This window comes from Ascaphus truei, chromosome 11, assembly GCF_040206685.1.
Source record: "Ascaphus truei isolate aAscTru1 chromosome 11, aAscTru1.hap1, whole genome shotgun sequence".
NCBI lineage: Eukaryota > Metazoa > Chordata > Amphibia > Anura > Ascaphidae > Ascaphus > Ascaphus truei.
Genome location: NC_134493.1, coordinates 14781574 through 14853662, shown reverse-complemented (window position 1 = coordinate 14853662; position 72089 = coordinate 14781574). Strand labels below are relative to the sequence as shown.

The following is a 72089-nucleotide window of genomic DNA, read 5'->3' as shown; positions in this document are numbered from 1 at the left end:
CTCCCACAAAGGAGCCACCCTGGTGCAACTCCACAGCATATGCAGCAAGTCTGCTTGTTCCCCACATTGTTTCGGGCACAATGGAGGGTAATCTTTTACAAACTTTGCCAATCTCATTGGGGTAAGGTACTACCGCATTAGGACCTTATATGCATTCTCCTTCAAAGTAGTGCATATAGAGCTTTTAGCTGCTGCCAGTACTATTGTGGCCCAGTCTGTGTCTTCTAACATCTCCCCTAAGTCCGATTCCCATTTATTTCTATAACTAAGTTTGATGTCGTCGTCAGTTCCAGGACAGACCACCTCCCTGTAAATCCTAGACGTAAGTCCCGTAGTGTCCGTTCCTCTTGAACACAGCTGCTCAAAATTTGTACGCCGGGGGCGTTTTGGGATCTTGGTGTAGAATGCTCTTATCTGGAGGTATCTAAAAAATTCAGTGTTTGGCATCTCTTTTTCTGATTTAATTTGGTCAAAGGATTTTAATGATTGTCTTCCCTCCAGATGTAGTAGCCTCGTGAGGCCCTTTGTTTTCCAGGCGAGTAGGTTCTTGCTCGACAGGCCCGGAGCGAAATCAGGGTTCCCCACAAACGGGATCATTAAGGTGTGCTGGGCAGTAAGGGCGCATCTATATCTGGTGCCCTCCCATGTTGCCACCGAGCTACTCAGTGCGGCCAGCGGCTCTCCCATGGTCCCATGTACCTTTTTTGGTAGCCAAATTAAATCTTGTAGGTCTTCAGGGGCGCAGCATGCTTTTTCTAGCTTCACCCATCTACGCAAGCTAGGGTGCATATGCCACTGAATAATTTGGGTTAATTGGGCCGCTCTGAAATACGATATCAAGCAAGGTACCGCCAGTCCTCCTCTTACTGTTGGTCTGATTAAAGTGCTAGATTTAATGCGTGTTTTTTTGTTACCCCAAATGAATTTCACCATGGAGGACTGTAAACGGAGGATGTCATCCTTGGCCACTTGAATCGGGAGGGTCTGAAAAAGATTCAAGATTCTGGGAAGGAAATTCATCTTGAGGCTCTGGATCCTGCCGATCCATGAAATTGCGTAGCCTGACCAATTCCTGAGATCCTCCTTCAGAGTCCTTATCAGTCTGCGGTAATTGGCTTTATATAGGGCGCTATAGTCTTTGGTGATATTAACCCCTAAGTATTTAATGGGGGAGGCTTGCCATTTGAAGTTAAAATTTAGGTCAATTAGTTTTTCAGTGACCTTTGGCAGGTTTATATTTAGGGCTTTGATAACATTAGGATAATATGATCTGCATACAGGGCCACCTTGTGTGACTGCTCTTGTATTTGTATTCCTGCTATGTCTGGGCTGTTATGGATATGTGCCGCCAAGGGCTCTATGCATAATGTGCAGATAATTGGGGACAGGGGACATCCCTGCCTGGTGCCACTCATTATCGGGAATTCTTCCGAAGGGAAGCCCTGGTGCCTGATCCTCACCTTCGGTTCACGATAAAGAGCTAGAATGGTGCCCAACATTCTCCCCCCTATGCCAAACTCCCCAAGCGTCTCTCTGAGGTAGGGCCAATCAATTCGGTCAAAGGCTTTCTCGGCGTCCAGACTAAGTGCCATAGACGGGATGTGTTTCTGTTGTGCCAAATCAATTAGGTCTATGATCCGTCTAGTATTGTCTGCCGCCTGCCTCCCGCATATGAACCCTACTTGATCTGGGTGGACCAGCTTTGGCATAACATTGTTTAGACGGTTAACCAGCAATTTGGAGAAAATTTTAGTGTCCGAGTTGATAAGGGATATTGGGCGATAACTTTTGCAATCCGCTGGGTCCTTCCTTGGTTTGGGGATCACTGATATAGACGCTTGTAGCATTTGGCCAGGTATAGGGGCACCCTCGAGAAATGAGTTAAACAGTTTCACCAGGTGAGGCACTATAATTTTCCGGAATTTTTTGTAGTAGAGATTAGAGAAGCCATGCGGACCTGGGGCTTTTGATGGCTTCAGTGATTTAATTACCTCTGTTATTTCCTCACCCGAAAAATCTTCCTGTAGCATGTCCCTTTCCTCTGCCCAATCTGGGTCATTTCGCTCCCCTTAAGAATGTTTTAGCTGCGTATGAGTTGTCTCACAATGGGAGACCTTTGCCCCATCGTAGAGGGTATCATAATAGGTTTTAAACTCTTCCACGATTTGTTTGGGATCAGAAGTGAGGTCACCTTTTTTTGTCCGAATTGCCTGGATGTGAAAGTCACGGTTTGTGTTCCTAAGTTTATTGGCAAGTGGGGTATCTGGCTTGTTCGCGTTTTCATAGAATTTCCGCTTGGACCAGGTCATCTCCTTCTCAGCTCGGGAGGACATCAGTAAATTTAGTTTCGTTTTAGTATCAAGCCAGGCCTTTAGGGTCTGTGCTTTGTTGTTATTTTTATGTAGGGCAGATAGGGCTGTCAATTCAGATTGTAGGATTTTAATCCCATGTTCCCTTTCTTTTTTCCGCCTACTCGCTATCCCTATGAGCTCACCTCGTAGTGTCACCTTATGGGCCTCCCATAGAGTGGATTGAGACGTCACGCTACCGACATTCTCTTTGAAATATTCCCTGATTTTATTCCCCACTTTTTTTTCAATCTCGGGGATTTTTATTAGTAACTCATTGAGTTTCCATGTCGCTCCTGGCCTGTCTAGTCTGAAATCAGTGCACCGCAGCTCTACAGGTGCATGATAGGACCATGAAATATCAGGGATTCCCGTGTGGGAGATCTGCGAAACCATTCTGTTGGACACAAAGAGGTAGTCTATCCTGCTGTAGCGGTCGTGTGAGTGTGAGTAAAACGTATATTCTTTTTCTCCTCGGTGCTGCTCGCGCCAAATGTCAACCAGTCTATTGGTTTTTAGGCCTCGGACCCAAGCGGCTTTGCTTTTCTGGTGTTTGAATCCCCCCAGAGTACATCTGTCCACGTGCGGGTCCAGGGTGAGGTTAAAGTCCCCTCCTAGTATTATACCGCCCTGCGCTACCTTGTTCAGAATCATAAAGAATCTATCCATAAAGGTGTCAGCTCGGTCACTGGGAGCATATACGTTTGCCAGTGTGAGAGTTTGCCCATGGATAGCACCCACCACGATTATGAACCGACCATTGCTATCCCGTTTAGTGAATTTAATATCCAGTGCTAGGCGGTTGTGTACCAGTATCGCAACTCCTCTCTTTTTTTTGTTAGTTGTCGCTGAGAACCAGGTTTGGTATCTACTGTCTATGTGTTTAGGGGAATTACCTTTAGATAAATGTGTCTCCTGTAGTAGGATGATATTGGGGTCACTATTTTTTATAATCGGTCATGGCCAAACGTCTTTTGTGGGGGCTATTGAAACCCTTCACATTGTGTGAAATCACTGTGAAATCCCTACCCATCGGTGTTTTCTGGGTATCGCCCTGTGATGTAGGCTTGTGTGTAACCCGGGGCACCTTTATCTCTTCTCTGGCACCTCTGGTTCCAGGATCCTTCTCGTGCTCCTCTTGTCTGTGCGGGGGGGAAACAAAGGGGTACATACACAGGGAACAAAAAAAGAACAACACAAAGACAGATAAAACCTTCGGTGTGACACTGGGGTTGAGTCCCCACAGCCACCTGAATGGCCCCGTCCGGGGGTCCGGTCTGGGCATTTCTGTTTTTGGCTTGCTGATTTGCTCTTGGCCCATAATTGCCGGCCCAGTGGGGTCTTGCATGGGCCCCCTGATGACTGCTCCCCAGGTAACCATGTGGAGTCCCATGAAAACGGTGGGCATGGAGCTACCTCCCCCCCGCCCCCAAACAAGAAACATTATGAACAATAATATCTACATTATCAGTGAAATAGAAACTCAGCACTCCCTGTTCTGGCCCCTTAACCTATTTTACGCTCCTCCGGCCCCTGTGTCTGCTTGCCCCTTTTGTGTGCCTGCCCCTCCAATCTCCACCTTCTCCGGCCTTGCCTCCACTTGTAGGATATGGTGGGTGCAGGTGTATTCTCATGTTGTTGTTATAGATAAAGAACCCCCTTTTCCCTTCTTGCCCCTTACTACACCTGCTGGGTGATCGCCTCTGGAGTGGTGCCCTATCCTCTCTTGCTGGGGATTGCTGGTTAGTTTCCTTCCCCTATGGGTGAGCTCTCCTTCACTTTCCTATGCCAGGGGGAGACTCTTTGTCTGGTCTATGTGTTTGTGTTGCTGCCAACTGCCATCTAAGGTCTTACTGGGGCTTATCTGGGGCTTGTCTGGGTGCCGTTCCTCAGTTATCTAATGCGCTTCCCATATCGTGGGTCTGTGATGGCTGCCAGCCCCGTGTCGCTCTGTGTGCTTGTGCATGACTCATACCCCCCGGTTCGTGCTCTTAGAAGCCCCCCCTCCTGTGTCGCCGGTGTCAGGCCTGCTCTGCTGCACACCGGCTGTTCACTTCCGTGGCCTGTATCTCCTGAAATAGGGGGTCCCCGGACCTGAAACAAATGCGGTTCAGCTTCGGAGACCCCCTGCTCATGTAAACTATTATTAAAATGTAATTATTTAGTGTACGATCGCCTGTAACAGCCTTGCATGGAGATGCAGAATCACCATTCAAATGTTACAGGCGGCTTATTTTTTCTATCGGCTATTGTACAATACGTGAAGTTTCAGTGCGCTAGCAGAGGCAAAAAACATTGCATGCAAGATAGGCCAGTTTTTGGCACGTCCGACTGAAAATGGGCTCAAGGCCTTAGTTAATCGTGCCTCCGACTTCACTTTTTAACGGACGTGCAATTTTTTTTCAGGTCAGCACAGAAGCTCGGAGCTTAGTGCATATCCCCCTAAGTGATGTTAGCTTAACAGAAAATCAAAAGAGTATTAGAAAAGGGGTTAGTATTTGCACCCACAAATAAAATAAATACCTTCAATACATACATTGATATCAGTAAATTTGTAAGAAATCTTACATTCAAAAAGTACTTTACAAAGCAAAACCTCACTTTTGATAGGTCAGATGGGATAAGTAGGAATGTAATAGATTCCAGCATACATCGCTTAAGAGAAATTCAATTTTCTATCCAAGCTATCTAAGAGGAGGGTATATTGATACCTTTAGTAAATTAATTCAGGCTGACATTGAGAAATTGGAAACATCTAAGCAAACAAAGGGAGTGACAAATCTAACTAATAGGGAAATGAAAGCTGTCCAAGAATTATCTAAAATGGACCAACTCGTTATTAAACCAGCAGACAAGGAGGGGGGTGGGGAGTTGTTGTATTAAATAATGGGAACTATGATAGAGAAGCATTTAGATTACTAAATGACACAAGCACTAATAGAAAATTAGAAAGTAACCCAACTGTTAAATTTCAGAAGGAATTGACAGAATTACTTAACAAAGACTACAAAGAAGGGATTTTGAGGAGTGGGAATACTTAAATGTACATAATCTGAAAATTCCCATTTTCTGCTACTTGCCTAAATTACATAAGTGTACAACTAACCCCCCCGGGCACCCAATAGTTTCTGGGATTAAGTCATTGACCAGTAATTTGTCAGGCTATATTGACCATTTCCTAAAAGAAACTGTAACTAGGCTGAGATCACATCTTAAGGATACAATCCAAATTCTTAATACCCTATGGGATACTGTGTGGAGGAATGTCTACGTCCTAGTAACATGTGATGAGTCATCCTTATGCACAGTAATTGACCACACGGATGGCTGTATAGCCGTCAAAGAAAATCTCATTAAAGATGGAATATTGGAAACACAGTAAATAGAATTTATAGTGGAAAGCTTAAGGTATATACTTGGACACAATTATTTTTGGTTCGGGGACCAATTTTTTCTGCAGGTAAGAGGGACTGCTATGGGTAGCAGGTTTGCACCGAACTATGCCAATATCCTGATGGTTATGTGGGAGGATCAATATATTTGGTCCAACCACGAGTTCGGCACAAGTCTGGTACAGTGGCATGGATTTATAGATGACATACTGTTTATTTGGAAGAGCAGCACACAGCTTTTGGATCAATTTTTGATGGGTTTAGATAATAACCCTTATAATCTTAAATTCACTCATAAATATAGTAAATTGGAAGTAGAGTTCTTGCATTTGTCCATATATATTGAGAATGGTAGTTTGGAGTCGAAGACCTTTATTAAGCAATTGGACTGTAAAAATTTCTTATAGGGTAATATTGGCCATTTAGATAAATGGGTCAACAATATTCCAGTAGGACAAGTCAAAAAATTAAAACGCAATTGCACACAGAGTACGGTTTACGAAGAGCAAGCTAAAGACATGATCAACAAGTTTCAAGAGAGAAAATATAAAAGGGAAATTGTAGAAGCAGCATATGAGAAGGAGTCTACAATGGAAAGGACGGAATTGATTAAATATAAAGAAAAAGATGAAAGAAATAGCCAAGAAGAAGAGAACATATCTATACCTTTAATAACTCAATATAATAACAGCGCCCCACAAATAAAAACGATCATAAATAAACATTGGGAAGTATTACACAAAGATCCAATACTACATCAATTCCTACCCGAAAGGCCTCAAGTTATATTCACGAAAGCACTAAATTTAAAACAGAAAATAGCCCCAAGTTGTCTTAAAAAAGAGACGTCAAAGAGAAAAAAAATCACACAGGGTTTTTATAAATGTCTGAGTTGTAAGGGGTGCAAATTACACCCTAATTCAAATAAAACCTTCAAAAACATAGATTCAGAAGTAACGAAGGAGACCTTTGAAATCAATGACCTCATAGACTGTAATTCGGACCATGTAATTTATGTATTACAATGTCCTTGTAACTGACAGTATGTAGGTCGTACTACACGGAAGTTGAAAATAAAAATAGCAAAGCATATTACAAACATTGAAAAGGGCTTTCTCTAACAGTGTGTCTAAACACTTCAAAGAATGTCACGCACAGGACCCAAAAGGATTAAAATTTATAGGGATTGACAAAATCAAACCAAAATGGAGAGGAGGTAATAAAGTCATCCAGATTTCAAGGCAAGAAACATATTGGATATATGTTTTAAAGACACTGATGCCTTTAGCTATAAATATTGATATTGATTTGGGTTCCTTTCTGCATGACTAATTTGAATTGTTGGTATTTGCATTCTGCTATGGTCATGATTTATAATGTTACAACTCATTCTAAGCATTATCAATTTTTGTTCTACTGCTGCGACACACTTTTTTTTTTTTTTCCAAATTTTTTTATTAGGCAAATACTTATTTCACAATGTACATATCATACATGTTAATACAGCCTAATACAAGTTTTCTCCATTTTTTGGTTAAAGAAACCAGAAAGAAAGAGGAAAGCTCATCGCCCCCCTGACCCTCCTGGGGTTGTAAGGGGGGTGCGAGTATGGAAACAGAGAGTAAGAGTGTGGAAAAAGAGAGAAGGGGAGGTGGGGAGGGGGAAGGGGGAAGGAGGGGGGGGATACCTGTTGCTCATCACATCCTCAGAATATTTCTATTGGAGTTTCTGGACTCGTTCTTTTTACTTTTTATTTTTGGGTTAGGGACGCGGGGGTGCCATATGGGTTAGCCACGGGTCCCATGTTTTATTAAAGGAGTCCGTGGATCTTTTCAGAAATGCCGATAATTTTTCCATATTCATTACCTCTTGTATCCTATTTTTTATCGTTTGTTTTGAGGGGGGAGACACTTTCTTCCAGGCGGCTGCCACTGCACATCTAGCCGCTGTTAGGATGAAGGAGATTAATTTACTTGTTGGTCGGTCCACATTTTCTAAGGGCCTGGCCAACAGGTAGGTCAGCGGGTCAACAGGGATTTTGAGGCCGGTGACCTCTTCTATTAATTTTTGAGTGGTTCCCCAGTATTTTTGAATTTCCGGACATGTCCACCAAATGTGTGCCATGTCCCCCTTTTGACCGCAACCTCTCCAGCATAGATCGGACGCCTGGGGGTAGATTTGGTTTATTCTAACTGGAGTAAGATACCAGCGGAACAGTATTTTATATATATTTTCTTTGATTGTGGTACATATGGAGGTTCCTGATGCATTCTCCCAAATTCTTTCCCAGTCCTCTCGGTCTATAACTATTCCCAATTCTGCTGCCCAATGCAGCATATAGTCATGGGTGGGGGCTTCTATGGCCCTTTCCAATACTGCGTAAATTTGTGTTATAAGACCTTTCTGGTGGCCTGTTTCTCGACAGAGCCGCTCAAAAACTGTGAGAGGGGGAAATTTCAACGTTGGGGATAAGGTTCGAATAAAGTGCCGAATTTGTAGATACTTAAACACGTCCAACCTTGCTATTTCATATTTGGTTTGTAGATTTTGATAGCTCAGGAATTCTCCAATGCTCAAGAGGTCAGCGATCGCTCTAATATTTTTTGCTTTGAATTGATCCAATTGTCTGGGCTCACAACCAGGAGGGAATTTCGGATTTTTGTGAATTGGTATGAGTTGGGATTGGGGCGATGTGAGCTTGAATTTATATTTGCATCTCGTCCAGATCTCCCATGTGTGTCTCATTGGGCCTAATTTAAATTTACTATTCTGCATGTCTTCCCTGCTCAGGGACCAAAGGCAAGCTGGTAGTGAAGGCGTCCCGGCGTAGTATGATTCTATATCTAGCCAACAGTATTGGTTTGGGTTGGCATTCCAGACTACCGCCTGTCGCAGTTGTGCGGCTAGGTAGTATTTGGTGATGTCTGGGACACCAAGTCCTCCTCTACCCCTTGATGCCAAAAGAACTGTCCTAGCGGTTCTGGGTTTCTTACCCTGCCAAATGAAGTGGAAGATTAGTTTTTGTATGTTTTTTAATTCTGAGCCAGGGATGTGGATCGGGAGCGTCTGGAAATAGTATAATAATCTGGGGAGTATGTTCATTTTAACCGAGATCATTCTCCCGATCCATGATATTTGATATCCTCCCCATTTCGCTAGGTCTTGTTTAATTTTCCGAAACAAGGTCGGATAATTTTGTTGATATAGGGATTGGTAGTTTCTCGCTATCTTTACTCCCAGATACTTGATACTCGAGGAGCTCCAATGGTAGTTAAAGTTTAATTTGAGGAGTTTCACCTCTGGCTCTGGCAGGCTTAAATTTAGTGCTTCCGATTTATCGCTATTGATTTTATAGCCTGATATGTCTCCAAAATCTCGGAGTTCTTTTTGGAGGTTAGGTAGGGATGTTTGGGGTTGTGTCAGGGTTAAAATGACATCATCTGCGAATAGTGATATTTTGTGCTGCCTGTGTCCAATTTCTATTCCTTTGATGTCTCTATTGGTTCTTATTGCCGCTGCTAGGGGTTCTATGGTTAGTGCAAAGAGAAGAGGAGATAGGGGGCATCCCTGTCGAGTTCCATTAGTAATCTCAAATCTCTGGTTACTGCCCCCTGGTAGTTTTACTGTTGCAGATGGATTTTGATATAATCTACGGACTCCTTCTAGATATGCGTCTTTGAAGCCGAATTTGCGCATAACATGGTCCATGAATAGCCAGTCTATTCTATCGAACGCCTTCTCTGCGTCCAAGCTAAGGAGTAGTGCTTTGGTCCCTGTGAGATGGACATGTTCAATAATATCAATTATCTTTCGGGTATTGTCCGAGGCCTGTCTGCCTGCTACGAATCCCACTTGGTCTTTATTTATTAATCTTGGTAAAATGGGATTCAATCTATTTGCGAGTATTTTGCTATATAGTTTGAGATCACAGTTAAGCAGGGAGATTGGACGGTAGCTTCCACATTGCATCGGGTCCCTGCCTTCTTTGTGTATTATGGCCAGGGTGGCCAGGGACATTGACGTAGGGATTTGATTCCCTTCCATAAAATCGTTAAATGTTCTTAGAAGATGCGTGGATATTACTGGCAAGAATCTCTTATAGTAGACATTAGTGAAGCCATCTGGGCCAGGAGACTTAGTGATTTTTAATGATTTGACCGCCTCTTCCAGTTCCTCTTTTGAAATCTCAGCATTGAGGACTGTGTTTTCCTCCTCCGTTAGTGTGGGGAGCTGACACTTATCTAAGTAATGTGCTATTAATTCGGATGCTACTGATTCGGGGCGGCCCTTTTTGGATCTTAAGTTATAAAGTTCGGTGTAAAATTTTGTGAATTCGGCTGCTATTTTATTGTCACTATGTTGTATCTCACCAGACCTACTCTTGATCGCCGTGATTTGGGACCGTTTATGCACCCCTCTTAATTTAGTCGCTAGAAGTCTGTCTGCCTTGTTCCCTTTATCATAATATTGTTGGTTGGTCCATTTAAGGGCTTTCTCAACATCCTCCAGCTGGATTTGTCTAAGTTTTGCTCTAGCTGTTGTCAATGTTTTATATATTTTTTTTGAGGGGTTAGCTTTATGAGTTTGTTCTATTATTTTGATATCATCCGTGAGCTCCTTTATTAGTTTTTGGCGGGCTTTTTTCCTGTGGGATGCGATGGAGATGAATTTCCCTCTAATGGTTGCCTTATGGGCTTCCCACAGGATTGCTGGAGAGGAGACGGATCCTGAGTTAAAAAAAAAGTAGTCTCTAATGGCAGTTCTGATCTCTCTTTCTATCTCAGGATGGTTGAGTAGTGAGTCATTTAGCCTCCATGAGTAATTTATTGTCTTTTCGAAGGGTGTTGTCAGGGTTATGGTAATCGGGGCATGATCAGACCATGTGATCGGTCCTATGTCGGAGTCAGTTGTTGCCGCCACCACATTTTTTGTGGCCAGAAAGTGGTCTATTCGAGAGTAGGTCTGGTGAGGTGCTGAGTAGAAAGTATAGTCTCTCTGGCCCTGGTGTTGGGTTCTCCAGATGTCCACCAGTGAAAACTCGCTCAAGATTCCCCTAAACCTTTTCCCTGTGATCTGGGAGGGGGTTGTACGGGGAGGACCCATTGTGGTCGATCTGTCCTCGGTAGGGTTGAGGACCATGTTTAGGTCCCCTCCCACTATCATCGATGACAGATATCCCGGGTCTATGCCCTCGAGTACTCTCTTTAGGAATTCGGTCTGATTCTCGTTTGGGGCATATACATTGATAAGAGCGATCGCTGAGCCCGCTAGGGAGCCATATACCACTAGGAATCTACCCTCTGGGTCCGCAGTTGTTTTGATATGATTGAATGGGGTGCCTTGTCTGATCAGGACAGCTACACCCCTTTTTTTGCTAGTAAATGATGCGAAAAAACACATTGGGAACACTTTTTTGAATAAATTTGGGGGGTCCTGTGATGTGAAGTGGGTCTCCTGTAGAAATATGATGTCCCCCCCTGATCTTTTCATATCTTGAAGTGCTAGCCTCCTTTTACGGTTATTCTGGAGGCCCTTCACGTTGAGTGAGGTGAATTTAATTGTGGTTTGGCTAGCCATTTGGTTTCTTTTTTAGGGGGTGTCGTAAGGCCTCATCTTTCCCATTTGAGAGGCCCTGATTCAGTGAGTCTGAGTCTAGTTTATATCTCTGTAGGTGTGGGAGTTGTGATTTTTTTTTAGCTAGAATAGCTATTTTAAACTGAGGGGGGAGGGCGTGGGGGAGGGACAACAGGGGTAAGGCGAAGATCAGCTGGGACAGGGTCAGCTGATAGAAATAGGTTGTAACGATGCCTTGAAAAGGCTTCAACAAACTTTTGCCAGCTTTAAAAACAGCCGGCATTTGGGCTATAAGAGCCCTTCTGGGGTGGTTCCGGGTCAGTCCACCGTTGGACGTCTGAGGGGTCCAAACCCTCTATAGAAATTTCTTAACCCCTTTTTTATGTAAATTCTCAATCCACAGGAGAGGGAAGATGGGGGAGGTGAAGGTGTGATTCAGGCAGTTTAAACATTTTGCATTTTTGTACACCATCTGCTGCTTAGTATTACACCGCAGCCCTACTGTGCACATTTTGATTTTCCACCCAGGCAGTTTCAACTTTCTTTTGTCAGTTTGCTTCGTCTGAATGGGAAGGGGGTGGAGGGGGGGGGGGATGGGGTAGGGGGTGAGGGAGGGGTTAGGGGGGTGGAGGGGGTGGGGGGGCGGTTGGTGGGGGGGGGTGGTGGGTGGTGGGGTGGTGGATGGGGGGGGGGTGGGGGGGTGGTGGGGTGGGCGGGTGGGGGGGGTGGGGGGTGGGGGGGGTTGACAGAACCTTTCCAACGATATAGGCCTTTCATATTTTTGTATGCTGCATCCATTATACCACTTTTTGCTCTAAGTATGCAATATATTATCTGGGAATCAGTCAAGGCACCTTTTGTTTTCTTATAAATCTTTGCGTCCCCTGGATTCCATTCCAAGGAAAGGCATAGGTGTATAAACCACATTGCGTTTAATTCACAATTTTTATATATTACCGGGGGGGGAGGGGGTGGGTGGGGGCTAGGGGGGGGGGGGCAGGAGGGGTGAGGGGAGGGGCGGGGAGGGTGGGTGAGGGGAGGGGCGGGGAGGGTGGGTGTGGGGGGGGGGGATTGCGGTTCCTTTCCAACAGTGTAGGCATTTCACATTTTTATGTGCTGGGTCAGTTGTACCACTCTATACAATAAGTATGCTATACACTATCTGGCAGTCAGCTTAGGCACATTCAGTTTTCCTATGAGCCTTTGCTTCCTCTAGGTTCTGTTCCAAGGAAGGTCATAGGTACATATCGCTTATTGCATACATTTTTCAACTTTTGTATAGCACCCGGGGGGAGGGGGGTGGGGGGGTGGTGGGGGAGTGGTGGGGGAGTGGGGGGGGGAGTTGGGGGGGGGAGGGGGGGAAGGGGGGGAAGGGGGGGGAGTTGGGGGGGGGGGAGGGGGGGAAGGGGGGGAGTTGGGGGGGAGGGGGGGGAGTTGGGGGGGGGGGAGGGGGGGGAGTTGGGGGGGGGAGGGGGGGAAGGGGGGGAGGGGGGGGAGTTGGGGAGGGGGGGGGAGGGGGGGGAAGGAGGGGGGGGGGGAGGGGGGGGAAGAGGGGAGGGGGGAGGGGGGAGGGGGGAGAGAGGGGGGGGGGGAAGGAGAGGGGGGAATGAGGGGGGGGGAAGGAGAGGGGGAAATGGGGGGGGGAGGGGGTAGTGAGGGGTAGGGGGTAGGGAAGGGGGTAGGGAGGGGAGGGGGGGGAGGTTAATGGAACATTTCAGGCAGTAGAGGCATTTCACATTTTTATATGTTGTAACTCTCACACCACTCTATGTAATGAGTATCTTGTATACTGTCTGAGAGTCAGCTCAGGCTTATTTGGTTCCCTCACTTCCTCTAGGTGCTGTTCCAAGGGATCACACATTATATATATTTTTCAACTTTATCTAGCGTCGAGGGGGGGGGAGGGAGGGGAGTGGGGGGAGGGAGGGGAGTGGGGGGAGGGGGGAGGGAGGGGGGAGAGGTTGACGGAACATTTCAGGCAATACAGGCATTTTACATTTTTGTGTGTTACATCTGTTATATCACTCTGTCTCATCAGTATGCTATGTGCTGTTTAGAAATCAGCGAGGGCACTCATAGCTTCTCCATGTACTCTTACCTCCCCTGAATGTCGTTCCAGAGGGGGGAAGCACAAGGGGAGGCATAGGGTCATTTCACACATTATATATACTTTTCGGTTGTGTATCATGGGTTTATGTATATCATTCTCATGTACTGTGGACCTGGGTTTTGGGGGTGAGGGGGAGGGTGGGGGCTGGGGGGGGGGGAGTGGGAAAGGAAACCAGGGTGAGGGGGGGGGGTGGGAGGGGGAGTGCGAGGGGAAGGGGGGGGGGGGGACGTGTGGTGGGGAGGAGGGGGGAGGGTGGGGAGGAGGGGGGGGGGAAGGGCGGGGGGCTATGTGCTTGGGTTGTGGTTGAGACGGGGGGAGGGGGGGGGCTGCAGGGTACTTTCTATGATTTAACCTTTTATTATACTACTCACGGCCTCCAGGGCGCAAAACCTCAGCTTGTGTTTGTGCGTCCTTTAAAACAAATCGGCTGAACTGGGTCCTCAGGGTCGCAATTGTCCTCCGACTCTTGAGCCAATGCGTTGTTGTTGGATCAGGCTCTGCTTATTGCTTGTTGATGGGCCGTACCCCCCTCCCCCCCTATGGGCCAAAAAAGATCATCCCGTGGGATCGGGACTACCGGCTGAAGGGGGGGGGGTGGTGGTGGTGGTGGAGCGAACACCCCTGCTGCCTCGTCCGAAAGGCTGGGGATCGGGGCATGGAGCCAGACCCTCGATGTTAACCGGCATTAGGGAAACCACGATCCCACTCCGTCCGGTCGAGTTGAGTGTGGACCAGGATTTCGACTCAGCTGGCGGGATCTGCCTCGGTGTCATCGCGGGAATAGATGACATGTGTTCCACTGTGGGTAGCGGTTTCCAGTGTCGTCTTGATCGGGAGGTCAGCAGCTTCTCTCCAGGTACAGCTCCGGCCCGACGGGATACTCTTCGGTGTAGTTGTTGTGGGTCTTCTCTCTCTCTCGGGATCGTGAAGGGGGGTGTTGTTTGGGTGCGGTGGCGGCTGTTACTTACTTATCTCTGGAGTGCTGGGCCGCGATCCTCTCCGATGTCCGGGGTGGGTCTCCTGCGGTGTCTCCAGATGGCAGGTTGCCCGATAGCCATGCCTGGGGAGGGGTTAGGCCCAAGGCCTTTGCAAATGGGGCCATGTCCGCGGGGTATTTCAGGGACAGGAACTTTCCGTTTTTGTTCACCGAGATTTTGAACGGAAAGCCCCATCTGTACTGTATACCCTTCTCCCGGAGTAGGTTAGTCAGTGGCTTTAGCTCCCGTCTGCGGTCTCTTGTCGCTTTTGACAAGTCGTTGTACACTTGTAGTGTCTCATTTTGAAAAGTTATTTCTCCCATGTCCCGGCATGCTGAAATAATTCTTTCTTTTGAGGTATATTTATGCATTTTTATTATGATGTCCCTTCTGCGTTTTGGATCGTCAGACTTGGGTCCTAGCGCACGGTGGGCTCTGTCCATTTCCATCTCCTTTTCCTCCATCTCCCCGCAGACCAGATTGAAGAACTCCAGAAGGTAAGGCCGAATCTGTTCTTGTGTGACTGACTCTGGAACATTCCTCACACGGATGTTTTGTCTTCGGTCACGATTTTCTTGTTCCTCCATGCCTTCTTTGAGGAGGGAGATCTCTTCACCCAGGCGGCTGATCTCTTCTTCCGCTTCTCCCTGTCTTTGTAGGGATTCGGAGAGCTTGTTCTCTAGGGTAGTGGTCTTTTCTGTTAGCCCTGAGATTTCCTTCCTTATATCGCTCACCGCAGACCGCAATTCCGTTTGGAAGGAGGTTTTGAGGGTGGCAGCCATTCCCGCCATCAGTTCTTCCAAATATGCCCTGGTTATTGCCTGTTCTGGGCTTGTAGGGGGGCTTTCTCTCGGCTGGGCCTTTTTCCCCGATTGGGAGGTAGCGCCATGCGGTCCGCCGCCATCTTGGGGATTCATAGTGCTTGCTTTCCCTCGCTGAGACGGTGAGAAAAATTTGGTAACAGCCTGGTTATTCGTTTTTTTTGTTTTTGACATTCCCCTTCTGTTTGTCTATCTGATAGGACTATTTTCGTCCATAAATTTGAAGTTTAAGTGGGGGTTTTGTCGCTGTACAACCCGCGGGTTTCAGGAGCTCCTCTAGCAGCCGTCCATACCGGGTGACGTCACCGGAAGTTCCCCCATAGCATGCTGCGACACACTTTATTCGAGCAAATACCCAGTATGTACCTGGCAAATACCTGGAATGCGCCGCTCCTCACCTCTGACAAGCCCCGTTGCGTTTGCCTTCCCAGCCATGGTTCATGCCTGGCTGACGGGCGGCTGATCTGTTAAATGATAATGATTAGGATTTAATAGGCTGCAATGCTTCGCGTGTCTACCAGATGGCATAAATTCATGAATTGTAATGCAGTATATATATATATATATATACTGTGCAGTATTGCAGCCAGCGGGAATAAAATGCTTCAATCCCTGCCTGGAAAATAACGCAATGCACTCGGGCAGAAAACAGTCACAAACCTCAATACACCCGAGTATACCCGAATTCGTGGGACTAGCCGAGCTCGAATAAATTGTGTCGCCAGTGTATAGTGATTTAAGATACCAATATTCTCTGTTTCTGTTTTCCTTAGATATTAATATTTGTTTTTTTATTAATGCTGAACAGATGGCTATCTGATTAGCTATAGGGGTAATCTACTACTATTTTAGATTTAGTATTAAAGATGCAACGATTTGAGTTATCTTTGGAATACCTATCACATTAGTCATGAAAACCTTTAGTGACATTTGTCTATCATTTATGTTAAACTATTTATTAGAGTATACTGTAGCTACCTATATGTAACAATTTTTTCCCCCGTGGGGTGGTGCTCTGTATAAATGGAATATTAATATATTATTCTATTTTGGTATTTTCCCGTTACAGGGATATGAGAAGGTATACACTATGAGATATAGGGTACTCTCATTAATAACTTTATGTAAGGAATCCGCTCCTGGGTTTTGCTGAAACCTTTTCCTTACAGAACCTTGCAACTTCTAGACAACTGCCCCCTTGGTTCCGCAATCAGCATCACCTGTTTCTGCAATTAGACTGCAGCCTTCTTCTTGCTGCCTCCTATGCAGCTCTGTCTCATTGGCTGCATGTTCTATTTAACTCCTGCACCGCCCACCAGGAAGTCGCTGAACATAGACTTTCTAGTAACTGTGCTTATCACAGCACCTCTGTTTGGTCTGCCTTGGCCTTCCTGCCATTGCTCCTAGTTACTGGCAGTCTCCGCCACACCGCCTCGGTTACTCCTGCATATCCCTCCTGCAGAGGCCTGCATTGGTGTTCCTGTTACCTACTGCATAGTCTCCTTGCAGAGGCCTGCATCAGTATTCCTGTTACCTATCTGCATATCCCTCCTGCAGAGGCCTGCATCGGTGTTCCTGTTACCTATCTGCATATCCCTCGTGCAGAGGCCTGCATCGGTGTTCCTGTTACCTATCTGCATATCCCTCCTGCAGAGGCCTGCATCGGTGTTCCTGTTACGTGCTGCATATTCTCCTCACAGAAGCCTGCATCGTTGTTCCTGTTACCTGCTGCAATCTCCTTCTTCCAGTGGCCTTCACTATTCACAGCTGTACCCAGCTAGGGAGTGCCGTTTTGTGCTGTAGCACTGGATCCCCTGTTCCTGTTCCTTTCTACGTTAAAGCACCTTCGCTCAAGCGTCCTGTTGCCGAACCCCAGCATGGATATCGTTTACCCAGCCTTCTCTAATCCTGCTCCGGCTTGTCCATGGATTATCCTGCCTTCTCCAGTCCTGACCCGGCTATGTTTGACCAAGGAATTCGCAACCCGGATCTGGCTTCGTGGTCTAAGGTCGATGTATACTGTATCTATCAACACCTCAGCCCCGCGGTCCGGTCCAGGTTTGTGGTGAGCATAATCGTTACACTTTAAGGTAATCAACTTTGATGTTTAATTCTGGGATTTAAAATCCCTAAATTGTATTCTTGACCAGTTCTTTGATATTGATTTCTTGTAAATAAGTCATTTTCTGTGTGCTCCTATTCTATTTTCCCTCCAGTGTGTGAGTTAGGACTCTTTCAATTTTTTGTGCGATTGTAGACTTTCTCAATTTTGTGCGAATTTAGGAACTTCATGTTATATATATGAACGATTTAAGACCTTCTCAATTGATGTGTGATTCAGGATATTCTCAGTATGTAAGATTTAAGAATTTTCTCTGGAGTGGTGCAGCTAAAATCTGTGATGATAGGGGATCAATGTGTATTTGCCCCTTTGCTTAGATAATTAGAGACTTCTCTAGACTATTTTTATAGAATATTAGTGCGCTATAATTTAATTGTAAATATGATGTTGCCATCTATATAAAATATTTCTATATATTTAAATAAATATTCTCATTACAGTACTATGATGTGCCTATAATAGGTAGGATTTTCTAAATATTAATATGACCTACTCCTGTAATTATGAGTGTAACAAATTTATACTAATTCCCTTATGTGCGATCTAAGATTTTCTTAGTATAACCCCTTTATAACAATGAATAAGCACTTGAAAGTGTGAAGTATAGATCCCAATAAATCCTTTTAAGAAGTTGAAATTCATCCAATGCGGTCTTTGTGTAATCTTAGATATCCCTTAAATAATTTACTCTTGGAATAATTTACTCTTAACATTTACCATAATACACGTATTATTTATCCCCATAGTAATATGATCTGATATATGTATTTTTGTTTGTTTAGATTTAAAATACTCAATCCACGCCAATAGTCATTCTGGGTAGTTAAAATGGAATTCATATACATTGGTAATATGATATGTCTCTGATGTATTTATATATACTATATATTGATGTAATGTGGTTAAATTTCTCTATGATAAATAATGGAACATTTTTGTTTTCCCAATATATCTTCATTTGTTATATATGGGGTTCATAATATTATATATTTTTTATTAATTCTATATTAATTCCTTCACGCCTCCCTTTGTTTAGATGGAGGATTAATTATAATACCATGATGAACCATCATCCCAATTTTTTTTTGTTATATAATATAATGTGGGATTCCTAAATGTTCCAATATGTTATAGTTGCAGCCCTGTGTTTCTTAATGCTTCTCAGTATATCCCAATATCAGTGGTGTTCTATATATACCAATTATGCACCTCTTGGGAGATAGCTGCTGTTGTGACAATAAGGGGTTAATTCCCATACTGATGTATAGTGTTGTTGTATACTCTGCTAAATGAATATAAGAAGGACACATAAGTGTGTCTACACATGTTGTGAATTGTGCATTCTATATATAATAATTTCACAAGTAATTTCTATTGTCTTTGGCTTAACCAATAAGAAGAGGGAGGTGCCTATATTAAGACAGGGACAGACATGCCAACATTAACCCCTGAAGAAGCCGTATCTGGTGAAACGTTGGGTGATTACTGTTGGTGGCGACAGGTGGAGAGAGACCCAGCTGAGGAGTTTTCTTGGATGAGATCAGCTCCGGAGCGAGTGAGCGGAGTAGGTGAAATCTCGCAAGACTTGGAGGAGAGCACGTGACGCGGAAGTGTGCGGTGGTTAGACGCCGGTACATGGAGCAGAACGGCGTGGAAAGGACTCTAAAATCAGGTCTACACCTATACAATTGGAAATTAGCGAGTCGGGGCACAAACTCAATGTGAGAGACTCAGTTTGGTTAAAATCTCTTCAACTGCCCGTTTTTATATTTACAGAGTGTGAGAATTTTATTTTTATGTTGTTAGGAGTTGTTTTTAATAATACTGTGTTGCGCTATATATGTTCCCTCTCTATCCTCATCATATGGTATTTAACTGAGATCAAAATTCAATCAAGAAAGAAAACAACTGACATCCCTACTCAAGTTAACTGCAGAGTTCAGATCCCAATTGTGTGGATAAAGGCTCACATTTATTTTCTAAGGGTGAGTGTATGTCTCACCATCTGCTCATGACGCTTGATTAGACATACTACCCTATGTTTTTACTCCCCCCCTTCACTTTTTCTTTCATTTGCGCCTTGGTCATTTTACCATATACATATGTAATAATATCAAATCTATTTCATTTTTTCAAATAGTCACTTTGACCAGCAGCTTTAACATATAACTTTTATTCTTGTGACAGTGTTGACATATGTTCTCAAAAGTTACATACATTTAAACCTTTGTAGCGCTGCTTCCCCCACCATATGGGAAATGTGGTGGCTACTGAGTGTGTGGTGCTTTAGCTGTGGCTCACAGGAAGCCTGAACCTCCACTGCTGGGAGCCCGGGGTGTACCTGGTCTGTCTGGTGACAGCACCTCCACCTGTGAAGGATCCTGACAATGCCTCATAACCCCATTCACAGGACCCAATGCAATAAGATCACACACTTGTATTTAATAATAGTTTACTGAACACAGGTTCAACTAGATATATCCTTAACCCACATACAATATAGGCCTCACATGGCCATAGCCCCACCATGCACTCCAACCGTAGTGTCCACATTTGAAGGGATTTCCCCAAAGTACTGAGGGGCCCCTGGTCACCCAACCTCCATAATGTCCACAAGAGCCAACCCACCCCATGTGATAAACAGTGCTGCCCACAGTAACTGAAAGTGTTATAGTTGGTGAACGTTGTGAGGTACCTGCCCGGGTACTCCAGCACCCGGGTATGGCCGAAAATCAAAAGGGATCAACTGATCCAGCAATGTCGATGTTAGCAAAGCCTCCGCCTCTGCATGGGGTGAACTCCGGTAGGAGGGTCTCACCTTTGATTGTCTATGATAGTGTAGTGGTGGTCCTGCCCTAGACCATAGTCCGCAAAACGCTGTGCGGTGTCTTCAAATGGCATTATACACTAACTGTATACAGCTACAGGGGAAATGTCCCTAGCTAAGGGGTTCCCTGTAGCAGCCATAGTTACATAGTTACATAGTTACATAGTAGAGGAGGTTGAAAAAAGACGTACGTCCATCAAGTTCAACCTATGTTAAATTTAGACAACAGATACTTTATCCTATATCTATACTTACTTATTTATCCAGAGGAAGGCAAACAAAACCTCCCAGAGTCATTTAATCCAATGATGTCTCATAAGGGGAAAAATAAATTCCTCCTGACTCCAAGAATTGGCAATCGGATTAATCCCTGGATCAACATATTTCCCATGTATACTTATTTGGTATACCCCTGTATACCTTTCCTATATAAAAAGATGTCCAACCTTTTTTTGAACAAATCTATTGTATCTGCCATCACAGTCTCCATGGGTAATGAATTTCACATTTTAACTGACCTTACTGTAAAGAACCCTTTCCTTTGTTGCTGGTGAAATCTCATTTCCTCCAGCCTTAAGGGATGGCCCTGAGTCCTTAGTACTGCCCGTGGGATGAATAGTTCTTTTGAAAGCTCCTTGTATTGTCCCCGAATATATTTGTATATAGTTATCATATCCCCTCGTAGACGCCTCTTTTCTAATGTAAATAAATCTAATTTAACTAGCCTCTCCTCATAAGTTAGATTGTCCATCCCCTTTATTAATTTGGTGGCTCTTCTCTGCACTCTCTCCAGTTCCATAATGTCTTTTCTTAGGATTGGTGCCCAAAATTGTACTCCATATTCAAGGTGTGGTCTTACTAATGCTTTGTAAAGGAGCATAATTATGTTTACTTCCCTTCCATCCATTGCCCGTTTGATGCAAGATAAGATCTTGTTTGCCTTTGCAGCTACTGCATGACTTTGGGCACTAGTGCTAAGCCTGCTGTCTACAAGCACTCCTAAATCCTTCTCCATCAAGGATTCCCCCAATTTATCCCCATTTAATTTGTAATTCGCCTTTTTATTCTTTCATCCCAAATGCATAACCTTACATTTATCTGTATAAAACCTCATTTGCCATTTGCCTGCCCACGTTTCCAGTCTCTCCAAGTCCTTCTGAAGAGAAATTACATCCTGCTCTGATTCTATTACCTTACACAATTTAGTATCAGCAGCAAAGATGGAGACTTTGCTCTCGATGCCAACCTCAAGGTCATTAATAAACAAGTTAAAAAGCAGGGTTCCCAGTACCGATCCCTGAGGTACTCCACTCACAACTTTAGCCCAACCTGAAAAGTTCCATTTATGACAACCCTCTGTTGTCTTTCCTATAACCAGTTTTCAATCCAGGTGCATATAATATTACTGAGTCCAATTTGCTTTATTTTGTAAACCAACCTCTTGTGTGAAACCGTATCAAAAGCCTTTGCAAAATCTTCGTAGACCACATCAACTGCATTACCCTGGTCTAAATTCCTACTTACCTCCTCAAAGAAACAAATAAGGTTAGCCATGATCTGATTAGGTGAGTCGGGCCTATCTTGGAGCTATACTCCTAATTGCCGCCATTTGCACTTGCTACTGCGCACCCCCTCCCACCCCCCTGCACACTCCCCAGCCACTGCTTCATATGGAAAGGTAAGGGGACAAACAGGGGACCAAGGGGACCCAGGCTATACTTTTAACCAACATGTCTAACGTATTCAATACATGTTAGATTCTGTCATCAATCTACATCTACAATTTTTTTTTCTACTACAGTACGGTGAATAGCCATATTTTTGTTGGGTTTCCAAGAATACATCGTATGTAATAGAATTTTTTAAAAGTAGTTTTTACAGTATGTTGTGTGTGAATTTAAAACAGCAGTTGAAGCAATATCCTACATGTGTTTTATATAAATGACTTCTGTACTAAGAGAAAACACTTGTAGCATTTAAGAAAAAAAAAAAGTTTTAAATATATTTTGAATGTTTCTAAGGCTTGTAATATAGTGGCGCGCGCTTGACTGTGCAAACGCCCGTTTTTGAGTGTACAGTCTGTGCTGCTGTGAGCAACAGGCTTGGAAGGTACTGTGTGTGTGTGTCACTGTGTGTTTGTGTGTCACTGGGGAAGCATTTCGAAAGTGACAGCCCCATTCCCCTTCTGGTAGGCTCTGGCTCTTGAGCCCCACCCTCTCTCTTGCAGTGCACCAATTGTATCTTGTAACTGCACAGAATCATATTCTAGGACTACATTGCCCACACTGCTGTGCAGGAACTGAATGTAATAACCATGAGCAAGCAATCGATTATAGGAGAACGGATTGATCTGCAGGTAGCTAATCACTTGTCATTGTGCAGATTGTATTGATGCACATATTGAAGGTGAAAATAAAATTTTTGGTTTAAAAAAATGGCAGTTTGAACATCAGCTTTACACATCAACGTGCTTAAATGATTTAGTACCAATTATCCTTAACCGCAAATTGCCACAACTATTGCTGATTGTTGCGTACGTCACAATTAGTGGCATTATAAACATCTGTTTTTCTTTGGCTAACCAAGGTATATGATTAGTTACGTCACATCTTAAAGAAATATCAGGTTAGAATGATTTGGTATTGCTAATGAACACATATTCGTTGACTAGAAATACACGGAGGCTATTACTTTGAATTATTTTTGATTAACACCTTTCATTTCTTGAATTCATGAGCTATAATGACATAGCTATTTAAAGGAAGCCAATTGAACACTTACTTCATGGGTGAGATGGCGGATGCAGAGATCGAAATGAAGGTACAGTTCAGACAAATTATTATGAGGAGAAGACTGGCTTTGGAGGAGAGACAGAGGAGAGGGTCAGGATAGGAGAGGGAGAGGGAGGAGAGGGACAAGATGGGATAGGAGAGGGAGAGTAGAGTAGAGATGAAGAGTGTGACAGGATAGGAGAGGGCGAGGGAGAGGACAGAGAGGCGACATCAATGCTTATACCGTGAATGTACCCTTTTGTAGGGGCTTACTGAGGATTAAATAATTAGCAGATATCACTGAAATTCAGCAGCAATCTTAGCTCTTTATGCAGAGTTAAGAGAAAATTTAGATTTCTTAACAGGCAGAGGTTGCGCAGTCCATGGCGTTGGTAAAATGCTATGCTCATTACAATTTCTTGCTTCTGCATCTCTTCAGACAGCTGTGGGCATAGTAGGCGGGATCTCGCAGTCGGCATTCTCGCGGGCCTTTAGCCAGTTTCTATGTGCACTGACTAGAAGCGCTAGGAATTATATTCATTTTCCAAGAGAGCAGACAGAGTGTCTGGAATTCAGGAATGGCTTTTATACCATAGCCGGGCTACCATGCATGATGGGTACAATCGATTGCATCCATGTTGCCTTGATCCCGCCTAGACTGAATGAGGATGTGTACCATAACCAAAAACACTTCCACCATCAATGTGCAGGTGGTATGTGATGCCAATATGAAGATTCTTAATGTGGTAGCTAGCTTCTCGGGTTCCAGCCACGATTCCTCTATTCTGAGAAACTCATCAGTCTTCCATGTATTTGAAATGGGTTATTTTGGACATGGTTGGCTGGTGGGTGTGTACATATAATAGAATCAAGTGGTAAATTACCGTATGTTTTATGCGTATATATTTGAGATTGAAAAGTTATATTATTATGAAATATATATTGTGTTTCAGATACTCACATCTATATTAATAAATACTTGAAGCTACATCTGAAAAACATTGTTTATACTACAAATGTCCGTGAATTGATTGTATCACATATATAGAGACACACACACACACACACAAACACACATTTTACAGACAATGCAGCAGTTATGTCAAACATATGCTTAAACATTTTTAGAGACAACATAGATAACATTACATAATGCCAATTATTATTGACTACACTATGGATGTGTTATTGAATAGAATACAAATATGTACTAATGTCTCAAAGACACATATCTGCATGTTTTGTGAGCCTACCATATATGAATAAACACCTCACATCTGATATAACATTTTTATTTTTAATCTATGCAACGTTTTTTCTCAAAACAACAATATATATTTTTTTACTTTAGTACAATTTTTTTACTTTTGTACAATGTGTAATATTAATTTAAAACGCTATACTATAGGTGATTCAGAATACTGGATCCGACCGTGGCTCTTAACCCAACTGGCTAACCTTCAAACCCCTGCAGAGGAGCAATAAAGTGTGGCACACATATCCACTCAATCGGTTATAGAGCGGACATTTCAACTGCTTAAAAGCCATTTCAGATGTCTTGATAGATCTGGTGGTGTAACACAGTATATTAGTGCATACAGATAACATATACTGTTTTTATTACACTTTCACGAATAAATAAATTTTGATTATACACACATTTTTCACCCCTGACCACTTTATTTTATAAAGATCAGCAGTGCGCCTAAAAGGGATTCTCTATGTGCCTTCCTTGGTACATCTCTATATCTAGATCTGGTGGTGCCCTACAGTACAAGCCTGAAAAGGTGCCTGACATAGGGATTTGTTGCTGGATTCTGCACTATATTGCATGGTGTCACAATCTTCCAGGCAACACACAGGAGGGTCTCAAGGAGGACCCTCCTGTCCATATTGCACGGGATCAAGGGCAGACAGTCAGTGGGGTGGAGACACATTGGAATGTGATCGCCACCTATTTCTCTGGTAACCAACAATGTACAGTATCTGTTAATAATAATAATATATTCTGTCCTTTGTGTTTATTATAATTATATGTGTACAATTTGTATCATCATAGGATAGTGATGGCTGTTCACATCTTCTATTTACAAGCTCTGCTTTCAATGTAAATTCATGCATATGCGCAAAGGGAATTATCTGAATGCCATGTACTACAGCACACAACACAATTGATTCACAAGGTCACTTGCATTGCACAATATGACAATTGTTGTACAGTGATTTTATATGCTTATTATTATTAACTAATATAAACATGTAAATGTTGAACAATATTCTCTTTCAGGATGTTTGACATGATGTTAATCAATATCTTCTTTGTAACCAATAGGTTGCAGTGTTAAAAGAGTGAGTATTAAATGTTCTAAGTTAATTTGTTAAGACAAACCCAATCTATTTTGTAGTCCGTATGTAATTACTGATAATTACATATGAACAATAGGAATAATATTATTGTTTTGAATTTTACCTAAGAAGATGAAATAGAGGAAATGTGTTGAAACAAAATAATGGTGCATATGAGTACATTGTGAACAATAACATACATACATGACAATGTAACAAACATTTTATTTTGGAGCATCTTTCACGTTTGACATTTTATGTTGTTGACATGAGATGTGTGTTAATTACTTTATATAATGTATTTTCACCTGGCTAATTTTACATACTGTATGACATGTGTTTGTTTGTTCAAAACATTTTAACATAGTAATCATCCTTCCATAAATATATAAATATTATTTATTGTATGGATATATTACGAAATAAAAACTAAATTTCTCTCAACACCTAGAACTGTTTTTATTCAAACATTAGATATAATTGGTATTTTTTTATGTCACCAAATGTAGTATTCATACAACTTTGTTGAAATATAGGGCCTCATGCAGTAATCGTCGATTAAGTGAAATCGGCAAGCTTACCGATTAGTCATGTTAATGGCGATTTTTCCTCTCCGTATGCAGTAAGTGCCGAATACATTCAAAATCAACCCGAAAACAAATCCGCCCACTCTCACGATGATTAGCCGATCACACACAGGTGTATCGGCGTGCGTGGCGGGGTGCTGATAGGTTGCCCAATCACAAATCTTGCTGAATCAGGCGAAACAAGCATGTATTGGATTGCGCGCCATATTTAAAGGCAACGTGTACTGCTAATCATTCTCTGTGTTGTTGGGAGTGAGAGAGAGAGAGACGCACAGAGCTGGCTGATTGAAGATTTGCATATTGACTGAGAGACTTGTTGTGTATTGGGTGAGCTTTGTCCATTGTTGTTTTGTTTACATCTTTGTCTTGTTTTATATGTGGAAGTGTTTCGTGTGATTGGCTGTACATTAGTTGTCTGTTTTTTGTGAGTGCTGGAAGTATGCCCGCAAAGCGTGGGAAGAGTGATGCTGGTGGGAGTGGAAGTGCTACTCGTGCGAGTACGCGTCGGAGTGAACGTACTGTTCAGGGGAGTGCTGTTGCTGGGAGTGGGAGTGTTGTTGCTGGGAGTGGGAGTGCTGTTGCTGGGAGTGGGAGTGCTGTTGCTGTGAGTGGGAGTGCTGTTGCTGTGAGTGGGAGTGTTGTTGCTGGGAGTGGGAGTGTTGTTGCTGGGAGTGGGAGTGCTGTTGCTGGGAGTGGGAGTGCTGTTGCTAGGAGTGGGAGTGCTGGTGCTAGGAGTGGGAGTGCTGGTGCTAGGAGTGGGAGTGCTGGTGCTGTGAGTGCTGCTGGTGGCGCAGTTGCTGATGGGGTGGATGGTGGTGGCGTGCTTGCTGGTGGGCAGCTTTTGGAGTCTCTTCCATTGGAAGAAGGAGAGTCCAGTCAGCACCAGCCAAGCTCTGACCCTAAACCTGCTCGGAAGAAACGTGTGGAGAAGCCACGTAATCCTCGCTTCAATGACCAGGAAAATACAGCTCTTGTCACTGGCATTCTGGAGCACTATGACAGTATATATGGACATTTACTAGGTAAGTGTACCTTTACATTTATTATTCAAATACATGTGATCCTAGGTCATCTGAGTTTTGTTCATATGCAAATATGGGTTCAGAATATCTTTCTATGTTAATTAGTCTGGAAACACAGCTTTTTATCATGCCTTACAAGGACAACTAAACACAGGCGGTCAATTTGCCATAACTGCATACAATATGAATGCAACCTTGCTTACATGTATAGGTTTAGTAGTGAATGCTCATGTGCTTCACATATTACACATAAAACAGCATGTTTGCTATCTCTTGGAACAGCTAGCAGTGTAGGAAACTGGTGCTTCTATTATTATTAATTTACCTCATATATTTTATATGTTTTTCAAGGGCGGACAAGTTCAGCAAGCAGAAAAGAAATGTGGGACACAATAGTCATTGGTGTCAATGCGTGTGGGAATCATGTGAGGGACAAGCGGAATTGTCACAAGAGATTTGATGATATTAGGTCCAAATTGAAAAAGAAAATACAACACCAACGCGTGCATGCTACTGGCACTGGAGGTGGGCCGACACCACAACGTCTCATATTAAGTCCATTGGAGGAGCTGCTTCGGGCAAAATTACTTCCCGTCGTCGTGGAAGGCTTACCTGGTGACCGTGATATAGGAATTTATCCCTCACAATTTCCACCAGGTGAGAAATATTAATGTACTAGGCGTGTCGTTGCTTACAGTTATTTTGCATATTTACACTGCTTTTTATACTGTCTTCACAATATAAGCATACCTGCATCTATATATGTATATGTCTGATTCTGTATATATATATCTCAAAATAGACATATATGTTGTAGTCCTACTAAAAGCAGTAACTAATATAGCACGTGCCATTGTGTGCTCATTTACATGTGAATTCCCAAAATGCATTGCTGCAGTGGAAGCAATTGATGGTGGGCGAAGATGGGGAACAACAGGGTAGTACACATGTGTAACACATGTTAATGAGAAATTATTACTAGCTACAGGTACAGAACAGAAATATGTATAATATTATTGTGTATTTTATTTATTTTACTCCGACAAACATGACATTACTGCCTATTTTAAGCATGCATCAAATATATTGCATGCAACGGCCTACAAACATCACTTGCACTAACACATCTATAGTTGTTTATGAAAAGGTCCATTTTTGCTTTAAGTCATATACAGACAGCATAATGAGGCACACGTATCATATGTTATGTCATTGTTTTCATAACTTAAAAACTGCACACGACTATTTAGCTCATCTACCATTGTGTTAAAGCAGCTGCAATTAATATCTCATCACAGCATACACTTCAACAGAGGGGGTGGGGTTCAGCACACACACTAATTACAGCCTCATTTTAGGGTCAACTTAGTTCACACCATTTTCACCTGTTTCAAGTAATTGAAAGGTGTGGCTGATTAGGCTTTTTGGGGAAGTGAATACCGTTCTTACAACCTGACTAGCACAACTGAAGTTAATCACACTCATTTGAAAGCTTCACTTTAGCTACTAAATGCCCCAACAACTCATTACTTATCAAAGCGTACGTCACACATTAGTTCACTCATATCTATAGTTGAACTACTATCAACGACACATTATCACACACTGCATGTGTTGTCTTGTTGAGTCACAGCCACATTCATGTGTGCCACATCTTATATTAATGTACCACACATATCCTCTACCAAAAACAACACTTTTTGCAATATGACCACCTTCATGATAACCATTGTGAATGGTCATCTCATGATAGTTATGTACATTATGATACTGATATCACTACACAACATATGATTTTTATGTACAAAATGTATCTATTTATCCTCAAGCATTACTGCAGAAACATAGTATGTTTTATGTTAGGGAACTCAAAAGTTCTAAGTACACAGGCATGTACATTGTTATTAAAACTATTTATGTTCACTTTCACACACACATTTTGGGTTAAGGAACTGATGCTGTTACGTACTCATAAATACAGAACATACAATAACTGTTTGTTCAATATTTACACATGTAAATGTAAAACTTATGTTATTGTTATATATAGTTGCCCCTGAAGGACATGTGTCACCTGAGACGGAACAAGTGTCTTCACCTGGGTCAGCCAGCTCAACACACCTAGAAGGTGAGTGTATCAGTTGGTGGCCATATAATATGTGCTCTTCTATATGTTATGTTGTCATGTTCATTATTTGTTTTGCACATGTTCTTTAAATAGGATTACTTAGTGTATGTGAAAATGAAGTGTAAGGCAACATGTATTGTGTTAGTGATGTTAACTATCATGTAGGAGTTGTGAGTTTACAGCAAGTTTTCATTCACTCATATTTCATACTGAGTCCAAACATTATTCTTAAGTCAAGGTAGTTTTTAATGTGAGGTTATAAAACGTATGGAAACATGTTAGTTGTTACTTATGACACAGTAGAATTACATAGTAACACAGCAGAGATTAACATGCCATTTAATAATGTGTACATTTATTTGTAGAACATGATGAAGAGGATTATGATGATGATGATGATGATGATGCCGCCGCCGCCATAGACACACAAATACAAGCAAGTGACCATGAAGAGGTTCCAATTGAAACTGTTTTACCGCCAAATCGTCCAGCAAATACCACATATGATGCAATTGTAGCTTCTGAGGGAAAAATTGTGGAAGCAGAAAATCGTCGCCATTCTGACCTGATGACAGTGCTGGAAAGGATGATTGCACTGCAGGAAGAAACAGTTTCACAATTGGCACATCTCCACAGAGTCTTCATTGAAGTGCCTAAACAGTTGCAAAAAATCAACACCTCATTCGAAGCATTAGTTGTTCAGCAAACACAAGCTAATTACTTGAGAATGACTAATGTATCACAATTCAACATCAACACCTCACAGGCAGGATCTGTTCATGCTGGCCAGTTTTCACCACATTCATCTGATCTTCATTCACCAGGTCCGAATGTTACCGGTCAAGTAGCAGACATTGCTGTGCAGGTTCCTGACGACATCCTACCGCTGCCATCTGTACAAATTCAGCAGCTGACACCTACAAAGGAGGCGACAAAAACAAAACAAGACACACATGAAACAGACCAACCATCACTTGTGCAGTGTCTACCAACTTGCTCACATGTGTCAGTGGGCACAAGCCCTGTCCGTGAACAGTCACTACCCAAAAGCCCTGTAGGTGAGTCACTGCCCAAAAGCCCTGTAGGTGAATCGCTGCCCAAAAGCCCTGTAGGTGAATCACTGCCCAAAAGCCCTGTAGGTGAATCACTGCCCAAAAGCCCTGTAGGTGAGTCACTGGCCACAAGCCCTGTAGGTGAACAGTCACTACCCAAAAGCCCTGTAGGTGAGTCACTGCCCAAAAGCCCTGTAGGTGAATCACTGCCCAAAAGCCCTGTAGGTGAGTCACTGGCCACAAGCCCTGCCCGTGAAGTGCCAGAGGCCACTCAAAGTGGCTCTGTTGTGGCTAAAGTTGGTGGCAAAAAAAAAAGGAAAATTCAAGAGACAACAAGCAGGCCTGTTACTCGCTCGCAAAAGGAAAAAAATAAATAAATTTTATAATTCACAAAATATGTCTTTAGCCTTGTTTTGTTGACTTCAGATTATCTAATTACTATTGTATGTATGCTGAAGACTGTGTTGTTTCCAAACTTTCAAGTATGTTCTTGTACACGTGAAGTATTGGAAATGTTAACACTCCTAATTAATGAATAGTGTTATAAATATTGATGTATTAATCGTCTGTTCAGTAATGGTCCACCAGGAGCCAGTTGCTAAGTTTAGAGTAGCTGCCATTGACTTTGCAGCAAAACATTGCATTTGGGTGTGTTAATTGATGTAATCATTGCATGTGCATATTATTTTCATGCAATTATAAAAGCACCTATTTAACTGCAAACATCTTTCTTGTACGTGTACAGCAGGATTTTGTGTTAAATATTACTTACCTTTGGTGGCCATTGTAATGTTGTCCTTTAATCATTTATGTGTTCTTGTTTCAAGAACATCTCTGAATTTATACTAATATATATGTAGTATGTATTGATATATGCACACACACACACACACACACACACAGACACACTGTGTGTGTGTCTGTGTGTGTGTGTGTGTGTGTGTGTGTGTGTGTGTGTGTGTGTGTGTGTGTGTGTGTGTGTGTGTGTGTGTGTGTGTGTGTGTGTGTGTGTGTGTGTGTATATATAGTACTATCTAAACTGGTATAGATGTATTTACAAAAAACATACACTTCATGCTTCCTTGTGAAAACACACTATTTTAATAATACAGGCCTAATGTTTGACAACTATACTAAGTGTGAGCCTCTAACATTATTGGGTGCAAACAAATGTTTATTACTTAATTCACTCATGTTTATCACCATTTAAATAGGTTTCATACAAGGCCTACTTACTGCCATCAATATGTTGTGTGTACTCCTGCAATATAAAAAAATAACTATATATATATATATATATATATATATATATATATATATATATATATATATATATATATATATATATATATATATATATATATATATACATATATACATATATACATATATACATATATACATATATACATATATACATATATACATATATACATATATATATATATATATATATATATATATATATATATATATATATATATATACATATATATACATATATATATATATATATATATATATATATATATATATATACATATACATACATATATACACACACACACACACACACACACTATACATATAGTACAATATACACTTTATATATATATATATTTATGAGAGAGATATATTTATATATATATATATAGATACACACGTATTTAAATTCATGCAGACAGGTAGTTAACCAGACTTTCAAATACACACAGAAATGTATGTGGGAAAAAAACATTTCATTTTGCAGGTGTGTGTATTTACTGATATGGCTGTCTAAGCACTATTTTCACACAGTGCTCTTTGTTATTTTTCAAGAAAACTCAATGTTACTGAAATAAAAGTGTAGGAATGTTTTCACAAACGAGATAAAAAAAATGATACATGTTTTTCCCACATTCGGCTATCACTAACCACAAAAGTTAAACCAATTAAAAGGACACATCCAATTGGCGTTTGAAATAAGGAGTAAAAGTAGTTACTTTTGTTGACCTTGAAAACGAAACACAGGAATTTGTTAGCCATTGAGCAGAATCATTTTGATGAGCAAAGAACACAGAACTGCACACATCTTATGTGCTACTCTGACATGGCTGATGAATTCGTTAACAATAGGAATCCACTCTTAGGTTATAAGTACATGGTTTCAGAAGCAATTTTGAACAGTCGCGGACACAAAGCGAGCACACGCCAAATCTATGATTTGATTCGAGCAAAATATCCTTATTACCAAGACCGTAGGCATGCGCGGAATTTTAATTCATCAATAAGATTCACTTTATCAACTAATGACTTTTTTGAACGTGTGCAGGATAAGCTAGAACACACCTATGGTTTCTGGAAGATTGCAAAGGAAAAGCATTTTATCCTGAAAGAGGGCACATATATTGTTGTTGACTTGCCCAAGGTCACAAGGAGCCGACACCGGGAATTGAACCAGACTCCCCTGCTTCAAATTCTCAGTGCCAGTGTGTGTCTTTACTCACTGAGCCACTCCTTCTCCCAATGTAAAGGACACTTACAACCAACTAGCCATTTCTTGTTAAAAATCTCTTGTTACATGGGTATGTTGATAAAATGGTTTGGGACTGTAGCAAATAATGTTATTGGCCAGATGTTGTGGTCCCCTACAATGCATGATGTTCTGATTATGACATCAACATCATGTAATGAAGTACGTTTCTGTGTATATTTCATTAACCTAACTAACTATAGTTTACTGTGTTTATTAAACGTTCTAAAAATACATAGTATAGTCAATATGATGATATAAGCTACCATAATAAAGCTGGTGTTATCATTTGTCGGTGTTATACATGGATCCTACACAAATTGATACAGACACAAACAGTTGTCTTACAAAGTGTGTCTATGCTAATGTGCACGTGATTGACGTTACAATTGTGAGAATACTTGATAATTATCATCATGATAATGATGAAGTGACGTGATTTATATTGCAAAAATATTACCAACATTGTCATATTGGTAAATTAGAAATGCTAAATGACAGTAACATTTGCAACAAAATTGTGTTTTCTGTTAACAGTTTTACACTTGGTACATGTAGGACACATCCACACACGTGTGACTTATACATACACATGTCACAAATGTAAATTAATGTTGACTATTAATTCCAGCATTAAAAAACACCTACATTGCTAAATATAAGATGTAGTACGCATTGTTGTGATTACAGGCATTCATGCATGGAGTGTTAGGATCAGTCAATTTCATCCGTGATGAATGAGCTCCCGTAAGTAAACAAATAAGTACAGTTATCCCCTTGTCTCCAAACACATCTATATTACATTAATGGAATTTATAAGGAAACATACATAAAATGTGATGAAATGTGAGTAATCATTTTCTAATACAATGCACATGAAAGCTCAAGAGTAGCTAAATGCATATACATGATACAGAAAGTACATGTATGTTACATTTGTGTTAAAACCAATATGTTGGGTTTTTACTTCAAATAATTATAGGAAGATTGAGGTAGGCACATCTTATGAGAGATGTCAGCAAATATACATACCATGATCAGTCATACTGGAGATATACCTATAATGCAAAGGAACAATATATAAATTGCAAACATTGACATGCCATCTTCAGTACCGTAAACAACACAGCAAAGTGTGTATTTGGTGTTAAATGTGCAACACCATGTATATTTAATCACATTCAAAATGTAAATCAGCCTGGTGTACACATCATATGGATGTACATGTTACACTGCACCAATAACATTGTATGTAAGCATACTAGAAGCATGAATGAGTATGGGCATAATATGTGTATTGTGTTAGCATAAGGAACAACACAATGCTAAAATATTAGTGCTTTGTTACCCCAGTTGTATTCACATACACACAACTAAAGTAAAATTGAAGAGGGATTATATAACCTGTGCAACAATAACATACCGGTGCCACATCCCTTTGTGCACACAGCAGAGAGAAGAAAGGTGTGCAACCCATATTCATCTGTGTCCTACCAGAAGGGTATATAAAAAAACATTATTGTTAAGATAACATAATGTAACTATAAAAGTATAACTTGGAACATATATGTTTTTACTTACAAGAAAAAAATGAATTGATGAGATTCTGGCGTGTCTGGCCACCACTGGCTGTTTGTTCATTTTCAGCAGCTACATGGGTGGGATGCTCGTCTACCAAAGGCTCAGCTAGGTCTGACTGTACATTGTGCCTCAGTGCAACATTGTGCAAAATGCAACAGGCAAGGATAATATCAGACACTTTTTGAGGCTTGTATAGAAGAGCCCCACCAGTTCTGTCCAGACACCTAAATCTGGTCTTGAGTAGGCCAAATGTCCTCTCTATAACAGATCTTGTAGATATATGGGCTGCATTGTACCTGTCCTCTGCTTCAGTTTGAGGGTTTAGCACCGGAGTCAAGAGCCACGGCCTAATTCCGTATCCTGAGTCACCTATAATGAATGGAGCACACATAAGCTGACATTAGTGATCAAATTGTACAATGCCAACATTCCTAAATAAAAATGTGTTTTGTGTTAGAACATGTAAATGTGTACTCACCCAGCAGCCAACCATGTTCAAAATGTCCCTCTTCGAACGCATGGAAGACTGAAGAGTTCCTCAGGATGGAGGAATCGTGACTGGAACCAGGGAATTTGGGTACCACATGCATTATCCTCATCGTCGCATCACATACCACCTGTACATTGAGTGAATGGTAGTGCTTACGATTGCGGTACACATGCTCACTCTGACTAGGTGCAATCAAAGCAAAATGTGTGCAATCGATTGCACCCAGCACACATGGTATCCCTGCTATATTATAAAAGCCAGTCCTGACTTCCAGCCACTCTGTCGCCTCTGTAGGAAAATGAATATAATTCCTAGCGCGTCTATTGAGTGCATAGAGAAACTGGGTCAAGGCCCGCGAGAATGTAGATTGCGAGACCCCGCCCACTATGCCCACAGTTGTCTGGTATGACGCGGAAGCAAGATAATGTAATGAGCACAGCATTTTAACAAGCCCAGGGACTGCACGACCTCTGGCTGTGAAAAAATCTAAATCTCCCCTTATCTCCTGATAAAGAGATAAGATTGCTGCTGAACTCAAACGATAGCGACTTACAATCTCCTCCTCACTCATCCCATCTAACAGGGTTCTCTCCCTGTACAGACGCGGACGAGGCACAACTTGTCTCCTCTGTCTTCTCCTCTGATCTCCTGTCCCTCTACCTGTCCCTCGGCCTGTCCCTCTCCCTGTCCCTGTCGTATCCGCGTGACTGTCCCTGTCACTGTCCCTCGGTGTGTCCCTCCTTTGCCCTATATGATTCTCTTCATCATCAAGCATGTCATAGAAAAGAATGTTCCTCCGTCTCCTAAACAATCTCAACATTTTGAAATGAGTAGCTGTGAATGAGCAGGTAATGGGCGTCCTTTAAATAGGTATGTGATGATGTCAGGTGACATAGTAAAATGCAAGGTGTTACATTAACATAATAAAGTACTTCTGTGGCAAGCTGTGTGCAGTTCTTGTTATAAGTATTTGTTGTGTGTATTCTGCAGGGAATGATGCTATTTGGCAATGATGTGACGTGAACCTTTGTAGAAACATTGCTTGCAAATAAATAGTTGCATGTGCAATGCATGTAACACTTGTGAACGCAACAGTCAGTCATGTAATTAGACAAAAAGGCTGAGATTGACGTGGGAAAAGTTTTGTGTAACATGTGTAATTAGGCATGTTATTGTCACATGTTGACAACAATGAATTGTCGTGTGCATATGCATCCATTTCTGTAATGAGGATAGTTGCTATAGAATGAGTTTACAAGGTGTCCCAATGATGAATTACTGTACATGTGTGTATAAGTTAGGTTGAAGTGCTTGTAATGCTACGGTTACAATGTAAACATGCAATGTTATTGAGCGTCCAATAAGTGACGTCATGAAAATAGGAAGGACCCAAAACTAGATGTAAACATGAGAATACAGATGTACATGAACGTTTAAAGATGCGTGTCACATTACAAGCATTGTGTAATGTAAAGGAACATGAATATACGGTGTATGTGTGACATGTGTGTCATGTGTAACATCATGTAAATAATTGTTGGTCAGTTCAGTAAAATGTGTGATATGATGTGAGGTTCTCCTTTAAGAGTTGAGTATAGTATTTTTCCTTGGCACATCATCACATGATGAGTAATGTGACCCGCAAATGCTGAAAACATGTAAAAGTATAATGTTATGCAAATAATACACGTCAGCTGTGACACAATGCAGGGAATGCCCCCACACTGTAATGCAAATGACGTTTGTATTGTGAGCAATGAAACGTAAACAGTACTATACTGTTATACGTCCCCGCTCCATTGACTCCATTGATGTACAGAAGATTTTTTTTTTCTAAGTGCCGTTCCGGCAGCCTTAGCGATCGTTCTCCCCTCCAAACTGCCAACTTTAGTTGGCGGGAGAAATTGGCCATAACATCTCAATTTCGTAGTGCCAATCAGCCCCGATAAGCTGTTTTTTTTTGTTGAATACAGCCGATTTAAAAAAGTGGCGATCAGTGGCGAAAACAGGCTTATCGGCAGGCGAATGGCCATAACAAAATAATCGGCTCCGAAACCTGGCGAAATCAAGCACTTATCGGCGCTTACTGAATCTCAAACCCAATTTTGCCTATAAAATGGCGATAATTCCCTTATCAACGCTTACTGCATGAGGCCCATAGTTACTGAAAAATGTGTTCACTTTACCCTTGATATGCATACTCAGTGCATTAAAACATATTTATGTATAATTTTAGCAAAATATTATGTCACACAACTACATATTAGCATAGCTATGTATGAATATATATGTAACTATCAGTATTAGTACATATTTTTTTTAAACAATTACATATATTATGTAATATTGGTCAAAAATTGAAGTAATCGCGGAAATAAGCATCAATGTCTACAGAGTGCAAGCAGAAGAGTGATCTTTTGAATCCTCGAGCAGCAGACTTTTAGTGTTACCTGTTGGGTCCATATTGAGAAGTTTCCAGTGAAGGAATCTATTTCCTTGGAGTGCCTGTAGCCGGAGGAAGCAGCACTGGGAGACACAGGGTGCCATTACCTTATCTAGTACACAGAGGAACAGAGGGAACACAGAAAAATTCTGCTGCCAGTGCTCAAGGGCCAAAGCGTAGAATGTCTTATTCTTAGAACATAATGGCACACGTCTGCAGCATATAACTATCACTCTAAACAAGCGTATTAAGCTGACCCAGTGGAGCAGGCTGGGGGGAAGGGTAAGGTGAGGTGACGCTAAGAGTCGCCGACCATCCAGAGAACAGCCAGGCTGACGCTAAGTCACCCACCGTCCCCTCTGCCAATGATAATACCTGCTTTCATGCTTCTTGATCCGGTGTAGCCAAAGAGATAAAGGTGAAGCACCGTTGAGTGAATGCCTGCAGTGATGTGTGTCCTGGAATCCACGTGCAACCAGCAAAGGTACCAGGACAGCCAAACGAAGAAGCGGTGCACTGAGGTAAGTAGAGAACCACACGCAGCTCTAACAAAAAACGACTAATTTATTGGAAAAAAAAGGGAACAAACATCATGAACCTCTTTCTCTTTGAGATTTTCTCATACATGCTGTTATTCAAGTCCTGTTTGTGAGTGCACAATTTATATTTTTCTAGCCCGATAAAATAATTTTTATACTGTAACACACTAGGAGTGAAGCTTTTTACGAGCGAAACGTGTAGAGTCAAGAGCAAGTAGGCCACACAAGCTCCCAAAACTGCCCTGCACAGTCGGCACCCGCGGCTCCGAACAACAGGATTATCCGTGACCGGAAATGACGCAGACCATTGCCGGAAGTGACGCGACGCAGTCGGAGAGACCAGAGAATCTGTGCCACCTTTAATTTTTATGTGTACATGCCACACTGATAAAATGTAAGTGTGATACTATTCAATTAAATATATTACCATTATTGAGCATACAAAGTTGCACTAAGAGTGTACTTTTCTGTCTTGAACCGAGGATTACCACGTTGGATCTTCCTGAGCTGAGATTGATATTGATACCCACTGCTGTTTAATCACTGGACAATTGTGAGTCCCCATTTCTGTTGAAACCATGATGTCTCTTATTTAAAAAAAACAACTACACTATATTATTCTTATATTTTTCCACATATGGTGAAATCTGTGTTTCCCAAACCTGTCTTTGGAACACTAGGAGTGTGCCTGTTTTCTTTGTCTTTTTGCATATATATATATATATATATATATTTCTGACTGGTAACAGTCTCTGGAGGTTAGGTGGCACCTCCCCCCAGAGCTCAACCCTCCCCACCTTTTTAACTTGGGAGGTTCTTGTAACTTGCTGAAATGGACAGGACTCACAGCAGTTCCTTCCCCTCATACAGAGGTAACATGAAGGGTTCATAGTTTTAGTGTTAGGACCTGCATTTTTGGTTTACCTTGACGTTGGTATGCAGGCTTACGACGCTTTGGCCAAAGGGTTTAACTAAATAACCAAGTTATTACTATTATTATTCAAGTATTTATACTTTATACTCATTACCATATATGTTTTGTCAATTTCATGTAGCATTGGGCACCCGTGTCTTCTGTTGTACGTATACATTTGCCACCCTCCGTAGCACTCATTTTGGCATAAATATATATTCATGATGTGGTGGATGTAGGAGTTTGAGCTATCTGGGAATGTGTGTTAAATATATATATATATATATATATATATATATATATATATATATATATATATATATATGTATATATATATATATATATATATATATATACTGTATATATATATATATATATATATATATATATATATATATATATATATATATATATATATATATATATATATATATATATATATATATATATATATATATATATATATATGATAGTGTCTTTACTTTGGAGTTCAAATTAGTTTTTCTTTTTAGAACAATTTCAATGTTATAATTCAAATAAGTAAATCATAAATGTATACTGTACAGTGCTTTCTAAAATTAACTAATTACACATACAGTATTGTCAGACCATACATTAAAAACAACAGTACCTCATGTCTACTTAAGATGTATTGTGAATTATTGTAAATAAATATATATTGAGTTATTTTATATTTCTTGAAATCACATAACACAATGTTTGTAGGTAGTAATTGGACATTCTTGTGCAATACATACTTTTAACTTATAGTCCCCTTACATGCACTGTGTGTAATATAATGTTAGTTTAGTTTATCACTACCATAAGTATTTTTTTTAAATGTAAAGAAAATATTTGACACATATTAGTGGACTTGTTTGTTCATTGAAAATAGAATGAACATGTACTGTACTCCCTGGTACTATATGTATGAAAGGACATACAGTACATTGAAACTGAAATTTACAACTGTACATTGGATTTAAAATACACAATGTATGAATCTATATGTATTTAACAAAGAACAATAACTACAAAGAAGTTACATTTTCAAACACGATTTTTATTTTTTGATTAATAACATTTGCAATCTAGTCATTCGCCTGTTGCTTTGTGTGTCTTAGGAATGTGTTCTCCCTCAGCCACGAACATTAGAACTTCTAGGTCGCCCACTTGCTGTTGTCACTTACTGTACATAATAGCAGATGGCTGCAATAAGGGTGGTGTTTGCCTTTGTATAGGTGGCTGTGCCAAGGGTGGTGTTTGCATTTGTATACAGGGTGGCTGTGCCATGGTTGGTGTTTGCATTTGTATAGGTGGTTGTGCCAAGGGTGGTGTTCACATTTGTATCGGTGGCTGTGCCAAGGGTGGAGTGACTGGCATGCAATGTGTTTGTGGCAAGTGTGGACTTAGTGGCATTATTCGAGCTGGCTGTGACAACGGTGTATGAGAAATTGTATCTGTTGTCTTCATAGTGTGTTTTATAACACGTTTCTTCCAAGTACAGGATTGTGTGCACCAGTATTTAAGAACTAATTTTCTCTTCTGTGTTGTACATCTTTTAGTTTTTGCAGGTGTCTTTGCAATGAGTGCTTCTGGAGATGTTTCAATAACGTTTGGTGGCGATGCTTCAATGACTGTTGGAGAAGACATTTGCAATAATCTTTGTGGAGACGCTTCACTAACTGTTTTTGGAGAATGTGCTAGGATGTCTCTGGTGAAAAAACTGCACAATCTAATGATCCAAATTCTGCGGAGGCAGGAAAGCGTACTTCCAATGCGATTGCTGAGGCCCAAATCTCATTGTATTTCAGTAAACTTGCAGCAATAGATTGCATCGAGGTATTGTGAATTTGAAATTCAGCAGTATTCAGTAGCAAGGTTTCTTTTATATTTGTGATTTCAGCTACCATTTGTTCATGAACACTCATCAATTGTTAATGACGAGATATTTGGCTTTGCAATAAACAAGCTTTAGATTGCTCGATTGAGGCCAAATGCTCTTGGTGGGCCCTATCACGATGTGGGGTAGCAGGTTGGTGATGGCTTAATCCAAGACTCTCAACATCCTGTAACGTGTGCTCACAACAAACTGGACTAGTCAATGGGGCTGAGATGGGGATGTATATAACCGCCGCCCTACAACTACAGGACCAGGTCAGGAGTGCAGAGTCAGTGTCGTGTAGCCGGGTAAGGGAAGAAGAGTTCGAGGTAGGTCGTATTACTTGTCATGGTCCGGGGCAGGAGAGTGGAGAATGGTCGTTATCCGTAAGCCGTGGTCGAGGAGAGAGAGGGGGTCCAAAAACAAGCCGAAGTCCAGGGGTTAAGAAAATACGGGTCCAGGTACGAGCAGGGGTCACAATACAGATCAGGCAAGGCACAGGAACAGGCAAAAGCAGGAAGCAGCAAGCATAATACATAAACAACACTTTATGCTCAGCAACCAGCACAGAAACACGGGGTAATAAAGTAGGTAGGAACCAATCAGGGGATAGCAGGAGAATGACGTCACACATAGGATACCAGCTGATAGGAGGAAACAAGATTGGTTTGCAGGTAAGAGGCAGCTGATACCTTTCTTGAGATTACCTGCCGCATGGCATGCGCGCACAGGGGGTGCATGACGTGAGGCAGGCACGTTGCCAGCGGTACCAAGTACCATGGCGCTATGATGGGAAGGAGACTCTGTGAGCGTGGTGTTCGGTGGCGCACACGGGCAGACCAAGGTCTGCCTGCACCGTAGGTATTGTTGTGTGACGCGCCTGAGAGGTGGTACCTAGTTGCGATCCTGACACATCCGTAGCAGAAAACATACACAGTGAATCTTCAAGTCCTGAGATGTTTCCAGTTCATTGAATATATGGTTGTACAATATGAGGATAACATTAATTGCTTGTCACATCTAAAATATCAATAACATAGTTTGATTTAACAATGTGTGCTGATTTCATTGTCAGTAACACATTCAATTGTGACATCACACTCATAATGAATGTAATCTCTAATTTAAAATTGAGCATGAAATTTTAGCACATTGAAACGGTACCTAGTGAGTCGGCCATGCATTAGAACATGGAATATTTGTGTACTCTCATAATTAATGCAGTGGATTTGACAACTCAATTACTATATTTTTATGTGACTGCAAAATCATATGTCCAAATTTTTAATTGCTAACTCTGCCGATGTGAGTCACATCTGCAACTGTCCTATGGTCATATGAATGTGTAGTTGTGGCACATAAATTGACACACAACAATGTTTAAAATGGAAGGCCTCACCTTCCATTAATGGTGATGACATCTGGGATGCAGGTGCTGGCACCTGTGTCCCGGCGGGACTTGCATGGGCCACTATGTAAATTTCTGAAAAGACAGTTGTTAAGAATGTTAAGTATGTATTCATAATATTATCTGTACTCTGCATACATAAGAATATATAATTCATGATAATCTTCTTTTATATGCGAGTGTTTAACTTTCATCAGCAGCAGGTGTATATGCTACATAACAATAATGTTTTACATTGACACATGACATCATGAAAAATACAATATGAATACTACTATATACTATGCAAATACAGATATGTATGAAAGGGTGTGTAATACAGTTTCTTCTGTGAATCTACATAAACAGTATGCATGTACTAAGTATTATTTTGCTCGCACACACTATAAAATCATGTCATCATAACAGAATAAAACTTAAAACAGAAATCATATTGTATTTTTGAATTTTGAAAAAATAAATTTCAAGTGAAAATATTTACTCATGTAAAAGTGCTGACCTGGGGGAAACAGGTGATTATACACACCGATATCCCTATCACCAGACAAGCCTTCAAACATGACGGAAATAATTTTTCACTCAGCTGCTCCTCCAACGGAGTGAGCCTTAGATTGGGTGCTGGATGTCCACCTCAAGTGCCTGAAGCATGTAAATGTACACTTTGCAATTTCGCCTTCAATTTTCGTTTTATATCGTCAAATCGTTTTTGGCAGTTATCATGAGTTCTGATTTTCAGAGGCAGACACAGACAGTCAAATCTGTTCCCACAAATCCTTTTCAACATGTGCGCTGGTCTTGCCTTTGGATATATAGCAAAATAACTTTTATCATGTACTTATCTTAACATCAAATATTTCTTTAAAACAAATGTGTGAACGCTTCTAAAATTTAATAAACATGCTATTTGCCAAATAATGTGTGGCACATGAAGTTTAAAAAAAGGTTGATACATAATAAGCAAATAATTAATATGAGAATATATTATATTTACATACAATTGTACAATTCCTCTATTCGTATACTAGTTGTAAACATTCAATGATAGCGTGTATATCGAAACTATGACAGTTATATGTAAATGTTCATGCAATGTGAATGAATAAATATTAGCTAATAGATGGCTATATACATTTTAACAGTCATTGCAAAGGAATTTCTTACCTACAGATGCAGCGGCCATTATTGGATTTCGAGATTTGTCTGTGATCTGCAAAAGTTTTGCTGGGGCAGACTTTAATGGCCCATTGGATTAAAACAGCAGGGGCTCCTGCTGTGTGAGTCCTACCAGGGTCTGCCTCTCTGAAATAGACGCCCAGTAAGAGATAGGCTGAATAAGTCAATCTAACACCCGCATCTCACAGGCGATTGCGGGGGGTTTATTTCATTTTAAACATTACAATAATGTAGCAGGGGGTCTCCAGAGCTGAACCGTGTTGATTTCAGGTCTGGGGACCCCCTACTTCCTGAGATACAGGCCCGTTATGGGGTGCCGGTATCTCCTATGCATTGAAATGTCCAGATCATGTGACGTGAGACATCTACATGCATAGGAGATACTGGTACCCCACAATGGGGCATGTATCTCAGGAATCAGGGGTTCACCAAACCTCAAATCAACAAGGTTCTGCTCCGGAGACCCTCTGCTACAATAGACTAGTAATACAATTTAAATTAAAATACACAATACACAACCCACCCCCTGTACCCCCACATAAAACCATATTTAATTTTTTTGCATACAGGATTAATAACAGAGGCCGGTGGGGGTCCCCGGGTGGTCCAAACTGGTGTTCAAAGGCTCCACAGTGCACTCCAGGGGATACCCACTGGTGTCTGGGGACCATCAGGTCATCCCCACTAGGCTCCGTGGGCCTCCAGGTTGTCCCTGAGTGTTCCCGCGGGTCCCAATGGGGTTCATGGGTGGTCCCTGTGGATGTTTTGGTGTCCCCAGGTCATCCCCACGGGTGTCTGGGGGCCCTCAGGCTTTTTCCATGGGTGTCTGGGGGCCCTCAGGTGGTCCCCATGGGTCACCGGTGCCCTACAGCTATGGGACCCCTGATTCTTCCACGCAGGTGTCCATGGGTCCTCATATAATATGGGCATGATAAGCTACTACTGTGTAGCAGTCAATGTTCACCCTAATACAAAAGCCTGACAATACAAAATACACAATAATAAAACCTACAGTATACAACAAGCACCTAAACCCCCAAACTTTAAAAATTTGAGCTATAGGCAACTCCTCCCCCTGATGTTATGCACACGAAACATGCGTAGGGTTGATGACGTCATCACACTGGCATCTCTGAGGGTGTTGGATCGTGGGTCACATACAGTGTCTATCTGGGGCTGGTAACGTTGTATCACACACTGGGATATACTTATGTGTTGGATTTACCCTATTGTATCATAGATCTAGCGCTTTCATGCTGCTGAAGTTTATTTTTCAACAGCCTTGGTTTACAGGACAGTTTTGATGCAGCTAATACATGAGGCAACATTATTCTAAGCATGCTGATTATAACATTTATATTTCTGATTGAAGTAAGAGCTGTTTCTTAGGTCACCAATTGATGTAGTTATACAGGATTACAGATGTACTATTTAGCAATTGTGTAGTCAGGTCTCCACTATTCGTGCTGTGTGGCCATACTGCACATTCCCACGTATATATTTGTGATATACTGAGCATTTATGTTGTTACATTGGGGCTTCTATGTCATCTGATACCTGGTATACTATGTGCCTATTAGGTGATTACACCAACAGGGGATTTTTTCCACTGCGTTCCAACCACTGCATTTATTAACTGGTGTATGTTGAGGATAATAATCCTATTATTTGAGTCTTATCTCATCAATTGACTTACACCAGACATGTCTTGATTCAACACCCCATAGGGGATATTAGTATTTGTTCGTTTTGTAATTTTAAATCGTCGCGGTTGTCATAATTAATAAAAATTTTTTTATTTTTTTTGAATTATTGTTTTTTGTGAGCTCAGACTCTCTCTAGTGTGTCACTAGGTAGGGGTGATTCTACCTCATATAGTGGGCCAATTGGTATCCCAGGCTAATTTAGCTATTAATATTACTTTGAGTGCAGTTAACTGGGTTCTTTTCGTTAATCTTAGAGTTAACTTGTTGTGCTATATAAGCTATAGGCAATCAATCAATTACCTAAATAAAACCACTAGCCAACCAATCAATAAAGGAAATACAACCACTAGCCAATCAATTAAATATATGACACCACTAGACAATCAATCAATGAAAGAATACACAACACTAGCCAAACAATACATTTCATATATAAAAGCAGTAACCAACACCAACACATCAATTAATTAATACATCCACTAGGCAACACATAAATTAAAACACAAAAATTAACCATTAGCCAACAAATTACATCATTAAAGAAAAACGCTAAACAATCTGTAAAAAAATACAAATCAAAACAAGGCACCCCAATTAAACACAATTTATTCAAAACAATAAACAAACATAGAAAATGTAACAGTCACTAGAAGAAATGCATTTGCCAAAAAATGCATTGGCTATTACTGTATTCATCTGTAACCTAAACAGGTACAGATTAATACATTGGCAGTCAATGGGCATTGAAAAACATAAAAATAGAAAAATCCAATCCAAAAACCTGTAAAAATAAAAGTACATACATTCAATATTGATCTTACCTTTAGAAGTGTTGGGCCTCCAAATCCCGGGGAATCAGCAAACTCTCCTACGGTGACGTCACGAAACACAATCCAATGCCTTCCACGGTGAAGATCCGGACCAGGTAACAAAATTCTTCTTTCTTTCATGTGGTATCACCTTCTTTCTTCATCTATGTGACCATTTATTTATTTTCTTTATCTTCTTTCTTTATCTTCATCTGTCATTCCAACCTCATGTTAAATCCACAATGTTCACAATGTTGACTCGCCGGCTTTCTTGAGTTCAAATGAGGGGTATAAATATGTTGGTTTTTGTGCACATGTCAGCCCTCATCATGATAAAGACTGTGTGGCAGTCGAAACGTTGGTTCTTTAGCTGTAACAAATCACCATTTTGCAAAGTCCGAATGCCTGGATCATCGTCTTTATCTTGTACAATTATGAGACCTGCAGGACATTCCCTGACTCTATGAGCACCGGCAGCTGACTTTTGGTTTTGCAAGTAAGATGTGAGCCAGTTATATCTCATGGATTGACTTTGACCTGTCCTAAACTTTCTGAGCACCATAAGCAGTTTATGCTTTATTTTCATAGTGAATGTACACAGTGATATTATCTCTCCTATGGACTTATACTCCTGATTTTTTTTCCACATATTGGCACTGTTCCTAGTTATGGGAATAGAGTGCGAGACCACTCTCCTCCTTTATTTAGTACCCGGTTGCTTGTTTGTTTTGTGTGTCAGAAGTGGACTGGATATTATTATTTACACACCACATATTCAGGTGTTATGGAAAACTTGAGTAATCTGTCATTAGGTGTCACACAGAGAACAACCACTCTATCTTTGACAGAACAAGAGATTAACCGCATAGGAGGCATTCAGACCAGATAGACCCATAGACCATTTACGAGTGTTGGAACGTCTCAAGAAGCGTGAGATTGAGCTACACTCACACGGGGATACTCTGTCCGAATATTACCATCAAGGTTGATACCACAAGGCTTTAGAATCAACAACAGACTGACCATTGGTTCGGATAACTCCGCATTCTGTGAAAAATTATGCCAGGTTATAAATAAAGCGTCGTCAGACCTTATTATTCTTGTTGTTCAGTAAATTGGAGTATTACTCACAGAGAAGAGATATTCTCAAAGTTGAGTTCCTGATTGAACATATGAATTCAGGTGCAGATACAATCAGCTCATTGGAGGATTTAAAGACACGGCTGGAGAAATTTAAGAGAGACCTGCCACATTTTAAGAAACAGAAGTTTAAAAAAGTGGTTAGAGATTATAAGGCTGAACACAGTTATCTCTGCAGAAACAAGAGAGTAAGACGAGACAGAAGCCTAGGGAATGAAAGCAACCATCTCCGAGGAATCTTGTTACAAGTGACTCTGATGGTCATTCTATGGGGGAACGACAGAGATTCAAGTCCGGCACCTTTTTTAGGACAACACCCTGCTACGGGAGGTCCAATAGGCTCAGGCGGGGGAAGAAGCCAAACAAAGGTCATCCAGGACTACCTAGTGATTAATTTGTCCCATCATGAACTGTATGACATGGAAATGTTGGTCCTATCTAAAGGACCATCATATGTACCTACTGTTAATCAAGACAATTTTAATGTAGAAGTGGATCTTTTTAAATTTGAGAGAAATATGAATATTAAATCTTTCTTTTCTTCCAGGATGGCGGAGGTGGCACAAACAACATCCACTGCACACAGACCTGATACGGAGAATACCATAAGTGAGTGTAAGTTGAGGTCCACATTTATAGCGCCCATTAAAATCCAATCGGTTAGTACGTATATGCTGTACATATGTCTGATAAAGGAGAATATGACTAAATATGCTAGATGCTTTACCAGAGGGACATACAATATGAGTCTTATAGAGAAAGTGTCTCTCAAAGCCCTTACTGAAAATAAAAATATCATTGTTCAGGATTATGCGGACTATAGAGAGGAGGCTATTTATCAGCTTCCTGACACAGATAGTTATATTCTGCTTACTAGGGATCCCATACATGAATATGCACGAGAAATTAAGTTGCTAATAGATATGGGTTTTAACAAGCGATGGCTGTTGGAGAAAGAAGTAGAATTCCTCTTTATGGAACATCCAAAGTGTCCTGTATACTACACGTTGCCCAAAATTCACAAAAGAATGATCAAACCCCCAGGTAAACCCATCAGTGCTGCTACATATTCATTGAATTAGCCATTGGTGATTTATGTAGATATGATTCTACAACCAGTAGTGATTACAATGCCGTCTTACCTTAAAGACACTTCAGATTTTCTAGTAAAATTAAGAGCTATCCTAATGACCAATGAAAATCTTATCATGGTCACTATGGATGTATCTAGCCTATAATCAAATCATACCATATGAAGAAGGGCTAGAGGTAATTAAGACAGCACTGACTTCACATTACTCACTCAGTACCCATTGAGAATATCATGCTGTTACATTTTATTTTATGTAAAAATTATTTTAAGTTTGAACAACAGTACTACCTGCAGACTAAGGGAACTGCAATGGGTAGCAATGTGGCTCCGGCCTATGCTAACCTGTACATGGCACACTTCGAGAGTAACTATATTTATGCTTCAAGCCATTATGCACATATACGTTGCTACTATCGTTACATAGACGATATTTGTATTTTATGGAAAGGCACAGAAAAGCAGCTGGTTTTGTTCTTTGATTATCTCAACCAATTAGACAGTCTGTACACTTGACAAACAATTGGAGTACTAGAGAAATCTCATTTTTAGATGTTCTAGTGAGTCAGGAACATGGGGTACTCTATACAGACATGTACAGGAAACCCACTGACAGGAATGCCATACTAAGGCTAGATAGTTATCACTTACCGGACTTAGTAAAAACACTCCCATACTCAAAGAAAGTTAGAATCTCTAGGATCATAGACAGACAGGAACGGTTGAGCCCTGTCATTTCTGATTTAAAAGATCGTTTTTAGCCATTGTTTATACACCATTATATCTTTAGATAAAGCCCTTGAACATGAGGTAACACTGTGACGGGGAGGAAAGGGTTAATACCTGATTTGCCATGCATTACTGTTGTTGCTCTGTCCCTGCCATTTTTATTCCCCATGTGCAGGCCATTCCCTGTCTGCGAGGGTAAAAGACAAGATGCATTGCTTGCCATACCCTCTAACCAACACATGATAGAAGATCTTAAATGTAAGGCAGGAGGTATTTTTTTGTAAGTCTAAGCAGGAATTACTTGGACATCCAGCTGTGATATGGGTGAATGAGCTTCTGTATTTTTATGACCAAGCCTGAAAGGGATGTAATTATTTTTATGATGGAGCCTCAAAAGGCTCCCACAGATTTAGAGTCCCCATGTCTAAAAGAATGTCAATTATGACAATATCCAGAGGCCCATAATGTATACAATACTGGCATACTGATGCACAGCAGATTTCAGGCTAGTGACACCTCTAAGTCAGAGACCAGACACAGTGGACCCAAGAAATGGGTGTAGCCCAGTTATGCTAAGTGGCATGGGCGTCAACCTGACCCATGCGCCCTGCCCACCGGACAGCCCTTTTGACTGGTCTTATGAACAGTGGGCCACTTGGCTATTCGTGTTTTTTTTTGTTCCCACGAGGGGATTGGATCCACATGTTAAAGATAGCTTTGGCCAGTCTATAACTGTGGCTTCCCAGGTATTTTCCCGTGTGATTCCTGAATTTTAATCCATGATGTAAAGATGCAAGACTTTGTTCCAGTACAGCAGAAACCAGTCCAGGTGTGAAGGGGTTAACAACCACATAACCACAGGACTTTTAAAACCAAGGCTGCATTTCTTGCACTGGCAAGCAAAGGACCATTTATTTCGTTCCAAGGACAATTTATTTCGTTTCCTGATCCCAGTGAGTGTGTTTTAAGTGTATTCTGCAGATGTCGTGTGTTTGTCTATTAAGGAAATAAATCACAATTTATTTTGCAACTTGTTCTGTTCAATCAAGTACCCAGAAATATAAATGTGTTGATAAAAGTTGATGTCATCGTGACAAACACCCATTGGACATTAGAAAGTTTCCTCAGATAGAATTATATTTCCTACCACGTATAAGACAATTTTTAAGGTTTACAATTAATAAACACTGGCACATTTTACAACATGACCAAATTTTGAGTGACATCTGTCAGGAACCCCCATGTTAGTGTACAGGAGGGGGAGAACCCTTTCCGACAAATTAATTAAATCTGATGATAATAATATTATCAGAACACACATTTTTGGAGTCAATGAAAGCCAGGGAATTACAGATGCTGTAATTGCTCTATATGCATTAGTCTCTGTACTGGGGATACTTTTTGTCATCCTCGTACTGGTGAAAGTATTAAAATCAAATATAGGATTACATTTAGATCTACACATGTTGTATATTTTATCAAGTGCCCATGTGGGCTCCTTTTTGTCGGCAATATGACAAGGATGCTCAAACAACGCTTTATAGAGCACAAGAGCGTCATTAAGAAGGGTACAGAATCCACGATACTTGTACAGTATTGCGTACCACAAAAAACATCCTATATCAGCAATGAGGATAATGGGAATTTAGACTGTACCACCTCTAAAACGTGCCATACATAAAGATACAGCTTTGTTTTGAAGGGAAGCATATTGGATATAATTTTTGTGAGTGTCAAATGGAGTTGGATTCAATGAACAGTTAAACTTAAAATGCTTTCTCGACCAGCGTTGATCGTGCTGCTGCAGTGGTGGATTTGCGCATTGACACTTCCGTCAGCTTTGGTATTTGACTGATATACATACTCGAAGTTCAATTTTTGGATTTTGGATATCTTATTATTAATATTATTATTATTATTATTATTATTATTATTATTATTATATTAATTAGCTTTATCCCCCAGACACTTCTTTGTGTTTGTTCGTTATTGTAGTATGTCCTGTCCTTTTGGGTTCTATTTAATGTACTATGTTCACTTGATTATTTAGTTTAGCACTTTTATATACTTTCCCAGTTGTATATGTTTGTGATTTATGCTCTTATGGGTTTAAGACCCTTACTGATGGGTATATATGGTGGTACAAAGTTTGCTCTGCATTGGTTCTTTAGCTTTTGTTCTCATTACTTGGGTTGTTGCTTTTATTGTGATGTGCTGCGCCCGATCGCCAAACATGATGCATTTTTTAGCAGCATGTTACCATAGCTGCGGAGGGGAGGAGATCTGGGGGCTGCTGAGATGCGTGGTGCGTTCTGACGCTGAGCCGCACGCATTAACCGGGCTCACAGAGGTGTGTGCTGTGTGCTACGCATGCGTGGACCTCCGTCGCAGCCATGACGTCACAGCTGAGCCCGATTTCATGCTGAAACACAAGCTGCAGTACATCTAGTTGGGTGAGTTATGAGGTATAAATATGTTTGTTTTTGTGCACGTCAACCCTCACCTTGATAAAGACAGCGTGGCTGTCAAAACGTTGGGTCTTTAGCTGTAATAAATCACCATTTTGCAAAGTCCGAGTGTGTGGATCATCTTCCCTATCTTGAGCACAAATCCCCTAATAATTTGGAGTGGTCATCCACCACCCCATTGATCAGAATGTCCCACTCCTGATCGTTAGATGTGGAAGCGTCCTCAGCCATATTTACACCTGTAGGGATAACCTCAGGGTTCATGTGGTGGGTACTTTGATTCCAAAGACCTTGTAGATAAAAACACTGCACTTGCCAAGTATACAGTAATTATATAATAAAGTACGTTTATTGCATTGTAACAGGAACTATAGGAAGGACTATTTTAAGTAATTTTGAAATGGTTCATGAATAAACATATCAGCATTTTGAAAGCTTCTTACAATGTATGTTAGACTCAATATTTATAATAAAGGAGTTATATTATTTTGATTACTTCTCACATCATGTATATAGACAGGATGTCCTACGCTCAACCCAACTACCTCAATATTAGATAAGGTAGTAGATAACTGAGGTGCAAAGGGAAGATATTGACAGGAATAAACAAACATATATGTGTACTGCTCACAACATAAAGAAATTCAAGACACTGTACAGACTGCATAAAGTACAGTGCACAACTGGTACAATACTGTGGAAGGAAACTGTATATGACAAAAATTGTAAGAAGTTTGAGATCACACTTTTATAATGAGATACTCTCTTTAACCAGCAATCTGTGCTAATCTCAACTGTTTTACACTTTTTTTTTATTCTACTCTAGAGGCCTCTTCTTGTCCTTTACAGAGCTGTTTTTATTTTTTACATCGGATACTGCATCCATGAGATACAGTAAAAGGCTTGTTCTGGAGGTTAAAATGGAACTCTCCCCAGAGTCCAGTGTAGTCTAAAGGTTACCATGGTAACCGCAGAAGCTAGAGATGAAGAAAATCATGATTTTTAACAATATAATTTTTTTTAAAGAGCAGGATATGCTTAGGGGCAAGAAAATAACATTATATGAGTAAAATTAATAAACACATTTGATGTTGTCTTTTGAAAACACTGTATTGTCTACAAAGATATGTTTGACATTCTCATTCGTATAAAATATTTTTTGTTTTCTAACATTTTGATCCTTTGAATGCTTGTACAATTTTTATGCTGACTTCTATTTTATAATTTACAACATGTTTATAATTTGAACTGTAGATGTTGCCTGTGATATTATCATTAGTGATAACCCTACATATGTACTACAATATGACACAGAATACAGCAGAGTTTCCAAATGACGGCATTGTCGGTGCGACATATTGCACTATATAGCAACATATCCCACCAGATACAATAATGCATCTGGTTCCTTTATAAGCTTTCTGAACAATGCAAGTGAAGCATAAGGTATTTATATTTACAATTCCACTGTATTGTTATGCAGTTAGCAAAACCTGAGTGAATAGTCCATACAATATATTTTTTGCTTTGATGTATTTTAGTTAAGCTTAATAAAATAAGACAAGATATTTGTATTTTGTTATCATACAACGTAGATTTATATGTTTTATTTAATGCTAAATAATGAATGTTTTCACTCATTATGCTGATTTATACAGTACTCTTCCTTGCTTTAAATCCCAGATGCAAGAAAAAACAGAAATTGACCAGATGTTCATAAGGTGCATTTTTTTCAGGTCAGTTTATTCCATCTGGTCATGAATTTGTGAACCCACAAACACTTTCCCTGTTATCAAGGGACTTATTAGGAGGCTGCATCATTCCAGGCACTTAGAGCAAGATAACCTTAATCTATTGTAGTTTTATCACTTGAAGACAAAAGCATGGGATCCAATAGGTTTGCATGTAATCCATCTCTGTCAGTCGCATTAAGGAAATTACCTGTCAGAAACATCATGGCCAAGATTCTGTGATTAAACACAAACTTTGAAAATGCTCAAGGGTGCAATGAAAACAGCTACACAAACTGCTTTCAATTGAGTTTTCTTTACATTATTTTGTCCTCACAAGCAATTGAAAAGTGTATAGAATAATGTGATTTAGCAACCAAGTGTTGAGTAGCCAAAGGACACAAATATAGATTATATATATTTTTTAACAGGTTATACTGTATACAATTTCTTTCTAGTTCTAATGATCAACACTGGTTTCAATTTAATATATATATCCACCAAAAACTGATAAAAATGAATCACTGCAGAATACTTTGTTGCTAAAACGTTCTCAATATATGATGACAATGTGAAAAATAGCTATAATTTTAGTATGTGCATATTAAATTACACAGTTTCGTATTTTGTTTAAAGTGTTACAATGTTATTTATATTTTATACATACAATGATTGTATCCTTTTTGTTAGTGCAAACACATGTCATTATACTGTACTGTATGATTTACATATAGTATCAATTGAATGCATGCATGGGAGAACAACCTTTTGGTGAGACAGAAAGGGATTCATCTCCACTTCCTAGCCTTATTTACAAAGCTGTTTTACTGATAACATAACCATAACCAGCCAACAAGGACAGCAAAGCAATTTGTAAGAGACAAACATTTTTCTAATTGAATTCACACACACAGATATACATAAAAGTTAAGATACTGATGTTCCAGCTTCTTCAGAGCAGTAATATATATCCTGGTGGTTGGGGTCAGGAGTGCATGGGGAGGGTCAGTAGCCAGTAAGGAAGGAGTTGCAGTCACTAGCCAAACAGTGAAGTGTTACATGTGGACAGGGTAGAACGGGTAAGGCCGCTTAAAGTTCTGGCGATGTCGACGTGACCGATGACGTCACCATCGCCACCCGCGATAATTGTAATTTGTTTTTTAGCGACGGTCGCCAATGATGTCACCAAAGGGGGCGGGCCGCAGTCTCTGATTGGTTTAGAGACAGTCAAGTGGCGAATGTCTCTAAAAAATCAAATAGACCCGGCTACCAATTTTTTTTGCTGCGATGTCGCTCTGTCGCCATCGCGCTTACTATAAGAACTGGCGACTGAGTAAATGTATTTGTTTTCAAGTGACGTCTAAGGAGTGAGATCAGGGCGCCAGCTACCTGTGACATCAGCTTCTTCTGATTGAGATGCTTAGAATTTCCCACTTCCCTCAATATAGTGCCACTGATTTGAGGTGTTGAAAGGGATGGGTAAAAATTAACACCAAGGTTGGAAGTTCCACACTGGTGAGACTTTGTGCGGGATGCACTTGTCAGTGTGCAGATTGTATTGATACACATAATGACAGGGGAAAAATAAAATATATATATTTTTTTTAAAATGGCAGCTTGAACTGCAGTTTTAAAAATGCCTTTATAGCACGATCCTGCCTGCTGCGCGATTCACAAAGCAGGGATAACACTGCAGTATCGCGCTAAAAAGGAATTTTTTCACCAAATCACAGTCAGTTACATAGTAGATGAGGTTGAAAAAAGACATAGGTCCATCAAGTTCAACCTATGCTAAATTTAGATAACAGATACTTTATCCTATATCTATACTTACTTATTGATCCAGAGGAAGGCAAACAAAAAACCCTATTAAGGGGATAAATTAATTCCTTCCTGACTCCAAGAATTGGCAATCGGATTAATCCCTGGATCAACATCCTTCCCATGTATACTTATTTGGTATATCCCTGTATACCTTTCCCATCTAAAAAGATGTCCAACCTTTTTTTGAACAAATCTATTGTATCTGCCATCACAGTCTCCATGGGTAATGAATTTCACATTTTAACTGCCCTTACTGTAAAGAACCCTTTCCTTTGTTGCTGGTGAAATTTCCTTTCCTCCAACCTTAAGGGATGGCCCCGAGTCCTTAGTACTGCCCGTGGGATGAATGGTTCTTTTGAAAGCTCCTTGTATTGTCCCTGAATATATTTGTATATATTTGTGTATAGACAAAGAAAGAAAATTGCACAGAAGCGCACAAGGGATGGAGTTAATAACAGTATTTTAATAAAACAAACACATAAATGGCTGAGAGGATCCAACCCCTTCTCAGCTCAAAAGGTAAAAGTAAATTGCCCAGAAATTAAAGCCATACATATGGTCTCTTAACATAAAATGTCTAGGAAAAATACATCACATACAACAAAAACATTCAATGTAAAAGTAAACAGAGAAAGTACTAACAGCCCAAGGGGATTTAAATAAAAACCGCCATTGAGGACTAAATACCCGCTGACAGGGGGAGACGGACACTTACACTAGGGCAAAGGTGGGGGTCCACAGCTGACCGCACAGGATCCGGATCGCGGCACCTGGGAAGATAGAACAGCCACCACTAGAGCCTCAGGCAGGCTCCGTCTCAGCCTCTCAGCAAACACGCGCAGGATGACCTGTCGTGACCTCTACGCGTTTCGCACCACGTGCTTCGTCAGGAGGTATTTGGTCAGCGGGTATTTAGTCCTCTATGGCGGTTTTTATTTAAATCCCCTTGGGCTGTTAGTACTTTCTCTGTTTACTTTTACATTGAATGTTTTTTGTTGTATGTGATGTATTTTTCCTAGACATTTTATGTTAAGAGACCATATGTATGGCTTTAATTTCTGGGCAATTTACTTTTACCTTTTGAGCTGAGAAGGGGTTGGATCCTCTCAGCCATTTATGTGTTTGTTTTATTAAAATACTGTTATTAACTCCATCCCTTGTGCGCTTCTGTGCAATTTTCTTTCTTTGTTTCTCAGGGTGTCCTCCCCCCTCTTGAGGGGGGATCACCTCTGAAGTGGGAGCCTCTGGGGAGACGCTCCATGCACGTGCAGCACAGGGATTATTCCAACTATCACTTCGGCAGCACGAGCGCTGAATATCCTATTTGTGTATAGACGCCTCTTTTCTAATGTAAATAAATCTAATTTCTAGCCTCTCCTCATTAGTTAGATTGTCCATCTGCTTTATTAATTTGCTGGCTCTTCTCTGCACTCTCTCTAGTTCCATAATGTCTTTTCTTAGGATTGGTGCCCAAAATTGTACTCCATATTCAAGGTGTGGTCTTACTCGTGCTTTGTAAAGGGGCATAATTATGTTTATTTCCCTTCCATCCATTGCCTGTTTGATGCAAGATAAGATCTTGTTTGCCTTTGCAGCTACTGCATGACATTGGGCACTATTGCTAAGCCTGCAGTGATAAAAAAGTCATACGATCAGCCAAAAAAAGGCAAATGCGCCGTATGTTTGCCAGTCAGTGTGATTCACAAAACAGTGATAAGTGAATTGTACTTAAAAAGCTCACTATTTCTTTTCACCAGCTAAAGGCTGGCGCAAAAGTGAGTGAGTCATGCCTAAAAGCATTGTTTACGTTTTTTTATACCAGAGGGTGGCAGGGGCTTCCGGGTGGTCCCCACGGGTGTTCAATGTTCCACGGGTGGTCATCACGGGTGTCCGTGGCTCACAAGGTTGTTCCCACGGGTTTTCGGGGGTCGACGAGAGGTACCCGCGGATGTCCGGGGGTGTTGCAATGAATATGTGTGTGTCCCCCGGGGTCCGTGGATCTGATCCGCATTAACTGAATCGAAGGAGAATCCATGATTAAATCTAAATTAATCCAAATGGAATAATATCCATCTTCAGAAATTGATAGTATAACCGCAACCATTATGAAAGCGTTAATGTAAAGGGCAATTCTCCTGTGATAACAAAGGAACTACTGGAACACAAATGTTACCTTATGCCACACCTCTTTAGAAACAACAAAGTACTTTATTTTCGGATAACCTCAGATTCTTTTATGTGTTTAACACATCTAATGAAACAATAATGACTGCTTGTAATACTCCAATACAAATGTTCACAATATAATGTAATACTACATACTATACTACACAGGTATCCTCATTTAAAATCAAGCTGCTTATTAGGCTGCCTATTTAAAGGATACCAAGGATACACTTACTTTCAGAGCAAAATGGATGTCATAGCCAATTTAGGTTTAGCGGCATTCTATGCGAGGTAGAGGCTTCAACAAGAATTGATGACATCGAGGAGAGAGAGGAGAGCAAGCAGAAAGAGGTGAGCGAGGAGAGCAAGGAGAGCAAGGGAGTTGCAGATGCAAGTCTGCCGGGACATGCATGTCTGAAGCTTCTGGGATAGATGTTCCCAGTTTCTATGTGCACTGACTAGACGGGCTAGGGATTATATACATTTTCCTAGCAAGCTGACAGGAACTGAAGACTGCATTTTATAATGTAGCAGGGCTGCCCAATGTGATGGGTGCTATAGATTGCACACATGTTGCGTTTACCCTGATACGTGCAAGTGAGATGTGTTTCTGTAACAGAAAACATTTCCACTTGCTTAATGTGTGTAAGGATCCGTGATGGTCAGGTTTACACACCTCGCAGGGCAAGAATACCACAACCCGTGATCAAGTACCTCGCCGAACCCTCTCTCCCTGGCACGTCCCGCTGGAGAGACTGGCACCGCTGGTCCCACCTACGGTCGCTGTGATGGCATCGCTGGCACGCAGCGCGCATGGACTGTGCGAATGTGGTTAGCGCACACAGGTAAACAGAGCCTGGGTTCTCTGTATCACACCACGGCCGCTGCGGACTCCTTCCCCACCTATCACAGAACTACTTACTGCTGAGTCCTCCTCCCTGCAGGCTTCTTATTGGCTCCTGTAATATATATGCTCAGTCAGCCCCTTGGCAAGATGGCTGAGTATAAGACTTCATTCCGTGCGAAGTGCTTACTGCTTCCCTGCCTCCTTGTTTTGTACCTTGCATCCTAGTTCCATTTTTTCTCTGTGTCTGACCTTGGCTAGCATCTGGACTCCTTACGTCTCCACTCCTGACCCCGCCATTACCTACGACCATCCACACCTCTCCCATCTCGACCACAGCAAGTACCTACGCCGATCCGCATCTCTCCAACCCCGACAACGGCAAGTACCTATGACGATCCCGACTTCTCCAACCCTGACCCGGCTACCCACTACCAATCTACACTCCGGACTCGCTCTCGCGACTGGAGGTTGGTGTCTTCACAATCCCCAACTTGGCCCTGCGGTCGCTCCCTGTTTGTGGTTAGCACTCCATCACAGTATGCTCAGCCCCACAAACATGGACCCAGCTGAGGTGGGGCGAGTATTGAACACACACACCAGCATATTTTCCAAGTTAGAGAAATATCTAGAACAAAACAATCAATGCATGGAGCTGCTGCAACAGGTCGTCCAATCTCTCACTGACCGGACACAAACGCCTCTTCTTACCCCTGGTTCTTCCAGGATGTCTGTCCCTGTCCTCACCCCGGTATCCATAACTATGACTTCTGAACCATGACTGCCTACACCTAATCACTGTGGTGGCAACCCTAATGGGTGCCATGTTTTTTTGAATCAATGTTTCATTCAATTTGAGTTAATTCCCTCTTGATTAATCTCTCAAAGGTCTAAGTGGCATATATTATTTTGCTACCTACCGATGATGCTCTGGCCTGGGCCTCACCCATCTGGGAACTGAGATCGGATCTCACCAATGATATCGCACTTTTCACCCGGGAGATCCGCAGAGTGTTCACAATGCCTGGACACAAGGTAACTGCTGCTTCTTCCTTGTTGCACATCTCCCAGGGTAACCGTTCTGTCACCCAATATGCCCTTGAGTTCTGCACCACAGCTGCCAGGACCGGATTCGTCCAGGTAGACTTTGATATATTGGGAAGAATGTCTCTAAAAATGTAATTAACGAAATCCTGGAATATGGCAGGAGCGTTGCAAAGACCGAATGGCATAACGAAGTACTCATAATGTCCGTCCCAGGTTTGAATGCCATCTTCCACTTGTCGCCCTGGTGGATTCTTACCAAATCATAGGCTCCTCATAGATCCAGTTTGGTGAAGATGGTAGACCACTGTAGTCAAAGAGCTCGGAGATCAATGGTTGGGGGTACGGATTCTTGATGGGGATCTTGTTGAGACCTCGATAGTCGATGCAGTGCCGAAGGGATCCGTCTTTCATTTTTACAAAGAAGAACCCTGCTCCTGCGGGAGATGAGGATTTACGGATGAATCCCTTCTGTAGATTATCCTGTATATACTCTGTAATGACCTTGGTGTCAGGAAGGGAGAGCGAATAGGAGCATCCTCTGGGGGCACAATGCCAGGCAACAGGTCGATGGGGCAATAAAATGACTGGTGGGGCAGCAATGCTTCAGATTGGGCCTTATCAAAGAGGCCCATACATTCTGTGTAAGCCTCAGGTAGGTGTGTCTTCTCTGTTCTTGGTACAGAAACCCCACATAATTTTTTGGCGGTAACGACACATTTGTTGAAGCAATGTGGACTCCATTGGATAAGTTCTGTGTCAGTCCAGTCAATATGTGGGTTGTGTAGCTGGAGCCAAGGAAAACCAAGGATCACGTCGACTGAAGGGGTATGGATGGCATCCAGCTGGATCCTCTCAGTGTGATCCCCTCCTCTCCGTAATTGAAGACAATGGTCTGAAGATACAGGTAGATAAATGCCATTGTAGAGGCCGGCCGGCAATGGCTTCCAGACCAATTGGGCGCTTCTTAAGAATGAGGGGAATTTTGTTTTTCTAAGCGAATGTGTGATCGATGAAATTACCCCCTGACCCGGAATCCAGAAGGCCAGTACAGTGGTGTGGAAATTCTCGCTGGTTAACGTAACAGAGACTAGAATTCTAGTTTTTGTAGGGGAAGTGGATAGTGTTCCCAGTGTGATTCCCCTGTCCCTCACTAGGACTTGACGTTTCCTTATTTCTGGGGACAATTGAGTACCTGATGTCCGGAGTTACCACAGTACAGGCAGAGTTCGGCATTGCATCGGCATTGATTCTCACTGGAGGACAGCTTGTTGCTGCATTGGTTTCTTGGTATCTGGTGCAGGTGGTTAAGCTGTACCTGTATAGAAACTGTGGGATCTTGGCGTACCTTGCAGGTGCCGAGTTTTTTTGGATCTCCTCTCCTGCAATCTCTGATCCACCTGGATACATAGAACGATGAGTTCTTCGAGATCAGTGGAACGTTCTTGTGCGGCGAGCTCGTCTTTTAGGGACTCAGAAAGACCTTGCCAGAAGGCAGCTATCAGCGCCTCGCTGGTGTTAGTTATGGACTAACAGGACAGGTTTTAGGATTCCTCTTAGTTCTTCACTTGGTGCAGCGCCTCCATCTCCAGCAGGCCCAAGCAGAACTGAGTGCAATCCCTGCAGGAAAAACCTATTGTACTGTAACCACCCCTGATTAACAGCAGTCTCAAGAAGGAGTATAAAACTTTATTCTTCAACAGCACAGCAGTACAGCATACCAACATGTACACTACTTTCTCTCTCTCTGGTCCCTGGAATCAACCCAATGAGTTTACGGTCCCCAAGGTCTATCCTTAGCTCCCATATCCCCTGGAGGAATATGGGGTAGTTGTTCCCACACCACCGAGGAAGGTGATCTCTCCAGCACCTGCACTAAATTTGGATCTGTAGCCCCTTTTGTATACAGGGGAGGGTCCTAGGTCTGATTCCCTGATAGGGCAGCACACAGGCCTTAGGCCCACTTTCCTCCACTCATTTGCAGCACTTCCCGCTCCCTCTCCCGTTGCTTTACGTGCCGCATGCACCGACAGTTAGGGGGGTTGGATCAGAGTTGGAACTTGTGAGGCATTAACAAGCCTTGGCAGGAGGCAGTTCACCTTCCTCTGCTGCACTCCACCACCCCCCGTAGGTGGGGAGAGCGAGTGCTCGGTGAAACTGCACAGTCAGGCTGCCAGGCCCCCTCGGCAGTCACTGTCCCCCCTGCAATCATTGCCCCCGCTGAAATCACCGGGGCCCCTCTGCAATCACCTGTTTTTCCCCCTTCAATCAACTGCAATAACCTGCCCTCTCCTGCAATCACCTCCCCTCCCCCCTGCAATCACCTGCTCCTTTGCAATCACCTGTCTCCCCTGCAATCATGAATTGGGGGTTTTTATTTTATGGTTTTTTTTATAACTTGTATTTTATTATACATAACTGCATGATATACATAGAAAAAAGGCATCAGGTGCATGTTTAGCATAGCATATACAATAACAAAGGCATAACAAACTCACATAGTTTTTCGAGCCCTACTTAGCTACGTGAGTGGGAATCATCATGTGTACTGTAAGGTACTGGGGTAAATAATAGTTAAAAATTAAAAAAAAAAAAAAAAGGAGGGGGGGAGGAGGTAAAGGAGGGGGTGGGGGGGAAGGAGAAAGGAAAGGTGTATCTAGAGATAAAAATACATCTGTCTCCGGGGGACACCAGGACGGCGCGAGGACTGTGTATCAACTAGCGAGGCCTTTCGGTAATATAAGTGATTGGGCGTAAGGAGTGTGAGGTTCTAAGTGTGGAGTTGGTTATCATGCCCCCGAAGGAGAACGCATTTATTACTATTATAGCCAAATTGTGTTACGCTCTACCCCAGGGATGTCTGTTTGGGCAAGCCAGGGGGCCCAGACTTTTAGATAATTGTCGCCAGTGTCGTTAACTAAGCTCGTTAACTTTTCCATCTGGCAGATAAACCAAATACGATTCCGAATCTTTGGGATAATTGGAATATTGGGGCGTTTCCATAATGCTGCGATCTCGCACCGCGTAGCTAGAGCAAAATGTGCAATTAGTTTATTGTGTGATTTTGATAGGCCCTTTAGTGGTCTGTTCATGAGAAACAGCCATGGGTCTGGGGGAATAGTGAGATCGAATACTCTCTGGATCCAATTTCTGATCTTTTCCCATAGCGGGTATATCAGCGGGCAAGACCACAGCATATGTAACAGGTCAGCTGTTCCTCAACATTGTTTAGGGCACAATGGGGAGGACCCTGGTACAAACTTAGATAATTTCAGTGGGGTGAGGTACCATCTCATAAGAACTTTATATGCGTTCTCCTTCAGTGTGATGCATATAGAACTTTTTGCGGCTCCTAAGAATATAGCATTCCACTCTTCGTCGTCCAGGGTCTCCCCTAGGTCTCTTTCCCATTGGGTACGGAATGTAGGTGATTGGTGCTTTGAAACTGCAGGCTCGACTACCTCTCTGTATATCGTAGATATGAGTCCCTTAGTGTCGGTTTCTGCCCGACAGAGCTTTTCAAAATTCGTCAATGGGGGGTATGGGGCGAATTTATTATAGAATGATCTGAGCTGGAGGTATTTATGGAATTCAGCGTGAGGAATGTCTTTTTCTAGTCTGAGATGGTCAAAAGATTTAATTTTTAGATCATAACCCTCCAGATCTTTGAGTCTAGCATAGCCTTTTTGTTTCCAAATTGAGTGATTATGACCAATAAGACCCGGCGCAAAGCTAGGATTATTCCAAATGGGTGACATCAGGGAATTTGCTGAAGTAATTGAGTTTTTTAATTTTGATGCTTCCCAAACAGATAAGGAGTTAGTCATTGAGGTAAGCGGTAGAATAGTGTTTTTCCTTGATGTTTTAGGTAGCCAAATCAAATTGTTAAGCTCTAAAGGGGAGCAAGCCGCATGTTCGAGCTCTACCCATCTTTTTAATTTGGGGTCGGAATGCCATTGTATGACCTGGCTTAATTGAGCCGCTTTAAAATATGACAACAGGCAGGGTACCGCTAGGCCACCCGCTAAGGTAGGTCTCTTCATAGATAATTTATTTACTCTCGGTTTTTTACCTCCCCAGATAAAATTAGATATTCCAGACTGAAGTGAGAGTATGTCCTTCAGTTTGAGTGGCACAGGTAGTGTCTGGAAGAGGTATAGGATACGGGGAAGTAGATTCATCTTAACGCTGTGAATCCTTCCAATCCAAGAAATCTTCTTGGAAGACCATCTGATTAGGTCTTGTTTTAGAGTCCAGATCAGTTTGGGATAATTTGCTTTATACAGTAGATGCTTTTTGCATCTTTGGTGATATAGGTCCCCAGATATTTTATCGAGTTCTTTTGCCAGTTAAAATTGAAATTTAGTTTCAGTAATTTCTCTGTATGTCTAGGGAGGTTGATATTCAGAGCTTCAGATTTGGATTGGTTAATCTTGAAACCTGAGACCTTGGAGAATTTATCTAGTAGGTCAAACAGGTTAGGTAATGACGTAAGGGGTTTGGAGATGATTAATAGGATATCATCAGCATACAGGGCCGCTTTATGTGATTGGGAGTAAACGTTTAACCCTGAGATATCCGGACTATATCGAATTCGTGCCGCGAGGGGTTCAATACATAGGGCGAACAGGAGGGGAGATAAAGGGCATCCCTGTCTTGTGCCACTTTGGATTTGAAATGGGACCGAGGGGAAGCCCTGATGTATGACCCTGGCGGTTGGGCCTGAGTATAGTGACATAATCGCTCTACTCACCCGGTTTCCGAAGCCAAATGCCGCGAGCGTCTCTTTTAAGTATGGCCAGTCTATCCTATCAAAAGCTTTTTCTGCATCCAGACTTAATAGCATGCTTTGTGTGTTATTTTTGTTCGCCAATTCCAACAGATAAATAAATCGTCGGGTGTTATCCGCTGCCTGCCTCCCCTTAACAAAACCGACCTGATCTGGGTGTATTAGTCTGGGTAGGATATGACTTAATCTATTGGCCAATAATTTCGCATATATTTTGATATCGGTATTAATTAGAGATATTGGCCTATAGCTTTTACAATTTAGCGGATCCTTGCCAGGTTTATGTATAAGTGATATAGACGCTCGCAGCATGTCCCCAGGAATAGGGGCTCCTGCTAAGATAGCATTAAACATTTGGAGCAGCCTCGGAGCAAGTGACTCGTAAAATTTCTTATAATAAAGCCCCGAAAAGCCATCAGGGCCTGGTGCCTTTGATGGCTTAAGCTCCTTGATGGCCTGCGACACTTCTTCCAATGTGAAGTCCGCGCCCATAGCTTCTCTGTCTAGCTCTGTCAATCTCTCTAGTTTTTAGCTGGCTAAGAAATCTCTCAGTGCGCTGCTCGTGTTGTTATTGTGTGCCACATTCTTACCGTCGTATAGGGAACCATAAAAAGAACCGAATTCTTCTACTATTTTTTTAGGGTTGGCCGTAAGTACACCCGATTTTAAGCGTATAGCTTGGATATTAAACTTAGATTGCCTATCCTTCAGTGCGCGCACCAGCATCGTATCCGGCCTGTTAGCTTTTTCATAAAACTTCCTCTTAGACCAACATAGGGAGTTATCCGCCCGGGAAGTCAATAACATATTTAATTCAATTTTTGTATCTTTAAGTTCCTGTGTCATAAGTGGGTCGGGATTGATCTTGTGGTTCAGTGAAAGGGAATGCAATTTGGATTGGAGCGTCCGAATTTTGGAATCCCTCACTCGTTTTCTTTTGGCAGTGATATTGATTATTATGCCCCTTAGAGTTGCTTTATGAGCCTCCCATAAAGTCATATGGGACTCCACAGAGCCTGTGTTTATCTCAAAGAATTGAGTTATTTCTTGACCTATCGTTTCGCAAGTTTCTGGTATTTTAAGGATAGATTCATTGAGTTTCCAGTTTGCGCCTGGTCGATTGGCCTGAATATTGTTGCACCTGAGCTCAATTGATGCATGGTCAGACCATGAAATATCATGGATCTTTGTATGATTGACCTTAGGAACCAAGTGGCACGAAACGAAGAGATAATCGATTCTGCTATATGAGGTGTGTGGGTGGGAATAGAAAGTGTAGTCCTTTGTCGTAGGGTGGAGTTCCCTCCATATGTCTACTAGTTGATTATCTTTCAGGGCATTGTGCAGGGAATTTTGAGCTTTTTTATTATCTGAGTCATGTCCCCCTGATCTGTCTAATGAAGATTGCATTGTGATATTAAAATCTCCTGCTATTATAGTATATCCCTTAGCTGCTGAGTTTAGCAGGCGGAAGAATCTGTCAAAAAAAGACGCATCCTGTGTACAGGGAGCGTAGAGGGAGGCCAATGTAATGGGCTGCTCATGTATGGTCCCTGTTAAAATGATATAACGACCATCTACATCTTTTTTGAGTGTCTGGAGAACAAATGGGATTGAGTTGTTAAATACGATGGCTACCCCTCGTTTTTTGACTGATGCTGATGCTGTATAAAATTGGGAGAAGCCCCTGTCTAGGAACTTGGGGGAGCTATTATTGCTAAAGTGCGTTTCTTGTAGAAATAACACATCTGTTTGTTTTCTTTTGTAATCTGTAAAAGCAAGCTTTCTTTTGATTGGGCTATTAAAGCCCTTCACATTGTGAGAGATTAATGTTAACGCCATGTTTTACGAAGCAGGGAATGATGCATATAGTGATCTGTATACTTACTTGTGAAATTATGTCTGAGGTTTCTTGCGGATGTGTCCTAAACTATCGTGTCGGCTAGACGCTCTGGGTGGAATCTATGCTTCCTGGAGAGGGAAGGGAAAGGGAGAGGGCAGGGAAAGGTAGGCAAGACAGGGGAAGCGACAAGAGGGCTAAAACGGGAAAGGGAAAATAATAACAAAATTGTAAAAAGGGATAAACAAAAAACAAGGGCGTATCTCGGGAGCCCCCGAGAGTAGCTCCTGTGCCCATAGGGTGGGTTTTCCGACTCCATCTTAAAGATGGGCCAGTCTCCTGTGTTGAAGACATCCCACCCTGGGTCTTGGAATCGGTCCCTCATATTTGGGGACCGATGAAGGGGACACATGCTCAAAGGGGAGTATCTCCCCCGGCACTCTTCAAAAAGGAAAAAGTAATGCATATTTTGTGAACTGCGACAGAAAATGATAGCGACAGCAACCCAGTGCCACTGACAGTGACCCTAATGACCGTCAACAGTGAATCCTGATTGTAATCTAGATAGTACTATTACTGGCAATGGGGCTAGCGGGGTTAACCTTGACAAAATAACAGTAACCTTAGGCCGTTGAGCCCTTATATTTGTATTCTTATCTAATGTGAACAGCTTCTAAACAGCTTTTATTAAGCTAACTTATCAGATTTCAAAAATGTATATATATGTGTCCGTACACTATCTTCCTGAACATATAAGGCAGATATGACACGAGAAACAGTAGCCTATGTATAAGAGCATATGGATACAATACGTGCGATAATTTCAACCCGTAGAAACAGATAATATGTATATTGTATTGTATATATCCTCCGTATAACCCACTCCCTAATATAGAGATATCTAAATATACTTATATCGAACGAATCCATATGTGCTAAAATGTCTCTAGCACCGATGTAGTCCTTACGACGTGACATAATAGACCTTCTCGTAGCCCACCGTAGACAGCCCAACCGAAATAACAGATAGTTATCATATCGGAATCCTATATAGCGTATATAGTAATATGCAATAATATACATACATATATACATACACACATAAACATACGTATACTTATATACATATACATACATACAGTATATACATACATATACGTACACCACAACATAACAATAATAATATACCAATAACCCATATAACATATCTTCTCAATATATACTACTATTATTTAATGGAATGTTAATCTTCTCTGTTAAATGGGATCATATGGGGTTAACTCCTTTCTTGTGTGGTTCCCAGACCCTGTGTCACCCTATGTGGGGCATTGTTTAACATGGAGTTAATCTTTATTTATTAATTTTATTTATGTTAGTTAGGTGTTGTGTGGGGGGCAAGGATATGATTGGTGATGACTGGACCTACATATATCCTCCAGGCACCCCAGGTGAGCGGGCCGAGACCCGTGAGTAGGGAGAGGGGCTCGACCTCTGAGTCTCCCTCTCCCCCTCTTACTCTGTCTGGGGTTGTGGAGGAACAGCTTCCTGCAAAGGAGTCCCGGCCGCTCTGACGTCACTAGTCCGCGGCCGAGATCCCGCGAGAAGATGGGAAGTATGTAGTAAGCTTGTGAATGTACCGCGCGGAGGCAACGACCCGGGCGGCAACACTGGGACACGCGGACTCCCCCCCCCCCCCCGGGTAAGCGGGCCGAGAGTAGGGAGAGGGGCTCAAACTCCGCGTCTCCCCCTCACTCTATCCGGGGTCGCGGAGGGACCACCTCCTGCAGAGAAGTCCCGGCCGCTCTGACGTCACCAGACCGCGGCCGAGATCCCGCGAGAAGACGGGAAGTATGTAGTAAGGGGGGCAAAGCTATGGGTGGTGACGCTGGGACACGCGGACCCCCCCCGGGTAATCGGGCCGGGACCCGAGAGTAGGGAGAGGGGCTCAACCTCCGAGTCTCCCTCTCCCCCTCCTATCCCATCGGCCATGGAGGGGCTGTCCCGTGTCACATTGTCCCGGCCGCTCCGACGTCATCAGCCTGCGGCCGAGATCTCATTTGAAGATGGAGCCTGCGGATGACGTCAGCGTTCCTTCGTGCCAAAACCCCTGCTGCTCCCGCTCCGCACAGAGGAGGACAGGACCAAGATGGCTGCCGCTCCAAAACCGCATACGGATCTGCTCCGGGCTAAAGCTGACATCTGGGGGTAAGTCCGGGTGATATCTGGTGGGACAGTGGGCTTGAGCAAAGATTCATTCCGGGAGGACTGGGAGGTTGTGAACTTGTGTTGAATGAGATCAGTTGGAGCCTGATGCCTCCCGCGCCACACGCTGCTTAGCACGGGGGGTCCCTGTTTTGTTCCACGAGGGAGTGATGGGGTTGGTGGTGACGGATGGTGGGTGTGCTGGGATAAGTATGGCTCCAGTGATCCCGAGCTTGGCGAGGAAGTCCTCTCCACCTTCTGGGTTTTTTAAAGTGTAAGCAACACCATTTTTAATTGAAAGGAGGGCACAGGGAAACAGCCATCTGTATCTGATGCTGTGCTCTCGGAGAACTTTTGTAATTGGAGTCAGAGCCTTTCTTTTATTTAAGGTGGCAGGGGCCAAGTCCTGGTATATCTGGAGCTTGACCCCCTCGAACTCAAGGGTCTTAGCTTCACAGGCGATCCTGCACACCTCTTCCTTGGTGCGAAAATGGTGGAATCGTGCTACAATATCTCTGGGGGGGTCACCACTCTGAGGTTTCCCGCGCAGAGCTCTATGGCACCTGTCCAGCCGTATCTCAGAGTCTGGTTTATCCGGAAAAAGGTGCTCCAGCCACCTATTGGTAAAATCTTCAGGGTCATTTATATTTTCAGGGACCCCCCGCAGCCTGATGTTGCACCGCCGGTCGCGGTTTTCGGCGTCCTCTGCCTTATCTTCTAGAAATCTGACTCTGTCATTTAAAGCAGTGACTTGGTCGTGTGTTTGAGCTATGGCGGTGGTTGTCTCGTCCATTTTGGTTTCAATGGAGTCAGTTCGCTCTCCGAGAGCATCGAGGTCCTTTCTAAGCGCCCAGAGTTCTGTCATGAAGAACTTCTTCATATCTGCGCAGAATGCTTTTAAGTCTTTGCGCCGGACTATATCTTCATCCCCCTCCTCCTCTATAAGAGGATCCACAACAGGGGCCTTGTCTGACGTCTGCACAGGGATCTCTTTATTTTCGGCTGGGGGCGCTCCATTTTTCTTGAAATAAGTGGTAACCGGTTGGCTTTTGGATCGAGCTGTTTTGCTAATCGGCATCTCTGGATGTTTATAAATGATGTGCTGTGTAGCAATCAGGTAGAATCACGCTTTTGTCGCTTGTAATTGCTTTAATAGTGCCGGTGGGAGAGGAGCTCTGAAATCAAGTCTCCATTCCCTCCAACAGCCAGCAAGTGTCTCATCAGGGTTTTTTTTTTTTTTTAAATATGTTTTGGGGGTCTTTTTTAAAATATGAATTGTTTTTTTTTTTATTTACAATATGCATTGTTTTTTTTTTTTTGAGATGCGTTGCGTGTTTGTATATATTTGGGGGGGTGGGAAAGGTTACAGTATATATATTTTGGGGATGGGGATTTTTTTATATGTATTTGGGGGTGGGAATTTTTTTTGTATTGGGGGTTGTTTTTTTTGGTATATATTGTGTGAGGGAATGAGTGAGTTTGGTAATTGATGGAGTGAGAGGAGAGAGGGGGTGAGTGAGGAAAAGTGAGTGAGATGCAGGGGAAAGAAATACTGTACATGTGAGTCGGGGGGCAAGGATTGAGTGAGAGTGGGGTAATTGATGGAGGGAGGGAGAGAGAGAGGTGAGAAATACACGGGAAGAGGCAGGGAAATAGAGGGGGCCTGCGAGGTGTGAAATGGGGGGGCTCGTGAGGTGTGAAATGGGGCTCACAACACTGCCAATGGGGGGGGACTGGTAAGAACTGTAGTCCTGGGCCCCGGTTGTCAATATATTTCATTATATATTTATTACAAACTTTTCATTAACGTATTAAATATTAATGGAAAATAAAATATTTCTTAAAATGAGTTTTGGGAACAACTCACGCCCCCCCCCCACACACCTGTTGAGGGGGTTAACACTGTGACAGAGTGATGATGTAGAAAAGGCGCTAAAAACAATACTAGTGCTCACTAAAAATACAGTGAAAGAGATTTACACACTCAATATTTAGTGCCTTTAAGTGACTAAAAATAGTGCAAACATAGAATAATAAAGGTTGTAACCCCCTGCTCAAACCCTCTGGAAGGGACTGTCTTCACTGGTCCCAGATGATCGATATATATTCTCACAACCCAGGGGGAGCATGAGGGAGAAAAACAACAGAAAAAACAGACTAAGTGCAGACAATAAAATTCAGTGTGAAAAAATATGGTGATTATCTTGGCTCTTCTGTGCAGCCTACTCACAAGATAGTAGTAGTGTATGGGCAGTAATAGGTAACAGGGAATCTATGAAGTCTTCTAGACGCAGGCAGGATAATGCTCTCGTTCAGCAATCAAGTAGATTAGGGCATGGAAAAGTAAAGAAAAATCTCCATGGTGCAGATCAAAGGTATACAAAGGATATTTTATAGTAATGCTTAAAAATGCACACTTACAAGAGACGTGTAAAAACAAAATTTATTTGTTTTTCACATTGGCTTCTTAGTTTTAATTTGAGGAGCTCTTGTGTAATCTCCTCTCCAGATACTGGGACAAATTAAAAATTGTGGGCAGTGTTGGGAGAGGGTGGGGCTATAGGGGTACTCTCAGAATGAGGTTCATGTTTGTGGTTTGGGTTGCGTTTTTTCTAATATGATAGAATGCATTTGCAATGTCAGTGGGATTTGCCAGAGTAATATCCTCCTTTGTGATATTACTTGTTTTATGAGGGTTAGAATGCTGGAATATATTGTTGGTAACCTTCCAAAAGTTTGCTGGGTTTGATGTATTCTGGCAGATTGTCAGAGTAATAATGTGCTTGTGCATATCTTGTTTGCCTTGTGCACATATTCTGCAGGCATCTGTAGTTATTAAGATCCTTGGTAGTGCTGGTTACTTTATACCTTTTCCACAAGGCATCCCTGAAATAGTGGAGCGCTATAAGGTCAGTTGTAACCCACGGAAGGTGGGAACCCCGTACTCTTATTCTGTGTAGTGGAGAATGGGTATCACAGATTTTAAGAACTCGGATTGAAAATAGTCGATCGCAGAATCGGGGTTGGAAATTAAGTTGATTCTGTATCAAGGGCAGTTGGTAAGGTCAGCCAGAAACTGTTGTGGGTTAAAGTTTCTAAATGTTTAAGTGAAGAGAAATTTAGGGCTTGATTGGGTGGTTTAATTTTCCTTACACGGAATTCTATTGCATGGTCACTGAAAATGTCAGATGATTGGATGCCAGAGGATTGGATTCTGCTGGGATTAGAGGAGAGAATCCAGTCTAGTAAGGAATGGTTCTGAGATTTCAGGTTTGTCCATGTGGGTTTGGAAATTAGTTGCGTTAGGTTAAGTGACTTGAGTTTTATCTGGATTTTGTGGTTGAAATCCCCAAGAACTAGTAGCTCACTCTTCTCATTCAGAGAGGAAATGGAGCCAAGCCTGTAGAGGGCTTTGGGGGTGGGGGATAGATGCCAGCAATCCGGACGGCCTTAGAAATGTGGAGGCAGGTTTTGCAAACTAGGATTTCAAAAGAAGGTGGGCTTGGGGGGCAATTTAACAGTGTAAATTGTAAGGTACAATGCACTATAAAATAACTCCCCTCCTCCTCTCCTTGACTTATCTTTCCTAGAAATGGAGTATCCCTGTATGGCGATATTTGCATCGAGGGTTTTAGGGGTTAGCCATGTTTCTGTGAGAATGAGGGCTTTTGGTTTATGCATAAGGCACCATGCTCTTAGTTCATCCAGTTTCCTAATGTTAAAGCGGTACTCATTCATCAATTTTCCCACCTCACATTGACAGAAAATGAGGTAAATGACTGAAGGTAACATGATCTCTAATAGTGATAGACCTCTGTTAGTGTGGATGCTTCAACTGTGTGTGCTTCTATGAGGCCACTTCTGCACGTTGTGCATCCCTTACACCTGTAGCAGCCTTTTTTCAATGAACTGAGACAACAGTAAGGTAAAAGATGAAGATATGTGTCTACAGGATCACCTTTCATCAGTAGATCACTGAAGTGTTTGTTAAGCCTATATCCAAATAAAGATTTCTGTTAAGTAAAAGGAAGTAGTTTTGTGTCTGTTTCTAATATAGACCAGTGTTGAGATACAGAGGGAGAAAAAGAAAGAGAAAAGTGCAGGTTCACGCAATACTGTAAAACCCTTTACTTATAAAAAGAACAATATAAAAAACAGTAATGCCCTTACAGGAAAAAATATCTTTAAGGCATATATCACCAGTTCAAAGCACGGATGGGTAGTGTAGATGTTCCACAAGTGATTCCAGCATGCATCCGTAGCTGCTGCTGAAGTTGATGCCAGATTAAAGGGAACCTCCTCACTGTGAACTCCAACACACGCAGGATTGCCGTGCATCTCTTGAAATAAGCGAGGGTAACCCTGAAAGCGAGGAGGTGGGGGGGTTGGGGATGGAAGGGGAAGTTCTTACTGCTCCCAGATGATCAATGAACATCCAGCCAGTTTGCCTCCTGACATAATGCTTCAATATTTATATGAATGTATCCATGGCCGCCCAACTCACCCACTAGTTTAATATTATCATAAGCAACTGGAGGGCAAAGAACAATAGTGCTAAATCGCTAATGCTCAAAGTGCAAATCTTAATAGACAAGTCACTATAATAATACTATGATATGAAAAAGTGCTATCATAAACACAACACAACAGGGGGGTTACAACTGTAATCAATATTGAATAATATATATAC

General features: G+C 41.7%; 1 protein-coding gene across 1 annotated transcript; it reads left to right on the top strand.

Annotated features, from left to right (window-relative positions):
• The first annotated feature begins 23555 nt into the window (after window positions 1-23555).
• LOC142462857 (uncharacterized) lies at window positions 23556-47755 on the top strand. The gene is made up of 5 exons (XM_075565073.1): window positions 23556-23655; window positions 27249-27554; window positions 28948-29025; window positions 29391-30373; window positions 46667-47755. Exons 1-5 carry the CDS (start codon window positions 23556-23558, stop codon window positions 47753-47755), a joined length of 2556 nt encoding a protein of 851 aa, XP_075421188.1.
• Window positions 47756-72089: the final 24334 nt, after the last annotated feature.

What these genes read in the sequence shown, in the direction of transcription:
- LOC142462857 (XM_075565073.1), top strand. Translation starts at nt 23,556, where the DNA reads ATGGGTACAATCGATTGCATCCATGTTGCCTTGATCCCGCCTAGACTG. An exon ending in CCACCATCAATGTGCAGGTG is followed by an intron (nt 23,656 to 27,248) that starts GTATGTGATGCC and finishes ATGTTTTTCAAG; the next exon opens with GGCGGACAAGTTCAGCAAGC. An exon ending in CAGCTCAACACACCTAGAAG is followed by an intron (nt 29,026 to 29,390) that starts GTGAGTGTATCA and finishes ATTTATTTGTAG; the next exon opens with AACATGATGAAGAGGATTAT.